The sequence below is a fragment of the Rutidosis leptorrhynchoides genome, chromosome 3 (genome assembly GCF_046630445.1).
Source record: "Rutidosis leptorrhynchoides isolate AG116_Rl617_1_P2 chromosome 3, CSIRO_AGI_Rlap_v1, whole genome shotgun sequence".
Lineage (NCBI taxonomy): Eukaryota > Viridiplantae > Streptophyta > Magnoliopsida > Asterales > Asteraceae > Rutidosis > Rutidosis leptorrhynchoides.
This window is the reverse complement of record NC_092335.1, coordinates 525,221,489-525,293,577: the sequence shown is the minus strand read 5'-3', so window position 1 is coordinate 525,293,577 and position 72,089 is coordinate 525,221,489. Positions and strand designations below refer to the sequence as shown.

At 34.2% G+C, this 72,089-nt stretch overlaps 1 protein-coding gene and 1 pseudogene across 2 annotated transcripts; both read left to right on the top strand.

The window, feature by feature from the left end:
- Nucleotides 1–11,676: 11,676 nt before the first annotated feature.
- Nucleotides 11,677–16,606, top strand: LOC139898342 (uncharacterized). 2 transcript variants are annotated; one of them, XM_071881073.1, is made up of 11 exons: nt 11,677–11,980; nt 12,771–12,814; nt 13,133–13,213; nt 13,442–13,548; nt 13,731–13,832; nt 14,904–14,978; nt 15,056–15,125; nt 15,307–15,408; nt 15,607–15,715; nt 15,946–16,008; nt 16,189–16,606. In XM_071881073.1, the coding sequence occupies exons 1-11, from the start codon at nt 11,779–11,781 to the stop codon at nt 16,281–16,283; spliced, it is 1,050 nt and encodes a 349-aa protein (XP_071737174.1). In that variant the 5' UTR covers nt 11,677–11,778; the 3' UTR covers nt 16,284–16,606. The 2 variants fall into 2 exon arrangements, with proteins under 2 accessions (XP_071737174.1, XP_071737175.1); XM_071881074.1 differs by having other exon boundaries at nt 13,442–13,549; nt 13,741–13,832; nt 16,189–16,604.
- Nucleotides 16,607–22,693: 6,087 nt separating this feature from the next.
- Nucleotides 22,694–28,760, top strand: LOC139901895 (disease resistance protein RPV1-like; annotated as a pseudogene).
- The last annotated feature ends 43,329 nt before the right edge of the window (nt 28,761–72,089 follow it).

The following is a 72,089-nucleotide window of genomic DNA, read 5'->3' as shown; positions in this document are numbered from 1 at the left end:
ATGATTGAACACCTATTTTAGTTGGTTTTAATTTACCCATACCTAATCTTTTGTATAAGGAAAGAGGGATAATATTTGCACTTACTCCTAAATCTGCGAGTCCATTATATATAGCACCATCATTAAGCAAGCAAGAAATGATAAATTCACCCGGGTCTCCTACTTTAGTAAGTCGAGTTGGTTTGTTAACCTTTTTCGGATGTTCTTTTCTTGGTTCTTACACTTCTATTTGAACTTCTTTTTCTTCATTTCTTGGAATGGGAGGTTTGTATAGAAATTCTTCTTCATCACTCCAATTCGAATCCTCCCCATTTTTCAATTTTGATTTTTCATATGTTGTTGATAACATATTTATGTTTTCATTTTGAAGGTTTTCTTGGGTGGTGAAATTATGATTGACTTCATTGTCAACTTTCATCGGACCATGTATGTAATGTTTAACTCTGTGACCATTAACTTTAAATTCAATCCTATTTGAATTTATTAACTCTATTGTTCCGTATGGGAAAACTCTTTTGACTATAAATGGTCCAGACCATCTTGATTTCAATTTTCCAGGAAATAGCTTGAATCGTGAATTGAAAAGAAGAACTTTATCTCCTTCCTTAAATTCTTTTGAACTTCTGATTCTTTTATCATGTCATTTCTTCGTTCTTTCCTTATAGATTAAGGAATTTTCATATGCCTCAAGTCTTAATTCTTCTAATTTGTTTAGTTGACTTAATCGTAGACGTCCGGCTTCATGTAAATCAAGATTACATGTCTTCAAAGCCCAAAATGCTTTGTGCCCAATTTCTACGGGAAGATGACATGCTTTTTCGTAAACGAGTTTAAAAGGTGTGGTTCCAATTGGAGTTTTGTAGGCTGTTCTAAAAGCCCAGAGTGCATCCTCCAATTTCATGGACCATTCCTTCGGATTTGATCCTACGGTTTTCTCTAGAATACGTTTTAAAGCTCGGTTGGTATTTTCAACTTATCCACTTGTTTGTGGATGATAAGCGGTTGAGATTTTATGAGTTACTCCATATCTTTTAAGAACTTTCTCAAGTTGATTATTACAGAAATGAGTACCCCGATCACTTATTAAATCTTTCGGTGTTCCAAACCTTGCAAAAAGATGTTTTAAAAAGTTGACTACAACTCGTGCATCGTTAGTTGGGAGAGCTTGTACTTCCGTCCATTTAGATACGTAATCAATGGCAACGAGAATGTAGAGATTATTATGAGATTTTGGAAATGGACCCATAAAGTCAATACCCCAAACGTCAAATACTTCACATACTTGAATGACATTTTGTGGCATTTCATCACGTTGACTTATTTTTCCGGCCCTTTGACAAGCATCACAGGATTTGCAAAGAAGGTGTGCGTCTTTGAAAATTGTAGGCCAATAGAATCCAGCATCGTAAACTTTTCTTGCTGTGAGTTGAGGCCCATAATGCCCTCCTGTTGGTCCTGTGTGACAATGGTTTAAGATTTTACTAGCTTCATCCCCGAATACACATCGGCGTATTATTCCATCGAGACAACTTTTAAATAAATGTGGATCTTCCCAGAAATAGTGTTTTATATCACTAAAGAATTTCTTTCGTTTTTGGTACGACAACCCTTTTTCAAGGAATCCACATACTAAGTAGTTTGCATAGTCTGCAAACCATGGAATTTCACTATAATCTATCTTCAATAGATATTCATCAGGAAAGTTATCTTGTATGGCTGATTCATTTAGAACTTCTAATTCAGGATTTTCAAGACGAGAAAGATGATCAGCGGAGAGATTTTCTGCTCCCTTTTTGTCTCGGATTTCAATATCGAACTCTTATAAGAGTAAGATCCAACGGATTAATCTTGGTTTGGCATCTTGTTTTGAAAATAGGTATCTAAGAGCAGAATGGTCTGTATCAGTGTTGTAAAAGACGGCTGAAACGGGCGCCGCAACGGACGCCGCAACGGATTTGTCTAAGTATCGTTGCAACGGGCCTTGAAACGGCAAAAAAGACGGTCAACGCTTAAAAACGGTCAACAACGCTAAAAAATGGGGAAAACGGGCAAAGACGGAAAAAACGGTCAAAGACGGAAAAAAAACGGAAAAACACGGTCAAAGACGGAAAAAAGGGTCAACTTTATATTTCTATATATAAAAAATATATATTTTTTATATATTTATATATAAGTCAACGTTAGTCAACATCCGTTTCGACCCCGTTTCGACCCCGTTTTTTCTGTTGCGACGTTTTGAGGTCGCTAACGTTTCGGCCCCGTCTCACGTCTTTTTCAACCTTGGTCTGTATAGACCACCGTTTTAGCTAGAACGAGATATGATCGAAATTTATCAAAAGTAAAGACAATAGCAAGGAGTTCTTTTTCAGTAGTTGTATAATTCGTTTGTGCTCCTTGTAACGTCTTACTAGCATAATAAATAGGTTGAAATCGTTTTTCAATCCTTTGTCCTAAAACGGCTCCCATTGCAAAATCACTTGCATCGCACATGAGTTCAAACGGTAGATTCCAATTTGGAGTTATCATGATCGGCGCATTAGTGAGTTTTTCTTTAAGAATATTAAAAGATTTGATGCATTCATCTGAAAAGATGAATGGAGCATCCTTTTCTAGGAGTTTATTCATAGGAGTGGCAATTTTAGAAAAGTCTTTTATGAAACGTCGGTAAAAACCGGCATGCCCTAGAAAACTCCTAACTCCTCTAACATTGGTGGGATGTGGAAGTTTAGCAATTACATCTACTTTAGCTCTACCCACTTCAATTCCTTCCTTTGAAATTTTATGACCAAGAACGATGCCTTCTTTAACTATGAAATGGCATTTCTCTCAATTAAGTACTAGATTTGATTGTTCGCATCTAATAAGCATTCGTTCAAGATTAACTAGACATGATTCAAATGTATCACCGAAGACTGAAAAGTCATCCATGAAAACTTCCATGCATTCTTCTATCATGTCGTGAAAAATCGCCATCATGCATCTTTGAAAGGTTGCAGGGGCGTTGCAAAGTCCAAATGGCATGCGTTTGTAAGCAAAAGTACCATAAGGGCACGTGAATGTAGTTTTCTCTTGGTCCTCGGGTGCTATTGGAATTTGAAAATATCCGGAAAAACCATCAAAAAAACAATAGTAACTATTTCCGGCTAATATTTCCAACATTTGATCAATGAAAGGTAAGGGAAAGTGATCTTTTCTGGTGGCGTCATTTAATTTTCTATAATCAATACAAACACGCCATCCTGTTACAGTCCTAGTAGGAATAAGCTCATTTTTTTTCATTTGTGATGACAGTCATGCCACCCTTCTTAGGTACGCATTGAACTGGGCTTACCCATGGACTATCAGAGATTGGATAAATTAAACCTGCATCTAGCAGTTTAATAATTTCTTTCTTAATAACATCTTGCATATTAGGATTTAGTCTTCATTGGCGTTGCACATACGTTTTATGACCTTCTTCCATAAGGATTTTATGTGTGCAATACGAAGGACTTATGCCTTTAATATCATGAATCTTCCATGCAATAGCTGGTTTATGAGCTTTTAGCACAGATATGAGTTGAGATTTTTCATTTTCCGTAAGAGAAGACGATATTATTACAGGTAATTCAGATTCACCATGTAAATAAGCGTATTCTAAATGGTTTGGAAGTGGCTTTAACTCTAATGTCGGTGGTTCTTCTATCGATGATTTATATCGATATCTGTCTTCCTCTTTTAGCATTTGAATTTCTTCTGTTGTTGGTTCATATCCATTAGCCATAAGTGTAGCTAACATTTCAGTTTCATTTATTGGTTCAGTTCCTTCTCCTAAAGAACATTCTCCTGTTCCTTGTAATTCTGGAAATTCTTCTAACAATTCTGCATGTGAATCTATAGTTTGAATATAATAACATGTATCATCTGCAGATTGCGGTTGTTGCATGGATCTATCCACAGAAAAGGTAACACTCTCGTCCTCTATACTTAGGGTCATTTTCTTACCAAACACGTCTATTATTGCTTTAGCCGTGCTTAAGAATGGTCTTCCTAATATGAGAGGATCTCGAGAATCTTCTTCCATGTCTAGAATAACAATATCTACTGGAAATACTAAAGTACCAACTTTAACTAGCATGTTCTCCATTATCCCTCTAGGATATTTTACTGATCGATCGGCTAGTTGTATACTTATTCTTGTTGGTTTCAATTCTCCAAGGTCTAGTTTAGCGTATAGTGAATACGGCATTAAATTTATACTAGCACCTACGTCTGCCAATGCTTCTATTGAACTAAGACTACCCAGAAAACATGGAATCGTGAAACTTCCTGGATCAGATAATTTTTCTGGTATCTTATTCAACAGCACTGCAGAACAATTAGCATTCATAGTAACAGCTGAGAGTTCTTCCATTTTCTTTCTATTTGTGATTAGATCTTTCAAGAATTTAGCATATCTTGGCATTCCTGAAATTACATCAATGAAAGGAAGATTGACATTTATTTGTTTAAACATATCCAAGTATTTGGATTGCTCGGCTTCAAGTCTTTCTTTTCTCATTTTACTCGGGTAAGAAAGTGGTGGTTGGTATGGTTTAACATAAGGTTTAGCTTTAACTGTGTTATCTTCATTAACCTTTTTAACTACCGGTTCTGTTTCCTTTTCTTGCTCAGGTTGTTGTTCTTGTGGAGTAGGAATAGAGTCATCAGAAATTACAGGTATTTCAGATGGTTTAAGTGTAACACCACTTCTTGTGGTAATGGCTTTAGCTGTTTCATTCCGGCGGTTAGCATTTGTATCGCTTGGTAGACTTCCCGATTTTCTTTCACCTATCAACCTTGCTAGGTTGCTTACTTCTTGTTCCAAATTTTGAATAGAAGCTTGTTGATTTCTAAATGCTTGGGCATTTTGTTCATTGGTCTGTTTCTGAGATGTGAAAAACTGCGTTTGAGATTCAACTAGCTTCGATATCATATCTTCAAAATTTGGCTTTTTATCATCGGTTTGTGGTGGTTTATTTTGAAAAATAGGTCTTTGCTGATTGTAAGTATTGTTGGATACTTGTTGATTGCTAGGACCTTGTTGGTTGTTGTATGGAATATTTCGGTTATAATTCTGGTTTTGATTGTAGATTGGTCTTGGCGGTTGATAATTATTCTGATAATTATTTCCAGGCCTTTGGTTCATGTATGAAACATTCTCTCTTTGTTCCATTGTTTGTTCAATACTGAGACAATCTTTTGTCAAATGTGGTCCTCCACACTGCTCACAACTAATTCGTATTGAGTGAATATCTTTAGTCATCTTTTTCATTCGTCTTTCGACAGCATCTATCTTTGCGCAAATGGAATCAAAGTCATGGCTAGAATCGGCTCTAGCTGCTTTAGATGATCTAACAATATCTTTTTCTTGGTGCCACTCATGTGAGTGGGAAGCAGTGTTATCAATAATTTTGTAAGCTTCAGTTGCGGTTTTCTTCATAATGAAACCACCAGCTGCTATATCGATGTCTTTTCTTGTAGTGATGTCGCATCCTTGGTAGAATATTTGTACTACTTGATAAGTGTCTAAACCATGTTGCGGACATCCTCTCAATAACTTTCCAAATCTTGTCCACGCCTCATATAGAGTTTCATTTGGCTTCTGCGTGAACGTAAGAATTTCTCCTTGAAGTCTCACGGCTTTAGATGCCGGAAAGAATTGTTTAAGAAAATTTTCAACTAAAACATCCCATGTATTAATCGCCCCTTCAGGTAACGATTCTAACCAATCTTTGGCTTCTCCCTTTAAAGTCCAGGGAAATAACATGAGATAGATCTGTTCATCCTCTACTTCTCTGATTTTAAATAGAGTACAGATCCTATTAAAGGTACGAAGATGTTCGTTTGGATCTTCCTTCGGCTCATTACTAAATTGGCATTGATTAGTTACCATGTGTAGGATTTGTCCTTTGATTTCATAATCTGGCGCATTAATGTCTGGTTGAGTAATTGCGTGACCTTGGCCAGTGCGTTTAGCTCTCATTCGGTCTTCCATACTTAGAGGTTCCAGATTTTTCATGATTGGAATGGTTGATTCTGAATCACTAGAGGATTCTGATTTAATGGTTTCTTCCTCGACAATCTCTGTTTGAATGATTGGTGGTTCCGGAGGAAAGATTAATGGTTCAGGATCTCTGAATTGTCCCTGAATATCCTCCGGATTCTCAATTGTGAGGTCGAGTTCAAAAAATGGATTATCGGAAATTTGAATTGGAGTACTTGGTCGACTTGATGACGATTCTAAAGAAAAATCAACGGCAACAATATTGGCTAGATGTCTTGATCGAGTTACAGGTGGTGAACGTATAAAAGGTGGTGAACGTTTTGCTCGGTGCATTCACAGAATATCCTATTAGTTATAAAAAGAAAGAAAAATTATATAAGTTATCCAAATAATAGACTTTTCTACTTTTGCCCACTTTTCGAATAGCCAAAAGATGTAGCAGGGAGCCAGAACCCTTTAAATCGGAAGCTCACAACTCAGCCACTAACAAATCTAACTATTACTACGAAGCAGAAAATTTGGATGTCTATCAATTTAACCGCTTAAAATAATTTTTCGTTGAAATTTAAAGACATTTTAGAGAAGAAATAGAAAAAAAAATTCTAAGTCCTAAAAACTAGAGCGGCGAGAAATAAGAAAGAAAAAGAGTGTGTCGAAAAACTTCGAAAAATAAAAGGTCGAAAAAAAAATAAAAATAAGAAAGTAGCGCGTCAAAAATTAAAAAGAAATTAAAATTTATAAACAGCGTCGCAAAATTCTAAAGCACCTAAATCTTAGTCTAAAGAAAAAGCACTTAAGGGATTTTACGGCAAAGCCTAAGAATCTAAAAATAAAAATAAACTACGGCAAAGCCTAGTCTTAAAACTAATTACGAGCGAAAAATATAAATATTACGAATAAACGATTAAAAAGGTACGAAATAAAAATAAAACTTAAAGTTGTAAAAAAATACAATTTTTATAAAAATATTATTTTTATATTTTTTATTTTATAAAAGTATTAATTTATATATTAATAAAACTAAATAAAACTTAAAAATACAAATTTAATTAACTGATTAATATTAAATATAAACCCTAATTATAATTAATAATAAATAATTTAACCCTAATTTCACATTAATTACGTACTATGTTTCAGTCTGTCAGACTGCTCCGCGAGTGCGGATATATTCTGTTCAAAAACTCCGCGAGTGCGGAGGATGCAGGTTCAGTTGAAGTGCAGGTCGAAATATTACAGGTTCAGTTATTTATTTATTTTTTTTACTTTTTTGTTTTGTTTTTAATTTTCTGTTTTTTATTTTATAGAAAATGTTTTATAATATAACTAAAACTTATATTTTGAATAAAAATTACTTATTAGTATTTTATAACTAAATTTTTTTTAAAGATTTAAAGATATATATTTTTTATGTTTTTATATTTTTGATATTTAAAACTTATGTAAAAAAAAATAACTTAAAAATTAATTTTTTTTAATAGCGTCTCGCTTCGGCGTTAAGTGTTGTTCCCCGGCAGCGGCGCCAAAAAAATACTTGATGTGCGTAGAGGTGTATACGAAATAGCTTATATTTTACTACGAAATACTATTAAATACTATACAATTTTACACAAGTTATTTATTTATAGAGTGGAAATACCTGAACCTTGCTACAACACTTATAGGTAGGGATGGCAATGGATGTTCCATCCATGGACATCCACCCGATCCGATCCATTTATAATGGATATGGACGATGTAAATGGACGGTTAACGGATATGGATGATCTAAATATTTCGTGGATCGGATATGGATGACAATTTATCATCCACGGATATATCCAGTATCACCCGAAATACATCTTATACGTACTAAAATATATGCATATACATCTACATACCGATATACACACACATATAACCTACAAAAATTTGATTTATTAAAGAAAATAGGGGTTTTGATAGTCACAATTATTAAATCGTTACTAACAATATTCAAAGTTACATATTTAGATTAGTTTAAACGTATATTTACTTATATTATAACATATTTTGCTCACTTAAATTATCAATCGGCGACAAATTACAATCAAATATGTGTTACAAATCAAAAACATGAAGATTCAATATTTTCATTTGTTATAATCTATATTAAAATGATAAAATCGTCGTTAGATTAACATTTCATTGATATCCAACGGATATCCAATAACCCGCTTAATCCATCGGATATGGATATGGACGGATGAACTGAGATTAAATGGATATGGATATGGATATGGATATGGATGAGCAAAAATTAAATGGATATGGATGTGGATATGGCATCACCCGATCCATATCCGATCCGTTGCCATCTCTACTTATAGGCAGTGTACCTAATCGTACAGTAGTGTAGTTTTTAGTAAGTCCGGTTCGTCCACAGGGAACTAGCCAAGTTTAACGCTATATTTTTAAAAACTATATTTGTATATAAATATATATATATAAATATAAGAAGTATTATTATTATTATAAAAGGGAGTTTTTACCGTTTAATGACCGGTTTGTCGATTTAAAAACTTAAGTCGCAGTTAAAACCTAATGTAAAATATTAAATATATAAAAGACTTAATTTAAAGCGTAAAGTAAATAACAATAATTAAAGTGCGATAAATTAAAATGCGATAAATAAAATGACAATAAATAAAATTACGATAATTAAAACGTACGATAATTAAAATGACAATAAATTAAAGTGTGATAATTAAAAGTGCAATTAAATATGAAATAAAGGAATTATGCTTATTTAAACTTCCATAATCAAGATGTTTGACGTGTTGATTTTAATTTATTACCATGGGTTAATTGTCCTTTTGTCCTGGATTATTCGATATGTCCATACGGTTTTGTCCATAATAGTCCATCAGTCATAAATATAAAGTGCGAGAGTCTTCGTCAAATTATCCTTACACCCGAAGTCAAATATTCCAACTAATTGGGGATTCGAATTGTAACAAGGTCTTAATACTTTGTTTAATGAATACACCAGGTTATCGACTGCGTGTAGTCCAAGGTTTTACTACTTTGTTAACAATTACACCAATTATCCTTGAATGTAATTCACCCCTGTTTCAACAAGTCTATTAACTATTAATCCAGTTCCGTGTCCAGTAAAATGAACAATTATTGGTATTTATAGATATCCCGCCCACCGTACCCGACTAAGCGTAAGTGGTTATTTATAGATACGTCAAATTATAACCTTTATATTAAATTAACGAGATATCGTTTAGTTAATATTAAGCCCATTAATAGCCCATATTCTAATTTCCACAAGTGTCGTTCTTTTATCCAAACCCCAATTATGGTACAAAAAGCCCAATTACCCAATTTTAATATTTAGCCCAACATCAGGATTACTTCGGCATTAAATAAGCATAATAATAACTTAGCTACGAGACATTAATTTAAAAAGGTTGAACATAACTTACAATGATTAACAATAGCGTAGCGTTACACGGACAGAATTTCGACTTACAAACTTAAAACATTCGCTAACATACCCTTATTATTAAAATTAAATTAAAATTAAAATTAAAATTATAAATTATAAATATAAATATATATATTGAGAGATAGAGTAAGGAAAAGAAAAAGATGTGTATGTTTCGTGCAGAATTCGATGGCTTTTATAGGCCCACAATTTACTGTGCAGCTCCGCGAGTGCGGAGTTTTTGCACTTTAGAACTCCGCGAGTGCGGAGGTCTTAAATACAGCTCACATTATGATCCAAAACGTGGGCGGCTTTTAATTAATATATATATAATAATATATATAATTAATTATATATTATATTATATTCTTGTGCACAGTTGACTTGTAATTTTTGGTCCGTTGCGTCGCGCGTTGAGAGTTGACTTTGGTCCCAGTTCCGGATTTTCGAACGTCCTTGCGTATAATTTAATATCTTGTACTTTGCGTTTTGCGGCTCGTACTCTTGTAATTTTTAGACGTTCCTCATCAATAATTTGAACCTCTTTGATTGTACTTTGTACTTTTTAGCTTTTTGGTCGTTTGCGTCTTCAATTCATCGAATCTGCCTTTTGTCTTCACCTTTTATTATTTAAACGAATATCACTTGTAAATAGGACAATTGCAACTAAAAGCTTGTCTTTCTTGAGGGATAATGCTATGAAATATATGTTCGTTTTTAGCATTATCAACTTTCTGATGTTAATTTTCACATTTTTAGTTATATGGTGCAGCTCACCTCCCTTTTGGTGCGGAGCACCATAAGCCTGGACAATAATTTGAGTTTGTTTTCAACAAACTAACACCCAAACCAAGCTATCTTTTTAACTCTTTGATGGACGTGTACTCCACACTCTCCAAATCAATTATAGAGTATCAAAGACAACTTTCACTTTCAACCTAGTAAATTCAATCCACCAAAATGTGATTGTTGATTTCACTAAAATCACCAACACTTTACCGTATTTGGAATATCTCTATACACTAAAGGACCGCTATGTATTCATCGATAGGTTTATATTAAGTTGGGAAATAGTAAGGTTGTGTTTGATAAAATTGAATGATTAAGCGATAAATGATTTATAATATGAATGATTTAAAAGTTCTGAATGACCATCCTGTTTGATAATATGACGGAGTTAAAATTGTCTTGTTAACAATCATATCCATTTAACTGAGTGGTTAACGCCATTCTGGATGCCCTTGAGGTCTCGAGTTAGAGTTTCACATGAAAATTTCGTAATGCAATTTGCTTTGCAGTTAGTTATGAAGTCCACTGAGACATCGTTGTCTGAGTGTTGTCCCATGACAATTGTTCATGAGTGCTTCCGGAGGCCTCGCTGAGCCTGTCCTTTCAATGGCGGATCTTTGGAGGGCATGAGTGGGCCATGACCCTCCCAAAAAGTTTGGTTAATACTAACTCTGTGTAGACTAGCTAACAAATACTCCGTATGAATTTGATTCAATGGCATTTACTAACTTTCATTAGTAGAACTTATGAAATTGGCCCAGGTTCCACTCTTTTATAGTTTTTTTTATTCATTTTTTACAGGCATTACTTTTTCTATGTTTCTTTTGTCATTTTTTTAAAGTAGTGTATTACTAATTAACTTACGATTATTTAACTATGATATATACTAACTAAATTATGATTATTCAACTATAAATATACATGGAAACAAAAATTAACGTTTAAAATATCTATTTGTTTTATATCTAATAAGCTATTTAATTTATAAAAATATTCTTCGTATTTTCGAAAATTATATCTAAGATTGACCCTCTCAAGAATTGTGTCCAAGATCCGTCACTGTGTCATTTGACAGTTGTTCAGCGAGTGCTTCTCAAGCATGACTACATGACGTGAAACAAATATGATCGGGTGATAGGAACTCCTCAGTAATTCCAATCTCGTTGTTAAAAATGAAATTGATAGGTGCTTAATAGCACTCTAACATCGTATGTCATTCAAAAGTGGAGCAACAAACACCAACACCTATACATATTTATCTATCGATCTATTTCTATTTAAAATTGATAGGTGCTTAATAGCACTCTAACGTCGTATGTCATTCAAAAGTGGAGCAACAAACACCAACACCTATACATCTTTATCTATCGATCTATTTCTATTTATATTTTAAAATTCTACGAAAAAGGATAAAAAAGGCAAGAGTCAAACAAAAGTACTAGAGATCTACATAGCACGTGCAATCAGTAACAAAACCCAAAAGCAAGCAAGCAAGCACGCACTGCAATCAATGGCAACGGCGACACACTTAGGCTTCCTCCCAAACCACAACCATCGTTTTACATCACCATCACCATCGAAACCATGGCACTGTTACCCATCAAAATCAATCCTCAAAATTAAAAGTCAAAGTCAAAGTCAGAACTTACAAATTCAAGGTTCAATAAGGAAGAAGCCACGTCCGGAAAACGTTGATGGAGAGTTCTTCGTTGGTTTGTTTGTTTTTTTTTTTTTTTTTTTTTCCCCCTTTTTAACTTCTCTTAATTAATAATATGCACCTGTTCTTAATTTATTATTTAAAACCAGACATTTAGCTATAACTGAAACTTCAATATTCATGTTAGAATCGTGATAAATGGAATACATACTATTGATTTTGGACTAATCAGATTGAAATTATCCAACCATCTTTTATAGTTTCCTCATTTATGTCCAAATAACCGACTTTTTCTTCTATTAATAAAAAAACTAGTTAGTGTGATTACTCCATTTGTTATTACTATAATTTATACATAAAAATGAACTTTATGCTTGTGAAATACTTCAAATTTAGGTTCCATTTGCAGAGGAGATATGTAGTATTCAGATATTCAATAAGTATTGGAGTGGTAACAACAGTAATACTTTGAATTAGAAGTGAGTTGTGAAGATGGTTCATGCTTAATGCAATCTTTGATAGTATTTTGAGATCTTAAAAAATTCGTTGCTGTTTCTAAAAAAAAAAAAAAATTTATAGAATGAACTGTATGACTACTTTAAAGTAATATTGTATACTATAGTAATAGATTTCATTAGTGTGCTTTAAACTGTTGTACTGAACGGTTACTTACTGACTTTAAAACGACACCTTTTGAATTGTACGATTATTTTATGCACTTTAACGACAATCTTAGGGGATGTCATTAGCAATATCCTAGATTAAATAATAGTTTAGTTAAGCGCATGCCCATTCCGAAATATTTTGGAACATATAATCAAGCCGGTGCCTTCTTTAATTTTCAGATCATACATGCATTGATTGTGATACCTGTCGTTGGATGGCCCCGGTAAGTCATAATTTATGTTTTTTCTGATCTTCATTTATCATAATAGATTATGATCATTTCGCGTCAACGTAACTTTTTCTACGCAACTAAAAATATTGGAAGAGATATTTGTGGTATTATAACATCCTGTTTCCATCAAAATTCGCTCAGGAGACATAAAGTGCTAAAATGTGAATGAAGAGGCATTACTTATAATCCTTTAGTTATATGCGGTTTGCATACGGTGTTCACTACATTTTATATTTTGATATATAAGTTGGTAGAAATTGACGGTAAACGGTTTTCTCAGAATAATGATAAGTTTATTTGATAATTCAGGAAATCTTCACCCGTGTTGATGGTATGTCTGCTGTTTCAAAGCAGCCAAGCTGTCAAGACGAACGTCTTAAGGCTCTTCAGGTAATATGTGATATACAATTTCCAAATTCTTTTGAGCTATATAAGTAAAGTAATAAAGAATGAAAACATATTTTGTTTATTTGTATGTAAAAACATATTTTATAATTATGTATGTAGTCATCTGTTGTGAGATCAATCATCTTGGTTAGATTATTCTAGGTCTTGCAATTTTTAAAATCTAAGAATCTATTGGGACTGCAGAAATATTCTTATCGCGTTTTCTTGCAGGCGTTATTATCATGTCCGACGAGCTCGATCAGTACCGAGAAGCCCGTTCATGATATTCTAGAAGTTCAAAAAACGTTTCCAATACCCATTGACGAGGAGAAAATTCCTGTAATTCATTTTCTTTTAAAACTGCATCACCGTGTTTTGGGATATATCATATTTTTATTTGGTTTAGCAATGATAACTGTTGACTCAACAACATTGTTACAGTGAAATTCGGACAATTTATAAGATTTTTTTTTATCGAAACCATGGTTTACTTTGTGGTGTCAATGCTGACCTAAAATCGGTGCTTTCAGGGGGTGTATCATTGTGGTTATCATTCTCATAAATCATATGGAGCGGCGTCTTATTTGATTGTTCATCCTGAAGGGAACATTCTTATTGACAGGTCCTCTAACCATATAAATCCTAATAAATCAGAGGTGGCAGTTTTGACCCATTTACTTTTGACCGAGTCAATTTGGTTGTAAATCTATTTCTAATAATGGGTCAGATGGGGAAAACCAAGGGATATAGATGTACAAATGAAAGTAGTTGATCTATCTATATAGTCTAATAAACCTCTAAAATGATGACATCATCATTAAGCTAAATTACCCTTTACTTTTCATAATGATGATGTCATAATTATATATTAATTTAATTAAAAAAATAATACAAAATCTTTTATAAAAGGAAATATTAATTTCTCCTAAATTGTAATTTTATTTTTCTAAAAAATTTAAAGGCATTTATCATTATTAATAATTCTTTTTTTTTTTTTTGGGTAAGCAAGGGAACCCTCCTATGAACGAGCACATTGGCTCCCCCATAGAAGGTAAAACCTCGGGTAATCAAGCCCCCCGAGCGCGAGACCTGGTACCAGGTGAATTGCGCATTATGCGCACCCTCTAGTCACACTCCCTTTTTGAACAATTTGGCATAGCCAAGGATTGATGGTGTGCTTCATTGGTCAACTCGGCATTATTAATAATTCTTATTATTATTAAAAATATATAAATATAATATTCAACTTTGAGCGAACTTTATGTTTGTAAAATCAACGACAAGTTTTTTAGTCGGAATCCGTGATTCCACGGGGCAATAAACTAAATAACTTTAACATTTACATTCACTTAATACCTAAAACATATCATTAAACTGTTTCGTTTAAACAAACCCGTGTTTCCACGGGTCATTTCACTAGTAATATATAAATCTGATTTTGCAATGATCAGTGTTGTTATTGTAACAATTGCTTTTCTATATTCATTGACGCGCTACTTAATTAGTTCAAAAATAATAAAGGTCAGAAACTGTTTCAGGTCAACCAGACCCGTTACCTAACACGCCCATCTTGCCACCTTTATAAATTTTAGGATGTATGACAAACAAGCACATCAAGAATTGGATTTTTTTCGTCAAAACAAATTTGCTCAGAAAATTTATTTATTATAATATAAATATAAATATATTGCAGTCCTAGGTATACAGAAAAGCTGGCTTGCAACATCGAGAAGATGGGCGGAGCTCGACACATGTTTCTCACTCACAAGTACGATGATGCAGTTTAACTACTATTTAATTCTTTTAGTATTGTATGCTACTATTTTGACTTCTCTTTTGAATCAGAGATGATGTGGCAGATCACAAGAAATGGTCAGAACGTTTACGTTGTGAAAGGGTTCTTCACTCAACTGAGGTATGAAGAAACATAATATAATATAACTAAAGTTAATTTCAGTGTCACATTATATTGTTTCAGGTTTATTGAACTTTCTAATGTTTCTGATTTCATTGTGACAATTGTAGAGTTTTCTTTAATGAATATATAAATATAGATCAGATCGAATATGTAATATGTTATTTCTTATTATTATTAGGTCAATGTGTTGACCAACGATGTAGAAATTAAGCTTAAGGGATCGGGACCATGGAGTCTCGGTGATGATATTCAGCTTATACACACCCCAGGCCACACTGAAGTGAGTAAACAAGTTGATTTTTTGTTTTTTGTTTTTTTTTTACAAGCATTTATATTTATATTCGTTATATTCTTAAAAACATTGATATTTAGCTGTATGTTTTTTTTACTAGTTATTTAATAGTATTTTCCCTGAACAGTACAAGCAATTGATGCTTTGTATGTGTTGTAAAAAAAAAAAAAAAAAAAAAAAAAACAGGGATCAGTCTGCTTGTATTACAAGCCCTTAAAGGTGCTTTTCACAGGAGATCACCTGGCACTGGAGGAATCTGAGCTGTACATTTCCGAGAAGTACAATTTTTATTCAGGTACATACATTTAAACTTTACTTATTCTGAAAATCCGTAAAGTAACGTAGACGTGGTTTAGACGAAACAGGAAAGTTGTTACATTAGATTTATTAAATGACTATAATTGCAGATATATGATTACATCCGAAACTTGCTAATAGCGAGTAGCTACATGACCGATTACGAACCTTTTTTAAGAATGTTATGTTAACAGTATGCACTAGGCTAATTTTATCTTTAATTTTCAGTGTCAATACAGTTGGATAGTGTTGCTATGTTACTTGAGCTGGATTTCGAGTGGATATTACCAGGTAGGTGATCCATAACTGATAATCATCTTTGAAAAAAAGTGCATATAGTTGGTATCTCGGGTGATGTGTGACGCATCATTTTTGAAGTAAAAACAACAGAAGCCTAAATGAGAGTTAAACGACATTAATTAAAAACTTCACATTAAATTAAAGCATTTATTTATATGTTAACTGTGGCAGGCCATGGGCGCAGAGTCGCATTTAGGAATGTTGAAGAGAAGAATACTAGCCTAAAAGGATTTTTGATTGCCAAACAGCATACCAATGGTGTCTAGTTGGATCGCACACTGAAACCTATCCACAACCTTTTGAGCTTGAAAACAACCAACTACGCCGAGTCACTGACCAACGATATATCTATCGCCTGGATTCGGTCTGTATGATCACAAACGAGCCATAAATTTATGTTACCTGTAGAATAACTACGAGCTTTGAGTCTATTAGAGGTGTCGTATAAAATAGACTTGTTTTGTGCACCTGTGTTGTTGTAGACTGGTATGTAATTTAACCACAATCAGTTACTTGTTACCATTATAAATATGCAACCATCTCACCACCAGTGCCGGTATTGGCGACTTCTCACCAACATTTACGACGAATTCATCTTTTCTTACGAATTTATTATTTTAAATTTTACAGGTTAATTGCTAGGATTTAGACATGTTTTTGAATTAAAAAACTACAAACATAGGTTTTTATTTTCTTAAGAAAAAGAAATACTTCCGTGGTCCATGTGATTTACCCCAAATATACGTAGAATCCCTTTGTATTTTTTTTAAACTTGGGTGGTCACTTTCATTTATCAAAGTTGCGTGGGTGGTCCCTGACGCAAACAGACGATAATCGTTTCGTTTCCGCGTTTCGATTTCGCGTTTCGGTCCGGTTTCGTGTTTCGGTTTTCACGTTTCATTTTCGCGCTTCGGTTTTCGCGTTACGGTTTCGCTTTTCGGTTCCACGTTTCGACTACGTATTTCAATTCCCTTTTCGGTTTTCACGTTTCATTTTTGGCGTTGCAGTTACGCGTTTCAGTTTGGCGTTTCTGTTTCGTGTTTCGATTTTGCGTTTCGTATTCGTGATTGAGTTTTGTGTTTCAATTTCGCGTTTCTCCAGTTCCGCGTTTCGGTTTCGCGTTTCAGATCACGTTTCCCTTTTAGTTCCGCGTTTTGGTTTCCGCGTTTCGGTTTGCGTTTTCATTCCGCGTTTCGGTTTGCGTTTTCATTCCGCGTTTCGGTTCACGTTTTCGTTCCGCGTTTCGGTTCACATTTTCGTTCCGCGTTTCGGTTCACATTTTCGTTCCGCGTTTCCATCTCGCCTTTCCAACATGAAACGCGAAACTGAAACGCTAAACCGAAAGGCGGAATCGAAATGTGGAATTGAAAGATGGATCCGAAACGCGAAAACGAAACACGAAAAAATGAAACATGAAAACCGAAACGCAAAATTGAACGAGAAACTAAAACGGGAAACTGAGACGCGAAATTAAAAGGTGGAACATGAAACGCAAAAAATGAAACGTGAAAACCAAAACGCGGAACCGAAACGCAAAACTGAATTGCGGAACCGAAACATGTAACCGAAACGATTAACGTCTGTTAGCATCAGCGACCACCAAAGTATTCACTTAACAGACTTTTTTAACGTCTCTTAGCGTCAGGGGCCCTTGGGTAACATTAGTAAATCATAGTGACAACCATGGTTGCAAAAATCGGGAGAACTCAGCGAGAACTCGGAATTTAATTCCTGGCGAGAACTCGTTTTGAAATCGGTCAACGACCAAAAATCGGTCAAATCTCCCAAAAAATGGGTCAAATCTCGGAAAAATCGGTCAAATCTCAGAAAAATCGGTCAAATCTCAGAAAAATCGGTCAAATCTCGGTAAAATCGGTCAAATCTCAGAAAAAACTCCATAAAATCTCAAAAGTCAATGAAAGTCAACCGCCGATAACTCCCCGAGTTCTCCCCGAGTACTCCGAGTTCTCGTTTTGGAGACCCCGCCGAGAACTCCCCGAGAACCGATTTCTGCAACCTTTTGGTGACAACCCAAGTAAAAAAACATAAGGACTTCGCGTGAAATTAGAGGTAAAACACATTGACCACCCAAGTAAATTTTTTCTTTTAGTTGTAAAGCATGATAATTTATTTATTGATACTAAGAAAGATTATAAACTAGACGTCGCAAGGCGGAATACATAATGAAACATATCTACAACTACGAACTAGCTATTATGATATGAATTATCAACTCACTATTATGATATGAATTGCCAAAGTCTTTCAATTGTTCAAATCATAATCGAAAATTGTGAAAGAAATAAAAAGTTACTAGAAGAAAGTAATTGTTCCCTTTTTTCTTGTTCATTACCATCGATACACGAAATGCATCTAAATGACTCAGTGGTAGCCAAGGTTGTAAAACTCACGACTCGGGGAGAACTCGGCAGGAGGTTTTTGAGGAGTTTTCGGCGACTCGGGGAGAACTCGGGAGAGAACTCGGATGTTGACTCTCGTTGACTTTTTTATATAAGTATATATATTTTGATAATATATAAATAACGGGGACTGTTATTGTCATTTTGTTAAAGGTTCAAGAGTGATTATCAAATTTGTCCTTGTTATTAAAGTTTGTTAAAAGTTGAGAGGCTATTATTGTCATTTAATAAAAGAAAAAGAAAGTATTAAAATATAAAAAATATATACTCTTTATAATAAAGTCGGTACAAGATACCACCAATCGACCATCGAGACTATAAACCCTAAAAGTTTCCAACTGTAAATCTCGTTTCCAGCTGTAAGTCCTCCCGATACCACCAATCGACCATCGGGCCTATATATGATGGTACTAATTGCTCGTTTGTGTCCTTTATATGTATCAAAGATAGGTTTCACTTGCTTCCTTTCTTCTCTCCTCTTCTTTTTCTTGTTCACCTTCATTCTCTTTAAATATTTCAGGCAAGATCTGAGTTTTCCGACGCTTTTGACTGGCGTTGATCGGCGTTGACCGAGTAATTGAGCGAGTTGGACACCGATTTTTCGTTTGAAATTTTTTTTCCAAGTTATCGCCGATAACTCGGCCGAGTCATCCGAGTTTTGCAACCATGGTGGTAGCTACACCACATATATGGATGTTGTTGAGCCCCCTACATAATTAATGATTTAATTATGACAAAATATGATTACAAACATTATGTGTTATGTGCAGACCAACATAAGTTAGGAATAACGATTGTGGAATTAATTTAAGTATACGGGGTATATAACATGTTTATTGTTTAATAAAAATAAAATTAATACATCAAATATAATATAATATAAATATTATATTTTATATTTATTAATTTGAATTCGATTTTTAATTCAGTTTTTGGTTAACCGAATTTAAAATTTTCAAAACCGAATTACGAATTCGGTTTCGATCGATCCAAAAATCGTTTAAAAAATTCGTTTTTTTTGGTTTGGATTCGATTAGATATTCAGTCTATTCGGTTTGAAACCAAATGGTGCACACCCCTAAATTCATAGTCATTTACTTTGTGTGCCTAATTTTAATGTTCTTGATATTTGTCGATTTTATTATGCACATATATTGCACTACTATTACTTATATCATTAACATAAATAAATAATTTATTAAAAATATTTTTTCAGAGTCATGTATCATAAAATACCGGCGCTAGTTATAAACTAGTTTAGTAAAATGTTATAATTATAACTAGTAAAATGACCCGTGAAATCACGGGTTTGTTTAAACGAAACAAATTAATGACATGTTTTAGTTATTAAGTGAATGTAAATGTTAAAGTCATTTATTTTAATGACCCGTTTGACTAAGAAACTTTTCATTGTTTTTAAAAATATATTGAGTCATGTATTTTCGCATAAATATGTAACGTAATTAGTTTCGTAAAAGGAATTCATATTTGAATTTGAATATTAATAATATAATAATTATAATTATTATAATAAAAGTAAATAATAATAATAATAATAAAGTTCGTTCAAAGTTGAGTATTTATATTTTCAATAATAATAAATAATAATAATAATAATAATAATAATAATAATAATAATAATAATAATAATAATAATAATAATAATAATAATAATAATAATACTAATAATAATTAGTAATAATAAATGTTTTTTATATTTTTTTAAAAACTAAAATTACAATTTAGGAGATATTAGTATTTCTTTTTATAAAAAATTTCGTATTATTTTTTAATTAAATTAATATATAATTATAATATCATCATTATAAAAATTAAAGAATAATTAGTTTAATGATGATATCATCATTTTAAAGCTTTATATAACTATATAGATATAGATAGATTTAGGCTGTGTTCCAGAGTTATTTTAGGAAAAAAATGAATTGAGATGAAGGGAAATGAAGGGGAAGAGAGTTGGATCATTTTAATTTGAAACGAAGCATATGAAAAAAAATTGCACTAAATCATCACTTCTCTTCGTTTCATTTCTCTCCAACTTAAAACTCAACAACACTAAACTTTTAAATTTTCTTATCACTTCATTCCCTTTCTTCCCAAAATACAACTTTTGAACACAGCCTTAGATTCTAAACAATGAGACCTCTAAATCTCCCTCCAATTTTACTTTTCACTCAGGCTGCATTCTCTAGTTTTTTTTATAGTGGAAAGGAAAAGAAAACAGTGAAAAAGTAATAAAAAGTGATTCTCGAGTTTTTTTATTAGAAGGAAAGGAGTGGAGAGGAATGGAGAAGAGTGGATTGTATTTAATTTTTTATCAATAATTTTTTCCGCCCATTTTTGAGCGGATTGTGAAGGAAACCACATTATGTATGTGTATAATTAACAATTAACAATATATTATATTCTCGTGAACACCACAACAATATTTTCATTTTTTTAAGAAGCAAATATTTATATTGATTTAGTTGTATATGTACATCAGAGAACACATGGTCACACCCATTACTAAGATGCATAAACAGCTCGAAACACATGATTAGCCGATACTACAACAAACTTTTAAAATGGTTCCTTCTTCTAATTCGAACTCAACTATGTTTGAATAATATTTATAAATCTTCATCCACACTCTGTTTTTTTCTTCTTCCAAATACTATTCGTTCCTTCTTCTTATTTGGCAAAAGGTTTAATCTGGCGGGGAAACCCTGACCCCGTGTGCCTTTGGCACCTATACCGCCCACCCAGTAAGGGCTAAGTATACCGTGTAAGACACCTCCTCCCAGTATCCAGCGAGAACTTGCAGGCCGAATATCGCCCCCGGAGGGATTCGAACCTGCACCCCATATTTGGCAAAGGGTATATTCTCGTGGGTCCAGGGTTCACAGGTGACTGGTACCACTGAAGCACTGCTTCGTTGGTTCCTTCCTTCTTCTTATTGGTTTGCACTACGAGGAGTAAATATAAAAAGTATATACGACTATTTGAGAAAATGTAATTGTTGTTATTTTCACCAATTATAATTGTGATCTTTTGCCAGATCTACAAAGGATATTAATATATACATTACTTTTTATTTCTTTAACTTAATTTTTAACTAATAATTTGCAATTAATTTTCTATCTTTTCTTTCAATTTCCTTCTAACTCGAGAATACACACAATTTATTTTATATTACATTCCTTTCTATCATTATTATCTTTTTTAGGCTCTGTTCCAGAGTTTTAAAATGAAAGAAATGAAATGAAGTGAAGGGGATGAAAGGGAGGGGAGTGGATCTTTCTAATATGAAAGTAAATATAGGAGGAGAAATTAGACATAATAATCATCTCATTTCCTTCCGATTCTATTCAACATAAAATTTGGGAACACTTGTTCTTTTTATTTTCCTTTCATTTCAATTCTTTTCTCTTCAAAATTAAACTATGTAACAAAGCCTTACTTTCCATCACATTCCTTTCCTTTAAAAAAAACTCGAGAACAAGCGTCAGTAAACCCACCACACCCTCAGTCCCTCCAGCATCAAAACCCATCGATCACTCAACGCAACCCTTACACCGTCATCTCAAACCCACCGGAAAACCTAAAAACTATGTCAACCTATAAGCTTATTTTCTCCTCTAAAAATTTTCCCCAAATCATTCAAATGTCAAGAACAAGAAGGAAAAAAAAAATTTCAAGCAATTTCATCATATAACGTATTCAATCAAATTGGATAGCAAAAGGTAAAATCCATCGTATACAAATTCGTTAGCCTTTTCAAAACGTAAGTGAAGTTTCCTTAATGATTTTCCTTATATAATTATTAATAATTAAGTTGTATGATGAATCATCAGACAAGTAAACACTACTCAAATTAAATTTATAGGAATTGGGGGAAAAAGCCCTAATTTCATTTATGTTCACAGGCTTGTTAAATGCATAAAATTGGGGGAATAACAAAAGCCCTAATTTTACCACATTATTAATCGTTGCCAACATCATATTTTTTTTTTTTTTTTTTGTTTTTTGCTTTTTTTCTTCTTTGGAATACATAATAAATAAATAGGTTTAAAGTTGAATATGATTTTTTAAATCATGTTAGCTCACATTATTCTGATTAGATTAAAAACTCTATTAAAATAATTGATTGGTGATAACAGGGGTAGGTTATTACAAGACTTTAGACTTTTGATCATATAGTTGACATTTGAGTTCTTAATATTTTCATCTTCATAGATCTTTACATTTAATTTTAAATGGCTTCTTCATCCTCTAGTAACATAGCTCATCCTAGGGCCAAATGTAGCATCTATGATGTATTTCTGAGCTTTAGTGGCGAAGATACTCGTTATTCTTTTACTGATCATCTCAATCATGCGTTGAAGCAAGCAGGAATTCTTAATTTTAGAGACAGTGACGATGCCGAAAGAGGCGAAAACTTGAAGCCAGAAATTGAGAGCGCAATCAAAGCATCTAAAACTTCAATAATCGTGTTGTCTAAAAATTATGCAACTTCAACATGGTGCCTTGATTAGCTCTCGTTGATCCTTGATCAACGGAGAAGGATAGATATCAATCATTTTGTTTTACCGGTTTTTTATCATGTTGATCCTTCAGATGTTCGTAAACACCGGGGAACTTTCAAGATTGCTGCCAAACCCTCCAGTCGGTGGACAAATGAGAACGTTGACAGGTGGAAGGCAGCCCTTACGGAGGTTAGCAGTGTCATCGGCATGGTTGCTTCAAACAGGTGGGCACATAAACTTGCGAATCAATATTTTCATATTAGAAAATTGCATTTTAAGGACGCTAACATTGATAACTATAATACCATTCCTTTTATTTTTATTATATATTATATATTATATATTATATATTATATTATATATAAGTTCATTTATTTTATCATATAATCATTTGATATTGGATAGTTTCAATCAATCAATCACAAAAGTAGGAGGTTGGACAGGGTAACAAATTATAAAATAGGTCTTTTGGGCCAATTGCCTTTTGCTAAGACCATATATAACCCTCACTTTGATGTCAAAGGCAAATGTGGTGATGTGGCAATGTTAAGAAATGAAATTTTTTAATGGGGAGTGTTAAATTTGTGATGGATGATGTGGTAAAATATTATTGGAGGTTGGGTATAAAATATATAATTTAAAAATATATAAAAATTAATGGAGAAATCTGATTGGTGACGCCTACCTTTTTTTCCGTCAGATTCTTGACTGACGCCCCCAAAGCGTCACGGGTGACGCCCCGTTATGGGCGTCAGGGGCGTCAGGGCCTTGACAAGTGGGATGCCACCTAGTTTTTTGGGGCGTGAGAGGTATTGGGTGCTGCCCCATTATATATGGTCTAATATCAAGTTGTAATTAGGTTGTTTTTTGTTTTGGTCGGGGTTCATCTTTTTTAAACAGAGAGGTTTATTACTTTATACCGAGTTGGTATATACATCAAATAATATGTGGTTCGAATTATAAATTGGTATGTGTGTGTGTGTGTATATATATATTAACGTAATCAAATTTAACCATTTATTGGTTAGTGGTTCAAACAACTCGGAAACTTCACTAGCTGAACTTGTTAGTTTGCTCTTACAGGCCAGAGACTGAATTTATACCAGAGGTTGTTGACGCCATTTATAAGAGACTTAATCGGGAACAAATTCGTATTCCAAAAAATGTAGTAGGGATAGATGCTTGGCATAAAAAGATATTCGATTCGGGGTTAAAAGATTCCAAAGAAGATTTTTTTGTGATTTATGGCATGCCTGGCAGTGGCAAGTCAACATTGGCTCGGTATATTGTCGATCTGTATCGTCAAAATTTTGATAGTTATAGTATTGTCGAATATATTGGAGCTAGATGTAAAAACCAACATGAACCATATGAAATGGTTAAACTACAAAAACAACTTTTCAGTGATATTTCACAGCGAAAGGACATAATAGTACCAAATGTTTTTCAGGGTACAGTTCAGATTGAAGTGCTCTTGAAAACCACAAAAGCACTTATTCTTCTTGACGATATTGTTAACGTTGGTCAGTTGGACAAGTTACTCGGATTGGGGAATATGAACAAAGAGAGCAAGATAATAATAACGACGACTAATATTTCTATATGTAATTGGTTAATATCGAATTCCAAGAGCTACAAAATGCACAAAATGCCGTCACTGGTTAATAACGAAGAATTAGAGCTTTTTAGTCTTAATGCCTTTCATTCAAAAACTCCTAAAGATGGTTATGAGGTTCTTGCGCAACAAGTAGTAGATTATTGTAAAGGAAATCCGCTGGCGCTTGAAGTGTTGGGTTCATCGTTTTCACAAAAAAAACCATTGCGGTTTGGGAAAGTGAAGTGAGATCACTTGGGAAAGAAATTCATCGGGATATTTATGTGGTACTCAAAAGGAGCTATGATTCGCTATCTTCCTTAGAACAAGAGTTGTTTTTGCATATTGCATGTTTCTTTGTTGGTGAACATATGGATTATGTGGTTAACATATTGGAGCATGATGACAATGCCAAATCAAAGATCCAAAACCTCACTGAGAGATGCTTTCTGTATGTCACTCCAGAAAAAAAACTGATGATGCACGGATTGCTTCAAGAAATGGGGAGAAACTTAGTGGATCGTGAATCACGTATACTTGCCGAGCGCAGCAGAATTTGGCGTAATAAGGACTCTTACGACATTCTGAGAAGAAAAAAGGTATATAAGATGCTTTGTACGTGTATGTTTTAGCTTACTTTCTGTTTCAGCCGATCCAGCTTGATCTAAGACTTGTTATTTTACGTTGTGATTCTGTTTAGAGTTCAACGAAAATAGAAGGTCTAGCTCTTGACATTGAAATGCTTTTGAAAGAGGGACGTAGAAAAGAAGAATTACAGGAGGTATGGCGTACTTTATATCATAGTTATACCTAGCAATTGAGACTCATACTCTAAAATTTGAGTCAATTTCTTTCGAATATAAAAGGGTCCTTTTTGCATATAAAATTTATTGATTTTACTAGTATAATTTTTTTTTCCTCTCTGCGAGATCTCGACGAAATCGTTTATATAAATTAGCATCGAAGGAATAGAATTGGGTATTTTAAATCTGATAGAAATATTTGCACTTGAAAGTTGAATACTGATTTTCATTTTACAAATCTGTCTAGTATCTTTTGCATCTCTGTTGAATAATGAAAAGCATGTAGTCCATTATCTTTAATCGTGAATATTAGATGAAAAAGTAACCCAATTTAATTGGAAATAAAATTAAACTCACACTGATATACATAAATATAAATATTAACTAAATATAATTACTAAATAATCTCTACAACATATTCTCTAATACTTTGCACGTCCCGATTCTGTTTCGTTTCTCGTACTGAACAGCTTTCAAGCGATTCACTTCAGCAGATGGATCAACTGAAATTGCTGAAGCTCAATTATGTTGAACTCACTGGTTCTTACAGGGATTTATCTGAACATTTAATATGGCTCTGCTGGGTTGGATTCAGCAAAAGCACCGTAGCCACTGACTTATTCATTCACAAATCGAATTTGGTTGCTTTAGATATGAGCTATAGCCGCTTGAAAGAGTTCGAACCACCCACGGTATGCAATTTCAGTCATTCACTGTTCTCATTATGGTACTAGACTAAATATATTCTGTTATTATTGTAACAGGTTCTTCAATCACTCAAGTATTTAAATTTTAAGGACTCACACGATCTTTTAGAAATTCGCAGCATTGATCGGATACCTAATCTTTGAGACTTTGATACTCTGGAACTGTCATAGTTTGTTTCGTGTGTGTAGGAACATTCGAAACCTTACAAAACTTTCTTTATTACACATGACAGGGTGTAAAAACATTTGTAATAGGAACTCGTATACGCATTAGCTGAGCTTAACGCTTCAACATCCGGTGGAGGAAGTACACAAGAGCCATCTTTTCACTTGCCACATTTTCTACAGCAACTATTTCTCGACGACTGCAATCTTGAATGCACCGATTTTTTTTCTCTGACTTTCGTTAATCAAAAATCTCTGCAATACATAAATTTGGGGAACGGCCTATTTGAAGTGCTGCCTAGATACAATGGTCTTGAAAATCTGCGGGTTCTTGACTTAAGAAATTGCGCAAGACTCGAAAGACTTCTATGTCTGCCAAGTACACTTGCAGAATTGGATATATATAACTGTATTTCAATAAAGGAAATTACTTTCGAATCAGGTCGATTTACATTGCAAAAGTTTGGCTATGAAGGCTGCTCTAATTTATGCGAAGTTGAAGGCCTATTTAAATTGTTGCTGGTGGCTAAACTTGATGAAGCTGATTTGGGATACATGAATTGGTTAAAAGAATATCAAAATCATGAAGTGTGTCTTGTTGGTGATTATGAGCTCTTTAAAGGCAGAAGTTGCTCTCTTCAGGTTTTTGATCCCTCTCTCAAACACATGCATAAACATACTGAGCCTACATGTAGGGATGTTGTGAGAACTTAGTAAGGGTGAGAACTCTGAGAAACAGAAGGTTACTAATTGACAGACTAACAGACCAACGGAATAGGACTGGCGAATAAAGAATTCATTTTTTTATATATTTTTTGATAAAAATCTTTTTCATATATTTTTTAAAAAGAATTTTTTTGAGCCAAGCGTGGCATGCACAGACTGAGCTTAACTGTCATGCAGACAGGGTCTGCATGCCACCAAGCCTACATGCCACACACTACACACCGAGTCTACGTGTCATGCAGGCTCAGTCTACGTCGCAAAATAATAATATGTTTTCTAAGATAAAGTATGAATTCTCTTTTCATAACCAGGAAAAAGTTCATTTTTTTTTATTTTTCCTTAGTTTGTCCGTTAGTATTTGGCTCTTGCAGTTCTCACCTTTAAATAATTCTCACCAGATCATTTCACTACATATGTGTATATATATATATATATATATATATATATATATATATATATATATATACGCATATAGATATACATATAGTATATGTATATATGTTTCTAATTGGAATTCTTGGCTTATATATTTTGTTTCTAATTGGAACTCTTGGCTATGCCCATTGTGATGATCTTCTAGCTCCTTGCTAGAGAGCCGTTTTTGGTTTATTAATAAAATCTCACCTTTTAAAAAAAAAGTATATGTATATATGAACGTGTATATATACACACACGTATAGGAACATTAGGCTACCTAGATGGGTACTTCTTATAGTGTGTCAACTAATGAATGAAGTTCTTTGGTTGTGTGGCACAGATGTTATATGAATATGACATAATGAGTACATCTCTGCCAGACATAAAGCATCCAAACCTGGTTCCCGAGTATACGTCACAATCCACGTCCGTGTCTTTCGACGTGCCTACTTGTCCAGTTACTCGTCGTCTCTTAGGATTAAATGTTATTCTAAGATATAAAATATTCATCGAAGATTGGGCTTGGTTTGCTAAAATCACTATGAACAACGGAGGTGATTTGATTTACAACCCCAGAGTATTTGGCAAACCTGATTCGGGTGAAGTTTGTATATGGTTAAGCTATTGGCCAATTGGGAACTTATTGGACGTTGGAGATGAAGTTACTGTGTCTGTTGTTGTCATGAGTGGGTTGGAAGTGCTCGAATGTGGTGCTAGCCTGGTGTACACCGATGATGATGAAGCAGATGAGATGAATGAAAATAAAGTGGGATGGATAGGAACTTTGTCCGGATTTAAACTAAGCAACGGATCATACTATCTTTGTCGCCGTGATTTCCATAAGTTAATGGAGGTGGGCAGACTGACTCCTGGGTGGTTAGGTAAAATAGCTGGTGATAGCATTGATGATACAGGTATCCACCTCTTTCAAATTTCTATTTTTGGGTATTGCAAAAATAAATCTAAACTGCAAAAAAGAAATAAATAAATAAATAATAATAATAATCGTGATACCACACACTGTCACAGAGGTACGAGGATGGAGAATGGCTGGTCGACCTCGACAATCATATCAATCATATACAGAACTGAAAAGCGTCAGATGCATCATCCATTATCCTGTAACGGCAAATGTTATGCATAATACTTCTTTATGAAATGAATTTATTATTTAAGAATTTCAGATAATCTGTTTTTTTTTTTTAAATTTTATTTTGCTATGTTCTTTGTCAAAAAAGATTGCAGAGATTTCTAGTTCATCTTTTGCCGATAAAACTGTGGGGTTCACTTCAAGCATACTTGGGGAGACAACCAGATCAGGGGTTACGTCTGGGTTTAGTAATTCCGAACTAGAGGTATATAAGAAAATAAGTTTGGCGGATTAAAAATATTCACTGTTTTGTTGTGGAGAAACTTTATGTCTTTCCTCAAAACTTAAAAAGCTTTTCAACCAACAGGCAGTGGACTTATCTGAATCATCAGGCATCAATAAGACTCTGGAGCTTACAAAAAGCTTGGCTGAAGAGAAAAGGGAACCAGCTGCCACATCTTTAGTTAACAAATTGGAAACAAAGGTAATTATACACCATTTAACCTAGTTGACAAGTGAAATGAGTTAAATCTGTCCTTAAGACACAAACATATTCCGACCAGGTCTACACGAAAATAGTAATGGAGCTTACCTTTACTTTTTCACTAAAAGTGAAGAAAAAAAATTAATATCTCGTATGTAGGAAATTAACTTTTTTTAAAGAACAGTTTGAAATTTAATCTTCCGATCATCTATAGCAATAGCTTTTTCCTAAAGCTTTTACGGCTAACAAAACTTTTGAAAACAGCTTTTTGTTAAGGATATGACTTGTTGGTCAATGTATATCTTTTGTATTGTTGTAAGAGGTAGCTTAGTTATCCTAGTTTATCTCATATTTAGTTTAGCATGTACTTACAAGTTGTAACCATATATGCTCCGTAAACAACACCCGTGGCGGTCTCTAACGCTACTAATACCCCTACCATTGGCTGACGCAAGCCCTGCCGTTGTGGTAGCAACAAAGGACATTGTACCCCTTGAACCTAAAGAATTTGCGGTTCTGAAATTTTTGAGTCTTGAGCCCTTGATGGCGGTAGCACTATTGCTGAAATCAGAAGTTGTCCCGAATGAGTCACCCGATTTAATATCATTAACTTTGTCCGGCATGCAAATGGGAAGAGAATCATCTTCTAATGCATCATCATTATCGTTTTCCTCATAAATTTCATCATCTTCGAGGACCAATGCGTATTCAATTTCAACAGGTTACATGTCAAAGTCTTCATTTGTACGTTCTCCTCGAGTGAGGAACTTCCTAAGAATGGCTTTCATTTTTTCGATTACCCTAAGCATGACAGCGAGATCATTATTCCAGTTATCCCTATCACCGGTCATTGAAACGAAAAAACTCACTACTTTTTTTACAGATGAACAGTAAATCCTGACGGGTGAATAGTGTGTGGATGAACAGTGTTCGGATGAACATTTTTTTCCCTTCCTTTTTGACATAGAATATCAAAATCGTAACGTATAAGAGACCTAATTGATTAAAATAAAGATACGTTGTCAAAACCCAAACATGGGAGAGTCCCAACTAATCAGAATTATGATATGTTAGATTGATTGCTTTGATACCAACTCGTTCGATTTGCTCTACACCGATCGGGATGCTTCCACCTTCCATCGAAAAGAAAAAGGAGGACCAACTGGAAAGGAAAAAAGACGAAAGCCCCGGAAAGGACCCGTGGTTAAGAACACCTGCCTTTCTTACTAAATTTTACAATTGTTAAGATACAGTTAGTAGTTGTTGTGCATTTAATATTGTTAAGGCTAGAATCTTCCAGGGTTATCTCTTACCCTTCCTCTAGCCCACACTTTGTATCTATATATATATTCTTATGTATAGCTGAGGATGATGAGAAAAATACACAGAAAATAAGAAAAGAAAATTCTCTCAACTGTAAGTACGTTCTCTCTTGTTCTTATTCTCTGATTACATGGTATCAGAGCATACCTGTACGTAATCAGTAGTTCAGAGCACCCTGTGAGTGCCTAAAGAGTTGAGTTCATAAGTGTACCCTTGTGAGTACAATCACTATCGCTGCTGCTACATCAAATCACCCCGGAGAGTGATTTTCGAGTCTCACCACCACCACCAATCAACTCAGAGAGTGCCAAATTGCAAACCCTCAAAATTAATTGAATTTCCGGCCACCACACTAACACCACGCGCCGCCATCCACCGCTGACTGACTCCCACGCGCCGGCGCGTGAAGGCGCGTGTACCACCATCTGCCGCTATTTTTTCCCCCCAGTGAACTCGTCTGATAATTCCGACCAAAACCCCGGTGAGTATTGATTCATTTGGTAACTTTGATTTTCGAGTTCGATTGTGTATTACTGTTTATTTGGAGCCATTTATTTAGTTCATTCAGCAAATGGTTTTTTAATTTGTTATATCAAGACTTCAATTCTGATTCTGTTGGATCTTATTCTCCAAGTAGTTTATTGTCAAGGATTTCTTCCAGCAACATTTGTTTTCAAGTATGAGTGGTTGGTGGTTGTTTATCGTTTCTAATTTGATGAATGTTTTTGAGGTGTTTGGATTATATGGATGTTCTGGAATTTGGGTTTGTTTATTTGCTAGTCTCTTTCCTTACATACTTGGTCCTCTTTATCTATGGTATTTACTAGTATTCATGAGTTATGAAAAGAAGCTCAATTGCACTTCTACATTCATTATCTCCGCTCAAGAATATGAGGAATATGTTCGGTTGAGAGAAACTATGAAATTCACGACACCAATAGCCGCTTTTGCTGAATCTGGTAAGTCTAGTACATGCCTCTTATCATCGGCCTCTAAATGGGTCATTGATTCTGGTGCTTCAGATCATATGACAGGTAATCATTATCTTTTCTCTGATTTTAAATCACAACCATCCCATGTCACAATTGCAAATGGTACTACCTCTCCAGTCCTTGGTTCCGGCACCATCAATCTTACCTCATCCATTTCATTATCATCCGTGTTAAGTCTACCCAACTTTTCATTCAATCTGTTATCTGTTAGCAAGATTACTCGTGATTTGAATTGTGTTGCTTTACTTTATCCCGATTATTGTGTCTTCCAGGATCTATCGACGAAGCAGATTATCGGTAGAGGACGGGTATCTGATGGCCTATACATACTTGAACCTGAAACAAAAGTACCACGCTCCTTTGTATGCTCTAAGTCATCATCCCCTTATGAGATGCATTGTCGGTTGGGACATCTTTCTCTCCAGAGTATGAAGAAATTATGCCCTGAATTTTCTACTTTGTCATCTCTCTATTGTGAGCCGTGTCAGTTTGCTAAACATCATCGTGTCCATTTAGCTCCCAGAGTTAATAAACGTGCTTCATCTCCATTCGAATTAGTACACTCTGATGTTTGGGGTCCATGTTCTGTTACCGCCAAACTCGGTTTTAAATACTTCGTTACCTTTATCGATGACTATTCTCGTGTTACTTGGCTTTATTTAATGAAAAGTCGTTCCGAAGTATTTACTCACTTTTGCTCATTTGTTGCCGAAGTAAAAACACAATTTCAGGTTCCGGTTCAAACTTTGAGAAGTGATAATGCCAAAGAATTCCTTTCAGAATCTTTTTCATCATATATGCTTCAGAATGGTATCCTTCACGAGTCATCTTGTGTTGACACACCAGCACAAAATGGGGTTGCGGAACGAAAGAATCGACACCTTCTTGAAGTAGCCCGTGCACTTTTGTTTCAAATGAATGTTCCAAAACCGTTTTGGGCTGACGCCGTTTCAACTGCATGTTTCCTTATAAATCGAATGCCATCCTCTGTGCTTAATGGCGATATTCCATATTCAGTTTTGTTTCCTACAAAATCTTTATTTCCGATCGAGCCGAAGATCTTTGGTAGTACTTGTTATGTACGGGACACTCGGCCTCACCTCACTAAATTAGATCCCAAGTCCATCAAATGTGTGTTTCTTGGATACTCTCGTCTTCAGAAAGGTTACAGATGTTTTTCCCCTACTCTTCAACGTTATGTTGTTTCTCGAGATGTCACATTCCAAGAAAAGTTGCCCTTCTTTCCGGTGTCCACATCTCACAATCATCATGATAGTGATGACTTATTAGCATATATTGTAGAAGATCCCACACCAGATCCCACACCAGATCCCACACCTGATCCCACACTTGATCCCACACCTGATCCCACACCTGATCCTATACCAGATCCCATACCAGATCCCACACCATCTGACCAATCTGATCACTTTCAGTATATATTCAGTCGGCGTCCCCGTCCTACATCAGAGCCCGTTCCTGTACCTCAATCATCATCGGTAGATCCTTCCGGCGAATCACCAAGTGATGGTTCTGGTGATATTCATGACACTCAATCTTCAGATTCAGATTCCGATTCCGATAAACCCATTGCTCTTCAAAAAGGTAAACGTACATGTACTTATCCTATTGCTTCCTTTGTCTCTTATGATAAATTGTCCGTATCTTCTCGCTCTTTTGTTGCTACTCTAGAGTCTGTCACCATTCCGAAAACTGTTGGTGAAGCTTTAGCTCATCCTGGATGGTGTGCCGCTATGATTGAGGAGATGAATGCTCTTGACCATAATGGCACTTGGGCATTAGTTGACTTGCCTGTTTCCAAAAAGGCAATTGGTTGTAAGTGGGTCTTCACGATAAAGGTTAATCCTGATGGTTCTTTGGCACGGTTGAAAGCTCGGTTAGTTGCTAAGGGTTATGCTCAAACATATGGGGTGGATTACTCTGAGACCTTTTCTCCTGTTGCTAAACTCACATCTATTAGATTATTTGTTTCTCTCGCTGCTACGTATCAGTGGACACTTCATCAACTTGATGTGAAGAATGCATTTTTACATGGAGATTTGCAGGAGGAAGTCTATATGGAGCAACCACCTGGGTTTGTTGCTTAGGGGGAGTATGGTAAAGTATGTAGATTACGTAAAGCAATATATGGTTTGAAGCAATCCCCTCGTGCCTGGTTTGGAAAGTTCAATGATGTGGTTAGGGACTTTGGCTTAAAAAGAAGTGCTCATGATCACTCGGTATTCTTCGCTTCATCAAACTCCGGGTGCATTTTACTTGTTGTTTATGTGGATGATATTGTAATTACCGGGAGTGATAAAGAAGGAATTAACAGGTTGAAAACATTCTTAAGTACTCAATTCCAAACAAAGGATCTCGGTCCTCTGAAATATTTTCTTGGTATTGAAGTCTCTCGAAACAAAAAAGGCATTTTCTTATCTCAGAGAAAGTATTGTCTAGATGTGCTTAGTGATTCTGGTTTGATTGACGCAAAAACTTGTGAAGCACCAATGATACCGAATATAAAGTTAAAGCCAGATGACGGAGAACTTCTCATCAACCCAGAAAAATATAGAAGAATTGTCGGCAAGTTGAATTATCTTACTCTCACTCGTCCTGATATTGCTTTTCCCGTGAGTGTTGTTAGTCAGTTCTTATCATCTCCAAGAACCTCACATTGGGATGCCGTCACTCATATTTTAAAGTACTTGAAAGGTACACCAGGTCGTGGTATCTTATACAAGAATCATGGTCATCACACCATTGAAGGGTTTTCTGATGCTGATTATAATGGCGATCCGGCAACTAAACGGTCTACAACAGGTTATTGTGTTTTTGTTGGAGGAAATCTTGTATCTTGGAAAAGTAAGAAACAGAATGTGGTATCTCGTTCAAGTGCGGAATCTGAGTATCGAGCCATGGCTCAGACCACTTGTGAACTTATATGGGTTCGTAATCTTCTTGACGAGATTGGTTTTGTTCAATCCGAACCAATGAACTTGTGGTGTGATAACAAGGCAGCCATTCATATTGCAGGCAACCCTGTCTTTCATGAAAGAACCAAACATATAGAAGTTGACTGTCATTTCACTCGAGAAAAGTTAGAAGAAGGGATTATCAGAATACCTCATATCAAAAGTAATGAACAGTTGGCCGATATCTTCACCAAAGCATTACCTGGAAATAGTATTCGTCGGTTTTGTAGCAAGCTGGGCATGATCAATATCTATGCTCCAGCTTGAGGAGGAGTGTTAAGATACAGTTAGTAGTTGTTGTGCATTTAATATTGTTAAGGCTAGAATCTTCCAGGGTTATCTCTTACCCTTCCTCTAGCCCACACTTTGTATCTATATATATATTCTTATGTATAGCTGAGGATGATGAGAAAAATACACAGAAAATAAGAAAAGAAAATTCTCTCAACTGTAAGTATGTTCTCTCTTGTTCTTATTCTCTGATTACAACAATCAATAGAATGAAGTGAAATCTAGGGTGGTGTGACGTTCATGGCGACCGGGAGTGCAAGGTCATAGGGCTCGCTCACGATTCGCATCTTCCCATCCAGCAAAGAAAGTGAAGGGGAGCGGAGACTACCCCAAACTAGAGAAATGTTGCACTAATGGCACAGAGAGGTTGTTTTTAATGGCCGAAAATGAAGTAAACAACTCAGATGGACAAGAGGCTAATCACTCAGCTCAGCTGATTAGTCAACCATACTTTTTTTAAGAAATAACCTCATAATAGAAAGAAAAGGCTCTTAACCTGTTTTACAAATCTACAACTCTCTTTACCTCTCTTCACTAAGCGAGACTCCATCTATATCCCTATGCCGGGGATAGATGACTCTTCCTTTTCCATCTAGTAGCAATTGTTCATCATGGGGCGTTCAAGACTTATGAAGGAGAAACTTAATAATTTTGGATTAATTCATCATGAGGCGTTCAAGACTTATGAAGGAATGCGAACATAATCCAAACCTAATTCGAACTACTAAGTTATCTCTAATTATACCTGGAAAACGGGTCTAGATGGGTCGGGTTGGGTCAAGGATCAAATGGGTTTGGGTCTAACAGGTGGGTCGAGATCCGGCTCGGGTTGGGTCAAGACCCGGGTCGGTTGGGTCGAGCTACTAAAATTGTTCTTGTTTGTAATTTTTGATGTATCTCTTCCAAACGTGTATTTTTTGAGGCTTTGGGTCTTGTGTGCCAGGTCTATCTCTAACTTACTTAAATACTAAAAAATAAACTCTAGAAGTAGATGAAATATAGAATTTTTTATTCCACATGATTTCTGAAATCGGCCCACGTAATCATCCAATTCCTTGATTGGATTTCCTCTCATTTGGTACCCCGTCAGTTGCATGCAGATTTCGTGATTACTCACTCAATACTCGGTTTTTGGAGACCTCCAAGCCGAGTAATCAAACTTGGTCAAAATTGGTCGAAATCTGTTAAAAGTCGGAATTACTCGAAAATCAGTCAAAACTCGAGATTACTCGGCCAAAACTCGGGATTACTCGTAAAATTGGTCAAAACTGAGTCAAAACTCGTTCAAAATCGGTCAAAGTCAAGATTTGGGTCGAGATCCGGCTCGGGTTGGGTCAAGACCCGGGTCGGTTGGGTCGAGCTACTAAAATTGTTCTTGTTTGTAATTTTTGATGTATCTCTTCCAAACGTGTATTTTTTGAGGCTTTGGGTCTTGTGTGTGCCAGGTCTATCTCTAACTTACTTAAATACTAAAAAATAAACTCTAGAAGTAGATGAAATATAGAATTTTTTATTCCACATGATTTCTGAAATCGGCCCACGTAATCATCCAATTCCTTGATTGGATTTCCTCTCATTTGGTACCCCGTCAGTTGCATGCAGATTTCGTGATTACTCACTCAATACTCGGTTTTTGGAGACCTCCAAGCCGAGTAATCAAACTTGGTCAAAATTGGTCGAAATCTGTTAAAAGTCGGAATTACTCGAAAATCAGTCAAAACTCGAGATTACTCGGCCAAAACTCGGGATTACTCGTAAAATTGGTCAAAACTGAGTCAAAACTCGTTCAAAATCGGTCAAAGTCAAGATTTGCAACCTTACACTGTACAAACACAATAACTTTCCTAAAATTAATATAATAACTGCAGTCACGCGCATATGCATTGATCATGTTTGATCATAATATAGGTAGCTCAGAATAATTTGTCATATATTTATTTTATATCTTATCGTAACTTGTTATGGTTTAAATTGATAGATCATGTGAAAAATAACCTTTAAATAATATGTTATTTATGACCACAATCAGGCTATTTAAATTGTTATAAAGCTGTTAATATACAAATACAAATTTCTATTGTAATATCAGAAGAAGGTAAACACTAACTGATGACTGTGGGCTTGTGTTCACATTGAAGTTGTATGCCATCAATAAGAGGGCTTGAATTTTTAATTAGAGGCACATAGTAATCATTATTTAGTTTACACTTGGTTAACTCAAAATACAGGGTATGCTTATCAATAATACTTTAACCGTGGGAATGCTAGTTTACTTAGTTTTATATTATTATAAAACTTAAACTTAAATAGTGATAGTGATTGATATCATTACCAAAAATAAATACTGAATGACTCTATGGTCAAAGAGATTAAATGATATATTTTTGCATTGATAGAACAAATCCAGTTTTCACTAGTGATATTCACCATCAACTAATACTTCGTATTAAATACTCCGTAACTCAAACTTTTTACGTGTCTTGAGATAGGGGAGTAATGAATTCATTTTTTTTAAACGAAAACGCATACTTCGAATCATTTGTAACATTAATGTGACAATTGTTGGTTTTATAGGAAAATGCATCGGGAGGATGGAAGGTATTAGCTACTTTAAAACAAAGCACTTCCTCACTTCTTCAAAAGGGACTTTCGATTTTTGAAAAAGCCAAGGTAAATTCCAGTTTCATGGTTCACATCTCATTAACGATACATACTTACGTTACTACCTCCAAAAATATGTTAAATGAGTCTTAAATTACTAGCACTATGTCCGTGGTATCTAGCCGATAATAATCAAATGATGTTGATAATGATCGTTGGATCTATCAAATCTGACTTATATAACAAGCAAAATTAAGAAGAAAATCAATATAACAGTGGAACATAGAAGGTTTTTTGACCTGAGGAAGGTTAAATTTATTTTCATAATTCAGATAAATTTATTTTAGTCATGTGCACTATTATTTTTTCTAGGCAACCTCATTGGCTAATATATTGACTTACCCTGTCCTGCTTCTAAACTAAATCATGCATTCCTTAGTGGAACCATACCAAGATAGCGGGGGTGGTAGGGACCATGATATCCTTGTTAAAGGTGTCAGGTTCAAGTATTGGGGTGGCTAGGTAGGGTGTGGAAACGGTCACGAATTGTTTCAGCTAGGTCGCGTATATCAGAGTTAAAAATTACTCGCCATACCTGGTAACCCAAACAGGATAACCTCATACCCTTAGCTTCTTAAATACAGTGGAATTCAGGTAGGATAATTGTAAAGCACTTGGGGTAAGAGTGACATTATTTAAATTTTATTTGCAAGTTTATGATTATTTTTATTTTTTTTGGTAACATTAAGATACCTTACGTTTCTAGATTTGGACTTAAAGATTGAACTTTATAAAAAATCATATTTTCTATAAATCTTGGCCTTAAATGATATGGAATCGAAATACTCGCCCTCCCTCCCTGTTAATCCGAATACAGAAAAACCTTATAACTTTAACGTAGAGGTTATATGCTAAGTTTTTTTGGAGTTGATTGGTTCATTGCCCCTTTTAAAATATGAAAAGTGTAGGTTCCTTTATAAAATATAAAAAGTGTAGGTTATTAAGCTGAACAATAATAGTTCCTAACTCCTAAGTAATAAAGTTGGTGACACACAATGATATTGTTTATTGCTTTGTATGTTTGTAAATTTGAATCATTCTTGATGTACTGAATTTCAGTTTATAACTAGATATATAAAAATTGCATTATTTGGAACCATAATATATGTGTGTGGTGCAGTTTTCGAGATCCATTGGAGATGTTCACTTGAAACACTCGGAGTACAATAATGATAAAATCTATTCGAAATACCGACTTCGTGAACCAATGGTTAAGCCTATCCTGTCTGCCACTCCGTCAATCCTTACACATCATATCCAGCCAAATGATTCTTTTCTTATATTTGCTTCCGATGGTTTATGGGAATTATTGAGTAATAAAGAAGCTGTGGCTATCATTCACAATTATCCACGCGCTGTAAGACTTCCTTATCTTTAAGTGTTGCATGTTTAGTCAATAAGTTATTCACATTTGCTAAATATCCAGTCATATCATATTACTATCTTTTTTTTGTGCCTATTTACACATGCATGCTAGTATGTGTCTATCATGCATTCATCCAAAAGAAACACGTACACACCTGGTGAATATACATGAGGCCTGAGTTTGAACAGACCTATCATAAGCAGTATTCATAGTTTGTGATACCTAAATGCTACTTTCTTGGTTTCATAGAAGTGGTTTGTCCTAGATATTTCACACACTTTTTGGATCATATATGGAAGCGTAGATCTAACATCACCTTATGAGGTATAATGTATTCAGTGGCGGAGGATAGTGTAACTAAAAGGGGGTATTTGCTCCACCTGGAGTTAAAAAAAATTACATTTAAAAAAAAGTTACTGAAAAATAAGAATTTTTTTAGTGTTTACCCCCTGTCACTTGTTTCACCCCCTCTGTAGTCTAGTTCAAGTTCCGCCACTGATTGTATTATCATCTTGGTACCCTATAAAGAGGACAAACATCCTACTAAAATATTCCAAAACACATTCGTAACAGCGTCACTGTTAAAAAAATGTGAAATAGTTATCATGTCTGTAGTTTCAGCAGATACAATTTTGACTTCTATAGTCAAATGTACAAATAACTACATAGAGAGTTGGTATCTGCAGTTGCGTTTTGTGCTACAAGTTATGTGTGGCACATAACATAATAAATATAGAAGTATGTTGACCGTCACATATATGTTTTACCTTCCATGCAACTATATAAATGTTGTTGATGGTTCCCATGTTTCAGGGAATAGCCAAGAGGCTAGTGAATGTTGCTCTTCATGAAGCTGCAAAAAGAAGAGAGATGCCATTTTCACATTTGCGAAAGATTGATAAGGGGGTGCGGCGTCACTTCCATGACGATATAAGTGTAATTGTATTGTTTCTAGGCGGTGGCCCTATCGATGTCTCTATTCGATGTGAAATGTAACAGTAAAATGTACTAATATCAGTGTTTCAAGAATGATGATGTCATCGTATAGTATTGCAGACTAAGAATTAAATCTTTCTACGAGGTAATAAAAAGAACTTTGATATTTGTTGTATCATAAGTTGTTTGTGATACCATCTTACACAGGGATGGATGGAGAAGACAACACCTCTGGCCTGTTAATATTGGGATTTATAAACATTTTTATTTTTTTATTATTATTATTTTTTTTTTGCCAAAAAAATGAGGACTAAAATTACAATGGACTTTCATCAACTGATGAAAGACCTAACAAGTACTGAAGTGACGGCAAGCTTCACAACTAGAAAGCGAAAGCCTAACACCCTAACGAGCCTGACTATAAGGCTATCTACAGGTGAGCCTTGCCGAAAGGCAACCACAACTTACAATTACAACACCTCAACTAACAAACATGATCAAAGCCTAACGACAATTACAGAAAGCCTAACAAAACAACCACACAAGCAAAGCAACAGGAACTCGAACACTACCGTAACAAAAATCAATTTTGTTGTGCTAACATCACCGTGACACATTTTAAGGTAAGTTTGAAGTTATTGTCATGATTATATTATTTCGCTTGAGGACATAAATAAATATGGAGAAATTTTCTCTTACTTTTAAACTTTCTAATAAACAAATTTATAAAAAGATTATAATACCGCGCGATAAATTGTTACTTTTTAGGCATGCTACTTGCTTTACAAAGTTTAATATGCTTTACAATAATTTTCTAATATGCTGATTTATTCACTTCATGCTGATGTTTCTCCACTAACTTGGATGCAACGAATGAGGGTTGCCATAGGAGCTGTGTATGAATTGGAATAACTTCATAACGGCACTCCACGGGTAAAGAGTATGTAGAAGTAGATAGCAGTGGAACAGTTGCTCCCCACTGTTTAACACAGTTTGCTCAACTTGCGGAGCGTTGTGTCTGTAGTGATTCAATCGAACGGCCTACCATGAGCCAGGTTGTGCAGTCGCTTGGTGATTTAATGGAGCTTCAGGAAGAACATGAACGATTGATAAGTCATCATGAAGAGATCTAATTCGAAGGTTTTGTTGTCAAGCTATTGATGAAGATATGGTTAATATTCAAACTAGGTTTTGAGCCCGTGCGTTGCACGGCTGCTCAAAAACTGTTTCAAAGGAATTACGGCATTGAAAGACTATATAGTACTAAGGAAACAATTGTAGTTTAAAAAAAGTGTTATATAAATTTGTTATGAGATGGATTATGTATGTATATGCAATTACATATATGTCGACGACCGAATATTCAAACCTAAAAATAGAAAACATAAGCAATTGAACAATTGTATTCTAACAACAAATATGTTGAATCCAATTCTAATAAAATAATAAAAAATCAAACATGTCAACACTATAAAATTACCGAATTGATTCACTTATAATACATTGATAACAATGCTATATAACTCACCACACAAAAATGAAGTCATATCATTTATATTACAGTAAAACTTAACTATATGTACCATCTTTATCTCTAGGCATCTTAGTTTTATAATACTGCAAAATGAATTACAAAATTAAAATATTCTAGGTTTTGAATTTTACAATCTCAAAAAAGTAGGTTTGGAGATTAGGTTTGACTTTTCCAATTTTTAAGTAATACTCCGTATTATTTATTTAATTGAGTACTCCGTATTTAGTGTTCTCCCATTCTATCTATTCCCAAGCTTCAAGTAAATACTACTATCATATTATTATTTATTTATTATTTATTAGCATAATATTCATATTTATTGAGGAAGTAACAGGTGGATTATACACTTGGCACAATATGAGCTAATTAAGGTGCTAATGACAAATCAACTATTTTAAACTCTTTTTTATATAAAGATATAGATAGATATAGATAAAGATATAGATAGATAGAAGATTTGTATATGCCACAATATGTACAGTCATCTTTTTAAGCGAATTCATAATTGTTTTAGCACGTGTATAAGTTTTTTTTCTTACTTATATATAAATAAGGTGAAATTACGCTTTTATTGTTATATACATGCCTTTTTTTAAAAAAAAAAAAAAAAAAACAAGGTGAAATTACGATTTTATTCTGATATTCCGATTTTTAGTTACCAAATTGCCGATTTTTCCATTGTTTTGACCGTTGATCAGTTAACTCGGCCATTGTCCTAGTTTGTGATCGATTTGGGCTCAAGAACTGGGTAAGCATTTAAAAACGAGCACTCAGCGAGTTATAGGTATGATTAGCCTAATTCTGCAACACTGCCTTTGACTTAGTAGGCGGTCGTCGCAACGGATTTACTAGTTACCGTCGCAACTAATCCGAAAACGGGTTGTAAAAACAGTCAATGATTAAACAACGGTATAAAACGGTCAAAAAGTAAAAAACCAATCTAAACGATGTGCTAGTTAATTAATTCTAAAAAATAATAAAATAAAGAACAAAAAGTGTTTGTAGGTCAATCAGACCCGTTACCAAACAAGCTCATCTTGCCACCTCTATATATTTTTTAGGATGTATGGCACACGAGCGCATCAACAATTGAGATGATGATATGTAAACAACCTCATATTGTTATGTACACAACCTATATGCTTTACAGTGTTGTACTAGATTGTGTACATAACAATATGGGGTTGTGTACATATCACTTACAATAATTGTAATTGTAATTTTTCATCAAAACAAATTTGCTAAGAAAATTTATTTATTATAATATAAATATATTGCAGTCCTAGGTATACAGAAAAGCTTACTCGCAACATCGAAAAGATGGGTGGAGCTCGATACATGTTTCTCACTCACAAGTACGATGATACAGTTTAATTACACTATTATTGACTTCTCTTTTGAATCAGAGATGATGTGGCAGATGACAAGAAATGGTCAGAGCTCAGAACGATTACATTGTGAAAGGGTTCTTCACTCAACTGAGGTATGAAGGAATACAATTAATGTAATTTTCACTGTCAAATTATATTGTTTCAGGTTTATTGAACTTTCTAATGTTTCGAATTTCATTGTGAGTTTGTAACAATTGTAGAGTTTTCTTTAATGAAAATATAAATAAATCAGATCGAATATGTAATATGTTATTGTTATAATTCAGTAGGCTTATAACTACTTTTAGTGGTTCTTGACTGTAGAAGGTATATAGAGATAGAGATACTGTAAAACGGAGAAAACAAAGGTTGAACAAAAGGTATGAGTAATTGGTTTTTTATTTATAGAAAAATGTACAATGAGAGTTTGGTGGCATTTGGAATCTAGAGAGAGAGAGAGTGTGTTTTTGTTAACCAAAAAAATACATACAATAAACTCTAACTCAACACACCTATTTATACTCAAAATAAATATACTATGCAATATCTATAACAATAATAAAATTATCATCCAATTATTACTTTTATAACACTCCCCCTTGGATGATAATTTTATTAGTGAATAACCAGTACTGCCTCGTTAAAAACCTTGCTAAAGAAAACCCTTTGGGATAAAACTTTAGCTAAGGGAAAAAGAGTGCAGCATAGAGTTGACTCCCCCTCAAGTAGGCAACGCCTGAGTTGTTACATCTTCTGAACATGGCTCATGCCAATATTATGAACGTGTGTTCTGAAAATAGCAGTTGGAAGTGCTTTGGTGAAAAGGTCAGCAGAGTTTTTGCTGGACTGAACATATCTCATTTCAATCTGGTTGTCCTTAATGAGATTTTGAGTGTATGAGAAGAATCTAGGGGGTATGTGTTTTGTTCGGTCACTTTTGATATACCCTTCTTTCATCTGTGTTATGCAAGCTACATTATCTTCATAGATAGTTGTTGAACTTTTATTGCGTTCTAGTCCACAAGAATCAGTAATGAGTTGTGTCATTGATCTCAACCAAAAACATTCCCGACTGGCTTCATGTAATGCAATTACTTCGGCATGATTTGATGATGTTGCAACAAGTGTTTGTTTTTGAGAACGCCATGATATTGCGGTACCTCCATTTAGGAATACATATCCATTTTGAGATTTAGCTTTATGTGGATCAGATAAATAACCTGCATCTGCATAACCAACCAAATCTTGTTTTGATTCGTTAGAATAAAATAATTCTAAATCAGTAGTTCCTCGAAGGTATCGAAATATGTGTTTGATCCCATTCCAGTGTCTTTTGGTAGGAGCTGAGCTGAACCTTGCCAACAAATTAACTGCAAAAGAAATGTCAGGTCTTGTACAATTTGTAAGATACATAAGAGCTCCAATTGCACTAAGATATGGTACTTCTGGTCCCAGGATATCTTCATGATCTTCACAGGGACGAAATGGATCAGTGTCAACATTAAGTGATCTAACAATCATAGGAGTACTTAATGGTTTTGCCTTGTCCATATTAAAACGTTTTAAAATCTTTTCAGTATATGTTGTTTGATGTACAAGTAAACCATTAGGCATATGTTCAATTTGTAAACCAAGGCAATACTTGGTTTTTCCGAGATCTTTCATTTCAAATTCTTTCTTTAGAAGTTGAATGGCTTCATGGATCTCTTTATTTGTACCTATGATATTAAGATCATCAACATAAACAGCTATGATCACATATCCGGATGTTGTTTTCTTAATGAAAACACATGGGCAAATAAGATTATTGGTATACCCTTTGCTTATCAAGTAATCACTTAATCGTTTATACCACATGCGACCCGATTGTTTCAACCCATATAAAGACCTTTGTAACTTGATTGAGTACATTTCTTTGGGTTTTGCATTGGTTGCTTCTGATACCTTAAATCCTTCAGGTATCTTCATATATATATCACTATCAAGTGATCCATAAAGATAAGCAGTCACAACATCCATGAGATGTATTTCTAAATTTTCAGAAACTGCCAGGCTGATTAAGTATCTAAAAGTAATTGCATCCATAACAGGAGAATAAGTTTCCTCATAATCAATTCCCGGTCTTTGAGAAAAACCTTGAGCTACAAGTCTAGCTTTATACCTTGTAACTTCATTTTTCTCATTTCTTTTTCGCACAAAAACCCATCTATATCCCACAGGTTTCACATCTTTAGGTGTGAGAATGATAGATCCGAAAACTTTTCTTTTATTGAGTGATTCAAATTCAGCTCGTATTGCTCCTTTTCAATGATCCCAATCATGTCTATTTTGACATTCCATGACAGATTTTGGTTCTGGATCATCATTATCATTCATGATGTCATATGCAACATTATATGAAAATATCTCATCAAGATTTTTCATTTCATTTCGGTTCCATAATATTTTTGAATGTGCGTAATTGATTGAAAATTCCGTATTGACATCATCAATCTCCTCTGCAGAAGGAGAATTGATTTGTAGTTCTTCTTGAACACTTTCTTTTACCTCATTATCAGCTGATTTTCTTTTCCGAGGATTTTTATCTTTGGAACCAATTGGTCTCCCACGTTTCTGGCGTGGCAAAGACTCAAGAATAACATTATTGCCAGTTTTTGGAATTTCAATTCGAGCTGGAGCATTTGCTGCTGGTATATATGATTTAGTCACTCTTTTTGTATCTGTAAATGCATCAGGCAATTTATTTGCAAGTTCTTGCATATGCATTATTTTTTGAACTTCGATCTCGCATTCTTTTGTGCGAGGATCAAGATACATTAATTGAGGTTCACACCATGAAACATCATTTTCTTTATTTTTTATTTCTCCCCCTAATCTAGGGAATAATGTTTCATTAAAGTGACAATCAGCAAAACGTGCTGTAAAAACATCACCCGTCATGGGTTCAATATATCTTATTATTGAAGATGTTTCATATCCAACATATATTCCCATCCTTCTTTGAGGACCCATTTTAGTGCGTTGTGGTGGTGCGATAGGGACATAAACCGCACAACCAAATGTTCTAAGGTGGGAAATATTTGGCTGATGACCAAAAGCAAGTTGCAAAGGAGAATATGTATGAATTGCGCTTGGTCTAATGCGAATCAATGATGCAGCATGCAAAATTGCATGGCCCCATACAGATACTGGGAGTTTTGTTCGCATTATCAATGGTCTAGCTATTAGCTGCAATCGTTTAATTAATGATTCAGCTAAACCATTTTGTGTATGCACATGGGCAACGGGATGTTCAACAATAATCCCAATAGACATGCAAAAGTTATTAAATGCTTGAGACGTAAACTCACCGGCATTATCTAGTCTCACCCTTTTAATAGTATAATCAGGGAAATGTGCTCTCAATTTAATAATTTGAGCAAGAAATTTTGCAAATGCCATATTTCGACTTGATAATAGACAAACATGAGACCATCTACTAGATGCGTCTATTAGAACCATAAAATATCTAAATGGTCCACATGGTGGATGAATTGGTCCACATATATCACCTTGAATTCTTTCAAGAAACATTGGTGATTCTTTTTCAACCTTAAGAGGTGATGGTCTTATTATCAACTTTCCAAGTGAGCATGATGTACATGGGATAAGTGCATCATGAGGGATCCTTTGATCCGCCAATGGATGTCCATGTGTATTTTGTATTATTCTTTTCATCATTGTTGATCCTGGGTGACCTAATCTCTCATGCCACAAACTGATCATTACAGGATCACATAATTTTTCTTTAACTACCACATTTACTTCAGGTACATTTATATGTGTATAATGTAAATCAAAATGAAGTCTTGGTAGTTTTTCAATTACACGATTCTTATCAGTGATACTTAAATATTTTTCATTTTCTGTTGTCACTGACTGATAATCATATCCATTTTGGTATATGTCAGAGAAACTTAACAAATTTCTCTTTGACATGGGAGAAAATAAGGCATTATTTATCAGAAAATTCGTACCATTTGGTAACATGAATTTTGCCTTTCCCATTCCTTTTATTAAGTCCACAGGACCTGATATAGTATGTATAGTTCCTTCCGTTGCTTTCAAGTCTGTGAAATATTTTTTAGATTTGAGTATGGTGTGAGTGGCACCACTGTCTGCAATACAAATATCTCCACCATTTGACTGATTTTTTACTCCAGCAGTATACATCATGAACTTCAAAAAAAAATATGAGAAACAAATAATGAGTATATAATTCATCAATATATTACATTCAAAACATGTTACTAACGATAGCACATAATAAGGAAATATGTAGTAAACTAGATATGGTGTAGATTGAAAATCTACAACCATTTATTTAACGAGAACATATAATAGGATATATATATATATATATATATATATATATATATATATATATATATATATATATATAGATATAGATATATATATATATATATATATAGATATTAGAAATTTATTCATTAAAGTAGTCACAAGTTGGCTCAGTGATTTTTGTATCAAGGTCATCCACAAGATTTGCTTCTTTTCCTTTTCCCTTTAGGAATTCTTGATACCGATTAACAGAATGCTGATTTGTTCGGCAGTTTTTAGACCAGTGGCCAATTTTACCACATCGGTAACAAGAATCTTCAACATTCTTTGAAGAGCCTTCTTCAACATTGTGATTTGTGGGATTGTATGGTGTTTGGATTTTATAATTTTGTGGATTATTATTTCTTTGTCCACGACCACCACGACCACCACGACCACGACCACCACCACGACCATTACCATAAGGGTGATTTCGAACATAGTTATGATTTTTATTATTGTTATGGTAATTTCCATGATGATGGTTTTGGCCAATATGGCTACGACCTCTTCCACGCCCTCGTCCATGTGCATTTCTTCTTTTATTATTATTATTATTATTATTGTTAATAGCATTAGCTTCAGGAAATGCTAGCGCACCGGTAGGACGAGATTCTTGATTTTTCATCAGTAATTCTTTATTAACTTCTGCAACTAAGAGATAAGTTTGAAGTTTGGAAAAAGTTTTATAATTCTGCAATCTTAAATTTTCTTGCACAGTTATATTTGCAGAATGCATTGTGGAGAAAGTTTTTTCCATCATATCAGCATCACTTATTTCTTGACCACAGAATTGAAGCTTTGAACGGATCTTGAACATGGCCGAGCTGTATTCACTTACCTTTTTGAAATCTTGGAACCTTAGATTTCTCCATTCTTCCCTCGCAGCTGGAAGTAATATTTCCTTTTGATTATCGAATCTACTCTTGATACTTTCCCATAAAACATGTGGATCTTTGATAGTGAGAAACATATGTTTTAAGGTGGTATCAATATGTTTGCGAATAAAAGCAATTGATTTTAATTTATCTTGATCGGAACAAGTATTATTTTCTTTTAAAGTTTCTAGAATACCCAATGATCCAAGATTTATTTCTACGTCCATAACCCATGATGTGTAGTTTGTTCCCGATACGTCTAAGGCATCAAACTCAAGCTTTGATAAGTTTGACATTTTCTATTTTCAGAAAGATGAACAATATAAATCATAATCATAATCATAATCATAATATTTTTTTTCGTAGATAAATAACAACATGCAATTAGAATTAGTTTAGATTCATAAGTAGTAAACAAAGGAATAATGGTATGATTACAAATAATAAAATCATAAGGGAATATAGGTTCATATTATATTATATTATTAATGATATTATTATAATATATATTAAGTTATAATATATATTATTATAATATATTTTTCTTATTTTAACCTTTAAGATTTACTTTTAATAAAAATACAAACTACTTTTCTTATTTTAACTTTTAAGATTTACTTTTAATAAAAATACAAACTACTTTTTTTATTTTAACTTTTAAGATTTACTTTTAATAAAAATATAAACTATTTTTTCTATTTTAACTTTTAAGATTAATTTTAATAAAAATACAAACTACTTTTTTTATTTTAACTTTTAAAATTTACTTTTAATAAAAATACAAACTACTTTTTCTATTTTAACTTTTAAGATTTACTTTTAATAAAAATACAAACTACTTTTTTATTTTAACTTTTAAGATTATAAATTTAAGAATAAACATTAGTATGCATGAAATAAATAATGATTAATTGCATAAGTAATCATAAATGTTAGATAACATATAAAGACCCCATCGTATTCGTATTGATCGGAATTAATCTCGACCCATGGTACCGTGTTGTCAAATGACGTGTTGCGTACATAAAGTATCGTGTTGTCAAATGACGTGTTGCGTACAATCATGAGGTCTTATTAACATAAATATAAATGTTAGTGAAGTTAATAAGAGTTAGATTACAGAAAATATAATTCAGGTGGTATAACCGACCATATATAACTTAAATAACATAAATATAAATGTTAGTGAAGTTAATAAGAGTTAGATTACAGAAAATATAATTCAGGTGGTATAACCGACCATATATAACTTAAATAACATAAATATAAATGTTAGTGAACATAACTGTAAATGTTAGTATACATAAATAAATGTTAGATAACATAAATGTAAATTAGGCGACAGTGTCGACCATATATCATTTAGGTGGTATAACCGACCATATATTAGTTAGGTGGCAGAGCCAACCATATTTAGTATAAATGTTGAGATAATCGTGCTGATAACGTGTTATAATTCAGTAGGCTTATAACTACCTTTAGTGGTTCTTGACTGTAGAAGGTATATAGAGATAGAGATATTGTAAAACGGAGAAAACAAAGGTTGAACAAAAGGTATGAGTAATTGGTTTTTTATTTATAGAAAAATGTACAATGAGAGTTTGGTGGCATTTGGAATCTAGAGAGAGAGAGTGTGTTTTTGTTAACCAAAAAAATACATACAATAAACTCTAACTCAACACACCTATTTATACTCAAAATAAATATACTATGCAATATCTATAACAATAATAAAATTATCATCCAATTATTACTTTTATAACAGTTATTCCTTATTATTATTAGGAAAATAAATGTGTTGACCAACGACGTAGAAATTAAGCTTAAGGGATCGGGCCCATGGAGTCTTGGTGATGATATTCAGCTTATACACACCCCAGGTCACACTGAAGTGAGTAAACAAGTTGAATTTTTTATACAAGCAATTACTAGGAGTCGTTAAATGTTAAATCTCAGTGTCAATGTTAAGCTTAATGAGGCTATAATTATAACAAAAGAAAAACAGTTGAGCCAAAATTACAACAACAACAACAACAATACCCAATCCAACGAAAGTGGGGTATGGAGGAGGTGAGTGTAGACAATCATTCCTCGTACCCTAGATTAGAAGGAAGTCACTACTCCACCCGCGGGTATAGAACCCACGCCTAGATAAGGTCGTCCCTCCCTCTACTCTAGCGCAAAAGAGATTGCTTCCTAAAGGACCTCCGGCCCGAAGAGCCCATAAGAACGAAATAGAGAGGGCAAATGATACGTACCTGTACGAGTAATGAGTGCCTAGCAAGAAGCAACCATACACAGTAACCATAAAGGGGACACATATAGCAGTAATGCACAACAGTAGGGCAAAGAGCATGAATAAAATAGTGCACATAACCATTTAATTTCAGGTAGACATACAGACAAACAAAATATATACATATACATATACATATACATATACATATACATATACATATACATATACATATACATATACATATACATATACATATACCCACCCACACAGACACACACATCGATATATATATACCACACGAAAGCATGAAAAAAAAACTCGTGCTTAAACATAAATACATATAGATACATTCGTAGATATATATACCTATGTACAGATACAAGACAGACAAACATACATACACCAATACATGCACTTAGATACATAGATACATATATAGATACAAACATATACATCGGTACATATATATAGCCTAAAAACATATACATAGATACAAAGGCATATAAACCATGTAGAGGGGTATAAATAGTGTGGTTATTGAATATCTGGTTATAGTTATATATGTAGTTGTATAATAAAAGTAAAAAAAAAAAAAAAAACCTACTCAATAATTCTAATTCTACTCCTCCACATGCTCCTATCAGAAGTCATGTCCTCCGTCAGTAGGAGCTCTTTCATGTCAAGCTTCAATCTATCCTCCATCCTACGTCTAGGTCTACCCCTTCTCCTTACGCCGCCAACGGCGAGGGTCTCGACTCTCCTAACTGGGGCTAAAAGTGGGCGCCTCCTAACATGGCCAAACCATCTAAGTCGTCCTTCCCTAAGTTTGTTGATGATGTTCCCAACTTCCAATTTCTCCCTAAAAACTCCATTTGGTATCATATCTAGCATGGTCTTACCACACGTCCATCTAAGCATCCTCATTTCTGCCACCTCCATCCTCCTCTCTTGGCCCTTCGTCATTGGCCAACACTCTGATCCGTACAACATGGCCCAACTGTTAGGAGGCGCCCACTTTTCTCCCTAAAAACTCCATTTGAGCCAAAATTATAAATTATATATTTTATAATTTATAATTATAGCCCAACTGTTTTAGCCCATTCATTTTTTGGCCCAACTTTAAACCTAGTTATTTATATTTATATGGAAAATGCTAATGACAATCTTAAGGGTTGTCATTAAGAAATTTTTACATGTAGGTATTTGATTGTACGATCCAAATAACCTCCTCATTTGGGAGGTGATCCGTACACCATTAATTTTAGTCATACACCATCAAATGTAAAGTAGAGTGTTGTACTGTACAATGTTTTAATGCGCGTTCGGTGGTGTATTGTGATGTCCCCGTCAAAACACTTAACGGCTCCGTCACTTGGTCCCACAGCTTGATCATAACTCTATATGAATTTAATAAATAACCTTGCATTCTTTATTTAAAAAATGATTTCCTATAAAGGAAACCTACCAAAATGAGTAAGTTTAGAAAAATCGTACATTATTACTTAACCAAAAGTTGACCAAAACAAAGTCATCAACATCCACTATTAAATGTATCAAAATAGAATGCAAGTTAATGTTTAACAAAATCTGCCATCATAAATATGCAGACTCTCTAAGCACAGCGGAAGCAATCAATCATGAACATGAGAATAAAACATGCGAGTAACTGTCAACAAAAATGTTGAGTGAATTATAGGTTTAATATTGTAAACAATATCTAATTTAAACCATAAAAATTTATGTTTGAAAACATAAAAACTCCTTTTGGACCACTAAATTATATGTTAGAAAATATATAAAAACATTATTCCATTTTTCGTGAGCCACCTGGTAACCACTTAACCATTTATTTACCCTTGCCAAACACAATAAATAATATACACCGAACAAGTGTATCTTCAACTAATTATGAAGTACTAAACATTCCGATTATAAATTGCTAGCGCGACTAGCTCGAAATGGGGTTGTCAAACCCGATAGATCTATCCGTAGGATTCGCGTTCACCAGTAGAAACCAGTGATTACAGTTACCAGACTAGGGAATATTTTTGTTCAACTCACAATGAATAATTTAAATCAACTTCCACTTGTGTCCAAAATATAAAATAAATTGCATGTATTCTCATCCTAAAAGATTTAAAATAGAAAAATGGGACTATAACTCACCTTAATAGTAACGAAGTAACCAACACAATTAAGCGAACAGCAAATGAGTACAGTGATCAGGAATGATCACAACGCCGACCTATAAATAAAGCAGGTCGATATAAATAACTAACTTATGTCAAGTCTTAGTATGATAGCTATTGTACATGTTGCAAGTAGTCATAGAACAATACTCAATATGTATCGGTTTGATCGGAACAACTTACGGACACACTTTCTATTTTTAGAAAGTTTCTATTTTTAGCAGGTTTCAATTTTTGGAAAGTTTCTATTTTTGGAAAGTTTCTATTTTTGGAAAGTTTCTATTTTTGGAAAGTTTCTATTTTAGGAAAGTTTCTATTTTTGGAAAGTTTCCAAATTTAGAAAGTTTCTATTTTTAGAAAGTTTTAAGTTAGGAAAGTTTCCTTATTTAGAAAGTCAACAAAAGTCAACTGAAAGTCAAAGTCAACCGAAAGTCAACTCAAAAGTCAACCTTGGTCAAACATGGTCAACGTTAATTTTAAAAGTGTAATTTGTAATAATAATGTAAGTTATAACGTTTATTAAAGTTAAATATGTCTAATTATGTCATAATATAAGTTTAATTAAATTAAAATGAATTATTAAAGTTAATATAAGTTTAAATGATATAATTAATATAACATAAGTATTCAATTAATTAATTAAATATTAGTCATAATATAAGTATTATTAATTAATAATAAATTTTAAATCATATCATAAGTATTATTAATTAATAATGAATTATTAATCATATCATAAGTTTCTAATTATAATTATTAAATCATAAGTATTTAATAATTAAATTATAATTAAATAATAACTAAGCCTTATAATAATTAAATAATTAATTAATCCTTATTATAAGTCTTATTATAATAATCTCATAATATAAGTTTAATACTTATCATAAGTATTTTCCATTAATAATAAAGTATTATTAATCATATGTTTAATTAAAATGTTAATTAAAATATAAGTAATAATTAAATGATATAATAAATATATATCATAAGTCTTAAATAATAATAATTACTTTTTTTTATCATAAGTAATTAAATGATAATGAAATCCATTATTTATATCATAAGTTTAATAATTAGTCATAAGTTTTAAATCAAAAGTTCATCGGGTCGTATCCTGAGCCCCGGGTGTCGGTTTTCGGCGAGCCTTAAATATATCTCCGCCTAAGCAAACCACCTGACACTTTGATACACTCAAGAACATCCCAAGAACAGTCCACAAGCCGTGATGCACAGCCATTACACTACTTGGAACTTCAATTCACTCAAAATCGTGTTTTAGACGTAACGGGTGATTCGTGGCTCGGATTGAGATGACCCGAACATGAAAGTACTCCCCACCATCAGTCCTAACACACTAACACACCCTAAAGTCACCAAATATGGTCACAAAGTCGGACCAAACCTGGTTCATACCAAAATCACATTTCAATCTTAACAAAATACCACTTTGATCATATTTAGGGCTCTGGGAATCGAAACGACATGAATCCGGAGTCTAAAATTAATGTCTTGATGAGAGGAACTCATCTAGATACTTTATTTTAACTTTTATAACAGTCACAATATCAGAAATACACGAAATAGCTGCTGTCCCAATTTTATCAAACCGGAAACATGTGTTTATGAGTAATTCTATGCATACAAACACCATTACAACAACAAGTAACCATCATACTATTAATATATAATCAAAATACAGAAATATAAAGAAAAATCAAAAGTTCTAGGGTTAGGGTTTATACCCTAATCAAGAATCAAGAAGTATAGATGTGTAGAGGAGATCGCGTAGAACCCGATTATGCAAACGATCAAGTAATACAAGCCTTTGATGATTAGCAATTGATGATGATGATGATGCTTGTGTGGCCGGCTGCAAAAAGAAAAAGGGAGGAGAGGAGAGCCAAAATAATTAGGGTGAATGAGAAAATGAATGGAAATTAGGAGTATGGTAACAAGGTTTGCAAAAATTGCACAAAGCCCCCTCCCCTAAAGGGGTTCGGCCGAGAATTGCATGGGGGTGGGCCCATGGGTCCAATTTTGATAAATGTTGATTTACTTGTGGCCCGAAAGCCTGAACGAATCCCGAAACGCGAAAACACGCTTACGCGATTAAAAATTCGGAGAGATAACAAACGCGCGACGAAAAATAAATATAAATACTATATATAATTATATGATCTTAAAATATCATATTTAAAATAATTAGGATTTAAATATCCCAAAAACGCGACCGTTGGTTTGAAAATCGAAAAGATTCGCCGGATAGAAATTCGCGACACGTAGAAACGTATAAATTAAAATATGAATACAATTATTCACATAACACTTAATAATTAATATATTATTATTAATATAATAATATAGGTCATAGAAATGACGTAGCACAATTAACAGTTAACGGTCGTTAAATAATTAACGGTAAAAGATAACGGAAAAAGTAGGGTCGTGACAGTACCTTCCCGTTACGAAAATTTCATCCCAAAATTTAAGCAGGTGCAGGGGTTGACTCAGCATCTGGGAACAAATGCGGGTACTTCTGCTTCATCTGATCTTCACGCTCCCAAGTGAACTCGGGACCACGCCTGGCGTTCCATATAACCCGGATAATAGGAATTCTGCTCTGCTTCAGAGTCTTAACCTCTCGGTTCATAATTTCAACAGGTTCCTCAATAAAATGAAGTTGCTTATCAACATGAAGTTCCTCCAGAGGAATTGTCTTATCGGCCTCGGCCAAACACTTCTTTAAATTCGACACGTGAAAAATGTCGTGAACAGCACTGATGTAGTGACCCGAACTTTTCCATGTTTATAATTATATTAAATGAAATTGTTATTTACATGATTAAGTGTTTCCAACATGTTAATCAATCAAACTTGTTAAGATTTGATTAATTGAAATAGGTTTCATATAGACAATTGACCACCCAAGTTGACCGGTGATTCACGAACGTTAAAACTTGTAAAAACTATACGATGACATATATATGGTTATATATATAGTTAACATGATTTTATTTTAAGTATGTATCTCATTAGGTATTTTAACAATGAGTTATATACATAAAAATGAGACTATTAATTTAAGAAACTCGAAAACGGTATATATAACGATTATCGTTATAACAACGTCTTACTAGGTACATATGAATCATATTAAGATATTGATACACTTGGTTAATTATGTTAAATGATAAGTAAATATATTATTAAGTGTATTAACAATGAAATACATATGTAAAAATAAGACTACTAACTTAATGATTTCGAAACGAGACATATATGTAACGATTATCGTTGTAACGACATTTAACTGTATATACATCATACTAATATATATAATATATCATAATATCATGATAATATAACAATTTAACATCTCATTTGTTATAATAAACAATGAGTTAACAACATTCAACAAGATCGTTAACCTAAAGGTTTCAAAACAACATTTACATGTAACGACTAACGATGACTTAACGACTCAGTTAAAATGTATATACATGTAGTGTTTTAATATGTATTCATACACTTTTTAAAGACTTCAAGACACTTATCAAAATACTTATACTTAACAAAAATGCTTACAATTACATCCTCGTTCAGTTTCATCAACAATTCTACTCGTATGCACCCGTATTCGTACTCGTACAATACACAGCTTTTAGATGTACGTACTATTGGTATATACACTCCAATGATCAGCTCTTAGCAACCCATGTGAGTCACCTGACACATGTGGGAACCATCATTTGACAACTAGCATGAAATATCTCATAAAATTACAAAAATATGAGTAATCATTCATGACTTATTTACATGAAAACAAAATTACATATCCTTTATATTTAATCCATACACCAACGACCAAAAACACCTACAAACACTTTCATTCTTCAATTTTATTCATCTAATTGATCTCTCTCAAGTTCTATCTTCAAGTTCTAAGTGTTCTTCATAAATTCCAAAAGTTCTAGTTTCATAAAATCAAGAATACTTTCAAGTTTGCTAGCTCACTTCCAATCTTGTAAGGTGATCATCCAACCTCAAGAAATCTTTGTTTCTTACAGTAGGTTATCATTCTAATACAAGGTAATAATCATATTCAAACTTTGGTTCAATTTCTATAACTATAACAATCTTATTTTAAGTGATGATCTTACTTGAACTTGTTTTCGTGTCATGATTCTGCTTCAAGAACTTCGAGCCATCCAAGGATCCATTGAAGCTAGATCCATTTTTCTCTTTTCCAGTAGGTTTATCCAAGGAACTTAAGGTAGTAATGATGTTCATAACATCATTCAATTCATACATATAAAGCTATCTTATTCGAAGGTTTAAACTTGTAATCACTAGAACATAGTTTAGTAAATTCTAAACTTGTTCGCAAACAAAAGTTAATCCTTCTAACTTGACTTTTAAAATCAACTAAACACATGTTCTATATCTATATGATATGCTAACTTAATGATTTAAAACCTGGAAACACGAAAAACACCGTAAAACCGGATTTACGCCGTCGTAGTAACACCGCTGGCTGTTTTGGGTTAGTTAATTAAAAACTATGATAAACTTTGATTTAAAAGTTGTTATTCTGAGAAAATGATTTTTATTATGAACATGAAACTATATCCAAAAATTATGGTTAAACTCAAAGTGAAAGTATGTTTTCTAAAATGGTCATCTAGACGTCGTTGTTTCGACTGAAATGACTACCTTTATAAAAACGACTTGTAACTTATTTTTCCGACTATAAACCTATACTTTTTCTGTTTATATTCATAAAATAGAGTTCAATATGAAACCATAGCAATTTGATTCACTCAAAACGGATTTAAAATGAAGAAGTTATGGGTAAAACAAGATTGGATAATTTTTCTCATTTTAGCTACGTGAAAATTGGTAACAAATCTATTCCAACCATAACTTAATCAACTTGTATTGTATATTATGTAATCTTGAGATACCATAGACACGTATACAATGTTTCGACCTATCATGTCGACACATCTATATATATTTCGGAACAACCATAGACACTCTATATGTGAATGTTGGAGTTAGCTATACAGGGTTGAGGTTGATTCCAAAATATATATAGTTTGAGTTGTGATCAATACTGAGATACGTATACACTGGGTCGTGGATTGATTCAAGATAATATTTATCGATTTATTTCTGCACATCTAACTGTGGACAACTAGTTGTAGGTTACTAACGAGGACAGCTGACTTAATAAACTTAAAACATCAAAATATATTAAAAGTGTTGTAAATATATTCTGAACATACTTTGATATATATGTATATATTGTTATAGGTTCGTGAATCAACCCGTGGCCAAGTCTTACTTCCCGACGAAGTAAAAATCTGTGAAAGTGAGTTATAGTCCCACTTTTAAAATCTAATATTTTTGGGATGAGAATACATGCAGGTTTTATAAATGATTTACAAAATAGACACAAGTACGTGAAACTACATTCTATGGTTGAATTATCGAAATCGAATATGCCCCTTTTTATTAAGTCTGGTAATCTAAGAATTAGGGAACAGACACCCTAATTGACGCGAATCCTAAAGATAGATCTATTGGGCTTAACAAACCCCATCCAAAGTACCGGATGCTTTAGTACTTCGAAATTTATATCATATCCGAAGGGTGTCCCGGAATGATGGGGATATTCTTATATATGCATCTTGTTAATGTGGGTTACCAGGTGTTCACCATATGAATGATTTTTATCTCTATGTATGGGATGTGTATTGAAATATGAAATCTTGTGGTCTATTGTTACGATTTGATATATATAGGTTAAACCTATAATTCACCAACATTTTTGTTGACGTTTAAAGCATGTTTATTCTCAGGTGAATATTAAGAGCTTCCGCTGTTGCATACTAAAATAAGGACAAGATTTGGAGTCCATGTTTGTATGATATTGTGTAAAAAATGCATTCAAGAAACTTATTTTGTTGTAACATATTTGTATTGTAAACCATTATGTAATGGTCGTGTGTAAACAGGATATTTTAGATTATCATTATTTGATAATCTACGTAAAGCTTTTTAAACCTTTATTGATGAAATAAAGGTTATGGTTTGTTTTAAAATGAATGCAGTCTTTGAAAAACGTCTCATATAGAGGTCAAAACCTAGCAAAGAAATCAATTAATATGGAACGTTTTTAATCAATAAGAACGGGACATTTCAGTTGGTATCCGAGCGTTGGTCTTAGAGAACCAGAATTTTGCATTAGTGTGTCTTATCGAGTTTGTTAGGATGCATTAGTGAGTCTGGACTTCGACCGTGTTTACTTGAAAAATGATTGCTTAACAAATTTTGTTGGAAACTATATATTTTTAACATGTGAATATTATGTGATATATTAATCTCTTAACGCGTTTGATATTATGTGATAGATGTCTACCTCTAGAACAAGTCCCATTGACTCACCTAATAATAATGAAGAGTCAAATGTAAATTGGAATGATTCGTGGACTGATTCACAAGTTCCCGAAGAGGAACCGGAAGAAGAGTCGGAACCGGAAGAAGAATCGGAACCGGAAGAAGAATCGGAACCGGATGAAGAAATATAACCGGTGGGGGAAATAATAAAACGGTTAAGTAAAAGAAAATCCTCAACCAACCGACCAAGGTTAATTATGGTCAATGGTGTTTCCGCCAAGGAAGCAAAATATTGGGAGGATTACCAATTCTCCGATGAATCGGATTCCGACGATAATTCCGATGATGTTATAGAAATTACCCCAACTGAATTTAAAAAGGCAAAAGAAAATAATAAGGGAAAGGGCATAAAAATAGAGAAATCTAATTCCAACCCCGATGAACTTTATATGTATCGTCAACGCCCGAAGTCCTTAAGTTGTAACAATGACCCGGGAACCTCTAAACCACCAGGTTTTTCTAAACCAATGTGGACAACGACGGCTCGTATTAGGGGAACATCATATATCCCTAGAAACTTGGCAAAACGAACCAAAACCGAAGAAGAAGAAACGAGCGAGTCGGAATAAGATAGTTGTATTCGTGTGGTGTAATATATGTAATATAGTGTTCTTATGCTTTATGATATATGTAAAAATTGCTTGTATTAATAAGTATTTTTTTTTATGAATCTAACTCTTGTCTATTTTACAGTTTAAAAACACAAAATGGATAGACAACCTAATATTTTAAGAGACCTACCCGGAGACATGATTGATGAAATCTTGTCTAGAGTCGGCCAGAATTCCTCGGCACAACTATTTAAGGCGAGATCAGTTTGTAAGACATTCGAAGAACGTTCCAAGAATGTCTTGGTTTATAAGAGACTTTCGTTTGAAAGATGGGGGATATCACATTGGGAAACCCATAAGTTACGATGTGTTTACTTTGACGCATATATTGCGGGGAACCCAAATGCTATTTTACGCAACGGGTTAAGAAATTATTTTGACTCAATATATCCGAATATTGGACTTCGTGATTTAGAAAAAGCGGCTAACATGCAACATAAAGAAGCATGTTATGCTTACGGATTAGTAATGTTCGCTTCTCACCAAAGTGAGAACAAGAACATCGGGCTACAACTATTAAACAAAACGTTCCCACAAGTGACGGAGTCGGTAATTGGGGTAAGAAATGAGGTTTTTAGATTGTTACGGGACTGTTGGACATTACGTAACCCTCGTCCCTTTGACGACGTTACAACACGCTGTCTTATCAACGGCCACAACGGTTATGTTCCACAAGACCAAGGATGGGAAGTAGTCCTAGTAAAACCAAAATGCATGACTTGTTTCTGGACGTATGAATTACGTGTCTTTATTGCCTTTGCTGAACGACTTGTGTACTAGCTAGAATTATCTTCACAACCATCTTGTATCAAATTTATTGTGTGCTATATTTCATGCTATATGTAAAATAAGCGGTATTGTAAGTTTGTAAAATATTGTGTAAAAGTTTGAACGCGAAATATTATTATAATCAGTTTTTCATATAGAATTGTAGTAGTTGAATTGTATATTAGCTACTAAGTATGAACTTAACGGGTAGGTACTACCCGAATTTAAACTTATAAAACGCTAATATGAAGAAAAAGCTTTTATAAATGAGTTCATATTATGCTACGAAATACTATTAACTACTCTTAATATTCTGTATGATTAACTTGTTCCATTTAACTATTTTGAAGGAAATGGCACCGACTACTCGACACACCGTGAATATGAATGAAGAGGAATTCCGTACTTTTCTAGCTTCAAACATAGCCGCAGTACAGGCTGCGCTACATACCAACAATAACCTTGGATCTAGCAGTACAGGAAATCGTGTAGGATGCACCTACAAAGAATTCACTGCCTGCAAACCTTTGGAATTTGATGGAACCGAAGGACCGATCGGATTGAAACGGTGGACCGAGAAGGTCGAATCGGTGTTTGCCATAAGTAAGTGTACTGAAGAGGACAAAGTAAAGTACACTACGCATACCTTCACAGGTTCTGCGTTAACATGGTGGAATACCTATCTAGAGCAAGTGGGACAAGACGATGCGTACGCACTACCATGGTCAGCATTCAAGCACTTGATGAACGAGAAGTACCGTCCCAGAACCGAGGTCAATAAGCTCAAGACAGAACTTAGAGGGTTACGAACCCAAGGATTTGATATTACCACGTACGAAAGACGATTCACAGAATTGTGCCTATTGTGTCCGGGAGCATTCGAAGATGAGGAAGAGAAGATCGACGAGTTTGTGAAAGGATTACCGGAAAGAATCCAAGAAGATATAAGTTCACACGAGCCCGCCTCCATACAACAGGCATGTAGAATGGCTCACAAACTAGTGAACCAGATTGAAGAAAGAATTAAAGAACAGACTGCTGAAGAGGCCAATGTGAAGCAAGTCAAAAGAAAGTGGGAGGAAAACGGTGATAAGAATCACCAATACAACAACAACAGCAATTACAACAATAATCGCAGCAATTATCCCAACAATCGCAACATCAATCGCAACTACAACAAACGGCCCAACAATAACAACAACAACAGCAACTACAACAATCATCCCAACAACAATAATAACCGCAACAACAACAATCAGAAGCAGCTATGCCAAAGGTGTGAAAAGAATCACTCGGGGTTCTGCACCAAATTTTGCAACAAGTGTAAAAGAAATGGTCATAGCGCGACGAAGTGTGAGGTCTACGGACCAGGGGTTAATAGAACGAAAGGAACAAATGGTGTCGGAACGAGTAATGGCGGAGCAAGTAGTGTCGGAGCAAGTTATGCCAATGTAGTTTGTTATAAATGTGGAAAACCGGGCCACATTATTATAAATTGCCCGAACCAGGAGAACACGAATAGACAAGGCCGTGGAAGAGTTTTCAATATTAATGCGGCAGAGGCACAGGAAGACCCAGAGCTTGTTACGGGTACGTTTCTTATTGACAATAAATCTGCTTACGTTTTATTTGATTCGGGTGCGGATAGAAGCTATATGAGTAGAGATTTTTGTGCTAAATTAAGTTGTCCATTGACGCCTTTGGATAGTAAATTTTTACTCGAATTAGCAAATGGTAAATTAATTTCAGCAGATAATATATGTCGGAATCGAGAAATTAAACTGGTTAGCGAAACATTTAAGATTGATTTGATACCAGTAGAGTTAGGGAGTTTTGATGTGATAATCGGTATGGACTGGTTGAAAGAAGTGAAAGCGGAGATCGTTTGTTACAAAAATGCAATTCGCATTATACGAGAAAAAGGAAAACCCTTAATGGTGTACGGAGAAAAGGGCAACACGAAGCTACATCTTATTAGTAATTTGAAGGCACAAAAACTAATAAGAAAAGGTTGCTATGCTGTTCTAGCACACGTCGAGAAAGTACAAACAGAAGAAAAGAGCATCAATGATGTTCCCGTCGCAAAAGAATTTACTGATGTATTTCCGAAAGAATTACCGGGATTACCCCCACATCGATCCGTTGAATTTCAAATAGATCTTGTACCAGGAGCTGCACCAATAGCTCGTACTCCTTACAGACTCGCACCCAGCGAGATGAAAGAACTGCAAAGCCAATTACAAGAACTTTTAGAGCGTGGTTTCATTCGACCAAGCACATCACCGTGGGGAGCTCCTGTTTTGTTTGTCAAGAAGAAAGATGGTACATTCAGGTTGTGTATCGACTACCGAGAGTTGAACAAACTTACCATCAAGAACCGCTACCCACTACCGAGAATCGACGACTTATTTGATCAACTACAAGGCTCGTCTGTTTATTCAAAGATTGACTTACGTTCCGGGTATCATCAAATGCGGGTGAAAGAAGATGATATTCCAAAGACTGCTTTCAGAACACGTTACGGTCATTACGAGTTTATGGTCATGCCATTTGGTTTAACTAATGCACCAGCTGTGTTCATGGACCTTATGAACCGAGTGTGTGGACCATACCTTGACAAGTTTGTCATTGTTTTCATTGATGACATACTTATTTACTCAAAGAATGACCAAGAACACGGTGAACATTTGAGAAAGGTGTTAGAAGTATTGAGGAAGGAAGAATTGTACGCTAAGTTTTCAAAGTGTGCATTTTGGTTGGAAGAAGTTCAATTCCTCGGTCACATAGTGAACAAAGAAGGTATTAAGGTGGATCCGGCAAAGATAGAAACTGTTGAAAAGTGGGAAACCCCGAAAACTCCGAAACACATACGCCAGTTTTTAGGACTAGCTGGTTACTACAGAAGGTTCATCCAAGACTTTTCCAGAATAGCAAAACCCTTGACTGCATTAACGCATAAAGGGAAGAAATTTGAATTGAATGATGAACAAGAGAAAGCGTTTCAGTTATTGAAGAAAAAGCTAACTACGGCACCTATATTGTCATTGCCTGAAGGGAATGATGATTTTGTGATTTATTGTGATGCATCAAAGCAAGGTCTCGGTTGTGTATTAATGCAACGAACGAAGGTGATTGCTTATGCGTCTAGACAATTGAAGATTCACGAACAAAATTATACGACGCATGATTTGGAATTAGGCGCGGTTGTTTTTGCATTAAAGACTTGGAGGCACTACTTATATGGGGTCAAAAGTATTATATATACCGACCACAAAAGTCTTCAACACATATTTAATCAGAAACAACTGAATATGAGGCAGCGTAGGTGGATTGAATTATTGAATGATTACGACTTTGAGATTCGTTACCACCCGGGGAAGGCAAATGTGGTAGCCGATGCCTTGAGCAGGAAGGACAGAGAACCCATTCGAGTAAAATCTATGAATATAATGATTCATAATAACATTACTACTCAAATAAAGGAGGCGCAACAAGGAGTTTTAAAAGAGGGAAATTTAAAGGATGAAATACCCAAAGGATCGGAGAAGCATCTTAATATTCGGGAAGACGGAACCCGGTATAGGGCTGAAAGGATTTGGGTACTAAAATTTGGAGATATGAGAGAAATGGTACTTAGAGAAGCTCATAGAACCAGATACTCAATACATCCTGGAACGGGGAAGATGTACAAGGATCTCAAGAAACATTTTTGGTGGCCGGGTATGAAAGCTGATGTTGCTAAATACGTAGGAGAATGTTTGACGTGTTCTAAGGTCAAAGCTGAGCATCAGAAACCATCAGGTCTACTTCAACAACCCGAAATCCCGAAATGGAAATGGGAAAACATTACCATGGATTTCATCACTAAATTTCCAAGGACTGCAAGTGGTTTTGATACTATTTGGGTAATAGTTGATCGTCTCACCAAATCAGCACACTTCCTGCCAATAAGAGAAGATGACAAGATGGAGAAGTTAGCACGACTGTATTTGAAGGAAGTCATCTCCAGACATGGAATACCAATCTCTATTATCTCTGATAGGGATGGCAGATTTATTTCAAGATTCTGGCAGACATTACAGCAAGCATTAGGAACTCGTCTAGACATGAGTACTGCCTATCATCCACAAACTGATGGGCAGAGCAAAAGGACGATACAAATGCTTGAAGACATGCTACGAGCATGTGTTATTGATTTCGGAAACAGTTGGGATCGACATCTACCGTTAGCAGAATTTTCCTATAACAACAGCTACCATTCAAGCATTGAGATGGCGCCGTTTGAAGCACTTTATGGTAGAAAGTGCAGGTCTCCGATTTGTTGGAGTGAAGTGGGGGATAGACAGATTACGGGTCCGGAGATTATACAAGAAACTACCGAGAAGATCATCCAAATTCAACAACGGTTGAAAACCGCCCAAAGTCGACAAAAGAGCTACGTTGACATTAAAAGAAAAGATATAGAATTTGAAATTGGAGAGATGGTCATGCTTAAAGTTGCACCTTGGAAAGGAGTTGTTCGATTTGGTAAACGAGGGAAATTAAATCCAAGGTATATTGGACCATTCAAGATTATTGATCGTGTTGGACCAGTAGCTTACCGACTTGAGTTACCTCAACAACTCGCGGCTGTACATAACACTTTCCACGTCTCGAATTTGAAGAAATGTTTTGCTAAAGAAGATCTCACTATTCCATTAGATGAAATCCAAATCAACGAAAAACTTCAATTCATCGAAGAACCCGTCGAAATAATGGATCGTGAGGTTAAAAGACTTAAGCAAAACAAGATACCAATTGTTAAGGTTCGATGGAATGCTCGTAGAGGACCTGAGTTCACCTGGGAGCGTGAAGATCAGATGAAGAAGAAATACCCGCATCTATTTCCAGAAGATTCGTCAACACCTTCAACAGCTTAAAATTTCGGGACGAAATTTATTTAACGGGTAGGTACTGTAGTGACCCGAACTTTTCCATGTTTATATATATTAATTGAGATTGATATTTACATGATTAAATGTTTCCAACATGTTAAGCTATCAAACTTGTTAAGACTTGATTAATTGAAATAGGTTTCATATAGACAATTGACCACCCAAGTTGACCGGTGATTCACGAACGTTAAAACTTGTAAAAACTATATGATGACATATATATGGTTATATATATAGTTAACATGATATTATGATAAGTAAACATATCATTAATTATATTAACAATGAACTACATATGTAAAAACAAGACTACTAACTTAATGATTTTGAAACGAGACATATATGTAACGATTATCGTTGTAACGACATTTAATGTATATATATCATATTAAGAGATATTCGTACATCATAATATCATGATAATATAATAATTTAAAATCTCTTTTGATATTATAAACATTGGGTTAACAACATTTAACAAGATCGTTAACCTAAAGGTTTCAAAACAACATTTACATGTAACGACTAACGATGACTTAACGACTCAGTTAAAATGTATATACATGTAGTGTTTTAATATGTATTCATATACTTTTGAAAGACTTCAAGACACTTATCAAAATACTTCTACTTAACAAAAATGCTTACAATTATATCCTCGTTCAGTTTCATCAACAATTCTACTCGTATGCACCCGTATTCGTACTCGTACAATACACAGCTTTTAGATGTATGTACTATTGGTATATACACTCCAATGATCAGCTCTTAGCAGCCCATGTGAGTCACCTAACACATGTGGGAACCATCATTTGGCAACTAGCATGAAATATCTCATAAAATTACAAAAATATGAGTAATCATTCATGACTTATTTACATGAAAACAAAATAACATATCCTTTATATCTAATCCATACACCAACGACCAAAAACACCTACAAACACTTTCATTCTTCAATTTTCTTCATCTAATTGATCTCTCTCAAGTTCTATCTTCAAGTTCTAAGTGTTCTTCATAAATTCCAAAAGTTCTAGTTTCATAAAATCAAGAATACATTCAAGTTTGCTAGCTCACTTCCAATCTTGTAAGGTGATCATCCAACCTCAAGAAATCTTTGTTTCTTACAGTAGGTTATCATTCTAATACAAGGTAATAATCATATTCAAACTTTGGTTCAATTTCTATAACTATAACAATCTTATTTTAAGTGATGATCTTACTTGAACTTGTTTTCGTGTCATGATTCTGCTTCAAGAACTTCGAGCCATCCAAGGATCCATTGAAGCTAGATCCATTTTTCTCTTTTCCAGTAGGTTTATCCAAGGAACTTAAGGTAGTAATGATGTTCATAACATCATTCGATTCATACATATAAAGCTATCTTATTCGAAGGTTTAAACTTGTAATCACTAGAACATAGTTTAGTAAATTCTAAACTTGTTCGCAAACAAAAGTTAATCCTTCTAACTTGACTTTTAAAATCAACTAAACACATGTTCTATATCTATATGATATGCTAACTTAATGATTTAAAACCTGGAAACACGAAAAACACCGTAAAATCGGATTTACGCCGTCGTAGTAACACCGCTGGCTGTTTTGGGTTAGTTAATTAAAAACTATGATAAACTTTGATTTAAAAGTTGTTATTCTGAGAAAATGATTTTTATTATGAACATGAAACTATATCCAAAAATTATGGTTAAACTCAAAGTGGAAGTATGTTTTCTAAAATGGTCATCTAGACGTCGTTGTTTCGACTGAAATGACTACCTTTATAAAAACGACTTGTAACTTATTTTTCCGACTATAAACCTATACTTTTTCTGTTTAGATTCATAAAATAGAGTTCAATATGAAACCATAGCAATTTGATTCACTCAAGACGGATTTAAAATGAAGAAGTTATGGGTAAAACAAGATTGGATAATTTTTCTCATTTTAGCTACGTGAAAATTGGTAACAAATCTATTCCAACCATAACTTAATCAACTTGTATTATATATTATGTAATCTTGAGATACCATAGACACGTATACAATGTTTCTACCTATCATGTCGACACATCTATATATATTTCGGAACAACCATAGACACTCTATATGTGAATGTTGAAGTTAGCTATACAGGGTTGAGGTTGATTCCAAAATATATATAGTTTGAGTTGTGATCAATACTGAGATACGTATACACTGGGTCGTGGATTGATTCAAGATAATATTTATCGATTTATTTCTGCACATCTAACTGTGGACAACTAGTTGTAGGTTACTAACGAGGACAGCTGACTTAATAAACTTAAAACATCAAAATATATTAAAAGTGTTGTAAATATATTCTGAACATACTTTGATATATATGTATATATTGTTATAGGTTCGTGAATCAACCAGTGGCCAAGTCTTACTTCCCGACGAAGTAAAAATCTGTGAAAGTGAGTTATAGTCCCACTTTTAAAATCTAATATTTTTGGGATGAGAATACATGCAGGTTTTATAAATGATTTACAAAATAGACACAAGTACGTGAAACTACATTCTATGGTTGAATTATCGAAATCGAATATGCCCCTTTTTATTAAGTCTGGTAATCTAAGAATTAGGGAACAGACACCCTAATTGACGCGAATCCTAAAGATAGATCTATTGGGCTTAACAAACCCCATCCAAAGTACCGGATGCTTTAGTACTTCGAAATTTATATCATATCCGAAGGGTGTCCCGGAATGATGGGGATATTCTTATATATGCATCTTGTTAATGTGGGTTACCAGGTGTTCACCATATGAATGATTTTTATCTCTATGTATGGGATGTGTATTGAAATATGAAATCTTGTGGTCTATTGTTACGATTTGATATATATAGGTTAAACCTATAATTCACCAACATTTTTGTTGACGTTTAAAGCATGTTTATTCTCAGGTGAATATTAAGAGCTTCCGCTGTTGCATACTAAAATAAGGACAAGATTTGGAGTCCATGTTTGTATGATATTGTGTAAAAACTGCATTCAAGAAACTTATTTTGTTGTAACATATTTGTATTGTAAACCATTATGTAATGGTCGTGTGTAAACAGGATATTTTAGATTATCATTATTTGATAATCTACGTAAAGCTTTTTAAACCTTTATTGATGAAATAAAGGTTATGGTTTGTTTTAAAATGAATGCAGTCTTTGAAAAACGTCTCATATAGAGGTCAAAACCTCGCAACGAAATCAATTAATATGGAACGTTTTTAATCAATAAGAACGGGACATTTCAATGTCGACACATCTATATATATTTCGGAACAACCATAGACACTCTATATGTGAATGTTGGAGTTAGCTATACAGGGTTGAGGTTGATTCCAAAATATATATAGTTTGAGTTGTGATCAATACTGAGATACGTATACACTGGGTCGTGGATTGATTCAAGATAATATTTATCGATTTATTTCTGTACATCTAACTGTGGACAACTAGTTGTAGGTTACTAACGAGGACAGCTGTCTTAATAAACTTAAAACATCAAAATGTATTAAAAGTATTGTAAATATATTTTGAACATACTTTGATATATATGTATATATTGTTATAGGTTCGTGAATCAACCAGTGGCCAAGTCTTACTTCCCGACGAAGTAAAAATATGTGAAAGTGAGTTATAGTCCTACTTTTAAAATCTAATATTTTTGGGATGAGAATACATGCAGGTTTTATAAATGATTTACAAAATAGACACAAGTATGCGAAACTACATTCTATGGTTGAATTATCGAAATCGAATATGCCCCTTTTTATTAAGTCTGGTAATCTAAGAATTAGGGAACAGACACCCTAATTGACGCGAATCCTAAAGATAGATCTATTGGGCCTAACAAACCCCATCCAAAGTACCGGATGCTTTAGTACTTCGAAATTATATCATATCCGAAGGGTGTCCCGGAATGATGGGGATATTCTTATATATGCATCTTGTTAATGTCGGTTACCAGGTGTTCACCATATGAATGATTTTTATCTCTATGTATGGGATGTGTATTGAAATATGAAATCTTGTGGTCTATTGTTACGATTTGATATATATAGGTTAAACCTATAACTCGCCAACATTTTTGTTGACGTTTAAAGCATGTTTATTCTCAGGTGAATACTAAGAGCTTCCGCTGTTGCATACTAAAATAAGGACAAGATTTGGAGTCCATGTTTGTATGATATTGTGTAAAAACTGCATTCAAGAAACTGATTTCGATGTAACATATTTGTATTGTAAACCATTATGTAATGGTCGTTTGTAAACAGGATATTTTAGATTATCATTTTTTGATAATCTACGTAAAGCTTTTTAAACCTTTATTTATGAAATAAAGGTTATGGTTTGTTTTAAAAATGAATGCAGTCTTTGAAAAACGTCTCATATAGAGGTCAAAACCTCGCAACGAAATCAATTAATATGGAACGTTTTTAATCAATAAGAACGGGACATTTCAGTTGGTATCCGAGCGTTGGTCTTAGAGAACCAGAAAATTTGCATTAATGTGTCTTATCGAGTTTGTTAGGATGCATTAGTGAGTCTGGACTTCGACCGTGTTTTCTTTAAAAATGATTGCTTAACATTTTTGTTGGAAACTATATATTATTAACATGTATATATTATGTGATATATTAATCTCTTAACATGTTTGATATTGTGTGATAGATGTCTACCTCTAGCACAAATCCCATTGACTCACCTAATAATAACGAAGAGTCGAATATATATTGGACTGATTCACAAGTTCCCGAAGAGGAACCGGAAGAAGAATCAGAACCGGAAGAAGAATCAGAACCGGAAAAGTAGGAACCGGAGGAGGAAATAGAACCGGTGGGGGAAATAATAAAACGGTTAAGTAAAAGAAAATCCTCAACCAACCGACCAAGGTTAATTATGGTCAATGGTGTTTCCGCCAAGGAAGCAAAATATTGGGAGGATTACCAATTCTCCGATGAATCGGATTCCGACAAGAATTCCGATGATGTTATAGAAATTACCCCAACTGAATTTAAAAAGGCAAAAGAAAATAATAAGGGAAAGGGCATAAAAATAGAGAAATCTAATTCCAACCCCGATGAACTTTATATGTATCGTCAACCCCCGAAGTCCTTAAGTTGTAACAATGACCCGGGAACCTCTAAACCACTAGGTTTTTCTAAACCGTCGTGGAAAATGACAGATAGTATTAGGGGAACATCATATATCCCTAGAAACTTGGCAAAACGAACCAAAACCAAAGAAGAAGAAACGAGCGAGTCGGAATAAGATAGTTGTATTCGTGTGGTGTAATACATGTAATATAGTGTGCTTAAGCTTTATGATATATGTAAAAATTGCTTGTATTAATAAGTATTTTTTATGAATCTAACTCTTGTCTATTTTACAGTTTAAAAACACAAAATGGAAAGACAACCCAATATTTTAAGAGACCTACCCGGAGACATGATTGATGAAATCTTGTCTAGAGTCGGTCAGAATTCTTCGGCACAACTATTTACGACGAAATCAGTTTGTAAGACATTCGAAGAACGTTCCAAGAATGTCTTGGTTTATAAGAGACTTTCGTTTGAAAGATGGGGGATATCACATTGGGAAACCCATAAGTTACGATGTGTTTACTTTGACGCATATATTGCGGGGAACCCAAATGCTATTTTACGCAACGGGTTAAGAAATTATTTTGACTCAATGTATCCGAATATAGGACTTCATGATTTAGAAAAAGTGGCTAACATGCAACATAAAGAAGCATGCTATGCTTACGGGTTAGTAATGTTCGCTTCTCACCAAAGTGAGAAAAAGAACATCGGGCTACAACTATTAAACAAAACGTTTCCACAAGTGACGGAGTCGGTAATTGGGGTAAGAAATGAGGTTTTTAGGTTATTACGAGACTGTTGGTCATTACGTAACCCTCGTCCCTTTGACGACGTTACAACACGCTGTCTTATCAACGGCCATAACGGTTATGTTCCACAAGACCAAGGATGGGAAGTAGTCCTAGTAAAACCAGAATACATGACTTGTTTCTGGACGTATGAATTACGTGTCTTTATTGCCTTTGCTGAACGACTTGTGTACTAGCTAGAATTATCTTCACAACTATCTTGTATCAAAGTTATTGTGTGCTATATTTCATGCTTTATGTAAAATAGTAAGTTTGTAAAATATTGTATAAAAGTTTGAACGCGAAATATTATTATAATCAGTTTTTCATATAGAATTGTAGTAGTTGAATTGTATATTAGCTACTAAGTATGAACTTAACGGGTAGGTACTACCCGAATTTAAACTTATAAAACGCTAATATGAAGAAAAAGCTTTTATAAATGAGTTCATATTATGCTACGAAATACTATTAACTACTCTTGATATTCTGTATGATTAACTTGTTCCATTTGACTATTTTGAAGGAAATGGCACCGACTACTCGACACACCGTGAATATGAATGAAGAGGAATTCCGTACCTTTTTAGCTTCAAACATAGCCGCAGTACAGGCCGCGCTACATACCAACAATAACCTTGGATCTAGCAGTACAGGAAATCGTGTAGGATGCACCTACAAAGAATTCACTGCCTGCAAACCTTTGGAATTTGATGGAACAGAAGGACCGATCGGATTGAAACGGTGGACCGAGAAGGTCGAATCGGTGTTTTCCATAAGTAAGTGTACTGAAGAGGACAAAGTGAAGTACGCTACGCATACCTTCACAGGTTCTGCGTTAACATGGTGAAATACCTATCTAGAGCAAGTGGGACAAGATGATGCGTACGCACTACCGTGGTCAGCATTCAAGCACTTGATGAACGAGAAGTACCGTCCCAGAACCGAGGTCAATAAGCTCAAGACAGAACTTAGAGGGTTACGAACCCAAGGATTTGATATTACCACGTACGAAAGACGATTCACAGAATTGCGCCTATTGTGTCCGGGAGCGTTCGAAGATGAGGAAGAGAAGATCGACGCGTTTGTGAAAGGATTACTGGAAAGAATCCAAGAAGATATAAGTTCACACGAGCCCGCCTCCATACAACAGGCATGTAGAATGGCTCACAAACTAGTGAACCAGATTGAAGAAAGAATTAAAGAACAGACGGCTGAAGAGGCCAATGTGAAGCAAGTCAAAAGAAAGTGGGAGGAAAACGGTGATAAGAATCACCAATACAACAACAACAGCAATTACAATAATAATCGCAAC

Bases quoted from the DNA above. Each gene is read 5' to 3' on its own strand.
- LOC139898342 (XM_071881073.1), top strand. From the start codon at position 11,779: ATGGCAACGGCGACACACTTAGGCTTCCTCCCAAACCACAACCATCGT. The intron at 12,815-13,132 runs GTAAGTCATAAT...TTGATAATTCAG, and splicing joins CCTGTCGTTGGATGGCCCCG to GAAATCTTCACCCGTGTTGA. The intron at 16,009-16,188 runs GTAGGTGATCCA...TAACTGTGGCAG, and splicing joins TTTCGAGTGGATATTACCAG to GCCATGGGCGCAGAGTCGCA.